General features: G+C 39.8%; 2 protein-coding genes across 4 annotated transcripts; both read right to left on the bottom strand.

The window, feature by feature from the left end:
* Positions 1–2622: 2622 nt before the first annotated feature.
* On the bottom strand, positions 2623–19913 carry FAM221A (family with sequence similarity 221 member A). 3 transcript variants are annotated; one of them, XR_013999590.1, is made up of 8 exons: positions 19760–19905; positions 17618–17791; positions 14634–14824; positions 13411–13617; positions 10265–10366; positions 7820–7902; positions 4196–4547; positions 3628–3891 (listed from the first exon to the last, which is right to left on the bottom strand). XR_013999590.1 is itself a non-coding variant. In XM_081148016.1 (7 exons), exons 1-7 carry the CDS (start codon positions 19822–19824, stop codon positions 4479–4481), a joined length of 891 nt encoding a protein of 296 aa, XP_081004142.1. In that variant the 5' UTR covers positions 19825–19913; the 3' UTR covers positions 2623–4478. The 3 variants fall into 3 exon arrangements, 2 of the variants coding, with proteins under 2 accessions (XP_081004142.1, XP_081004143.1); XM_081148016.1 differs by having other exon boundaries at positions 2623–4547; positions 19760–19913; XM_081148017.1 differs by lacking the exons at positions 3628–3891; positions 4196–4547 and adding an exon at positions 5131–5189.
* Positions 19914–24907: 4994 nt separating this feature from the next.
* On the bottom strand, positions 24908–49000 carry CCDC126 (coiled-coil domain containing 126). Its single transcript, XM_081148015.1, has 5 exons — positions 48749–49000; positions 48183–48352; positions 41492–41607; positions 34150–34556; positions 24908–26751 (listed from the first exon to the last, which is right to left on the bottom strand). Exons 4-5 carry the CDS (start codon positions 34385–34387, stop codon positions 26567–26569), a joined length of 423 nt encoding a protein of 140 aa, XP_081004141.1. The 5' UTR covers positions 34388–34556; positions 41492–41607; positions 48183–48352; positions 48749–49000; the 3' UTR covers positions 24908–26566.
* Positions 49001–60944: the final 11944 nt, after the last annotated feature.

The raw sequence follows: 60944 nt of genomic DNA, 5'->3' as shown, positions 1-60944 counted from the left end.
CGAAACTGGGAGAATCCCAACATTCTTTTTGAAAGATGGGAAGGAGACGATGATGTTGGTAATTGAAAATGTGGTTTTTCGGATTAGTAGGTTTTTCAAGCATTTCTCGGCCCAGCCTCTGTGTCTCTCCTGTTGCAGCTTGTTTCACTGCTTTAATGGGGGGGGGGGGGGGGGTAATATAACTTAGGTGTCTGGTTCTATACGGATAATACAATTTGTGGGAAACTTACACAACAGTTAAAATTATCTCCATTAATTTAACTCCTTGAATTTAAATGTAATGAACAATAAACTGCAGGAATTAAAAGTGCACAATTTGATTAGAGCTGACATATGTATACACTGTTGAAATCCTCCTCATAATCAAGCTAACAATCATTTGTCCCCCAGGCATGGCTCAGGGGTTGAGCATCGACCTATGAACCCCGAGGTCACAGTTCGCTTCCCCTCAGGGCACATGCCCGGGTTGCAGGCGAACCCAGTAGGGGGCGTGCAGGAGGCAGCCCGTCAATGACTCATCATTGATGTTCCTCTCTCTCTCTCCCCCTCTCCCCCTCCCTCTCCCTTCCTCTCTCTGAAATCAATAAAAACATATATTTTTTTAAAAGATAACAATCATTTCACTTACCCACAAAAAGTTTCCTCATAGTACTTGGCTCTCCCACCTATCCCAAGTGACAGATTCTGCTTTCTGTTGCCACACCTTAGTTTGCATTTTCTACAATTCAAGGCGAATGAAATCATACAGTACCTACATTTTGTCTGGTTTCTTTCATTCAGCATAATTGAGTCATCTGTTTTGTCATATGTATGAATGGTATGTTGCTATTTGTTGCTAAGTACTATTCCATTGCATGATTATAATACAATTTACCTACTTTTTTTGAGAGAGATTTGAATTGTTTCCAGTTTGGGATTGTTTCAAATAAAGCTGCTATGGATAATCAGGTGCAAGTATTTGTATAGGCATGTGCTTCCATTTCTGTTGAGTAGAATGGTAGGGTCATATAGTTGTGTGTATTTAACTTCTTAAGAAACTGCTAGACTGTTTTTACAAAGTAGTTTTACTATTTTATATTTGCACCAGTAGTGGTCAAGAGTTCTAGTTGCTCTATATCCTCACCATCATTTTATATGGTCAGTGTTTTTAAGTTTAGACATTTTATGTATAGTGGTATCTTTTTGTGGTTTTAACTGAATTTCTCTATTGACTAAAAACATTGAGTATCTTTTTTGTTTATTTTCTATCCATATAGCTTCTTAGGTGGAGTGTCTGTTCACTTTTTCCCATTTTTTGTTTTCTTACCGAATTTTGCAGTTCTTTATGAACTGTGGATACAGCTCCTTCAGATTTACAAATATTTTCTCCCAGCTGGTGACTTGTCTTTTCATTCTCTAAAAAACGCTATTTCAAAGAGCCTTTGATGAAGTCCAATTTATCAGTTTTGTCTTTTATGGGTCATGCTTTTGTCTCCTATCTAAGAAGCCTCTGGCTAACCAGAACACAAAAGGTTTCTCCTATATTTTCCTCTAGAAGTTTTACATGTTTAGATTTTACATTTAAAGTCCTTTTTGAGTTGACTTTTGTATAAAATGCAAAGCATTCATTTTTTACATTTGAATATCTGTGTCACTCTTTCCTATCAAGCCTTATATTCCATCCCTTGATCCAACACCCTCAAGATCAACCCCCAGACATATTTCCTGCCAATGCATTTTAACCAGAATGTGCAATTCATTCAGAGTGTAACCTAGCCTCCTACAGGAAGGACTGAATTTCCCCACTTAGGGTATGCTGGGACCTATTCCTTGTTACCACTTTGAAGTCAATGAGAGGTGGCAGGGGTGGGTAATGAGAAAGACAAGTGTCACCTTACAATGCAAGTGCCTTAGATAAAGTCTTTGCAGGATCTTTAGGCAAGCACAGACTGCTCTCCTCTAGCAAAATGGACAAGACTGCTTCTGCCAATGCAAAAGTTAAAGAAAACCTGAGGGTTCAAGATCAGCTCACCAACACAAGTGTCCCTGTCCCATGATTCAGGGTTCCAGTCTTAGCCTGTCAGCATGCTGACTTTGTTGGAGGAGATGCTCGAGGCTGTGCATTCAGTTTCCTTTGCAGCCTTGCCACTTTATTAAATTTGGGCCAGTTGTCAGCGCAGATAGCCTGCACCTGTAGAAGATGAGACTTCCCTTGAAGGGTGCTATTGAGGCACTCTGGCATTGCCAGAATGCCTTAAGTTGCTAATATGAACCTATGTCATTTTCCTCACTCAAGGTTTCTAAAGCAGTTAGCAATAGCTAATGAACATCTCCATCTTTATAATTTACACTAATCCTATTCCATTCTAATGCCACAACTACTTTATAGCCTAACATGTTACCTTCTACCTGCACTTCACCCAAATCCACTATAGTAACTGTGATGCTATGTGCCAGGCGTTATCACTGCCCCACTTACCAACAGCTATGGGGTCTTGATTGCCAGCTGTCTGGTGAAGGATCCAGTCACAGAATCCTGTCCTGAAGTTTTGCTTTCTAATGTGTTCCTGGTACCCATCTTAGCCTGGGTTTACCCACCCCCACTCCCACCACAACCAAAAGCAAAGCCTAAGACAAATATTTACATACAGGTAATTTATTTGGGAAGTGATCTTACAGAACCTGTTTGTACTTGCAGATCCAAGGAAAAGCCCCAAGCCAGAAAGGAGGGCAGGGAAAGACCAAAGAAAGAGGCAGGCCACTTGTCTCCCAATTAACAGAGTTTACTCAGGGACTCTTACATACCAGGCATGTCTTGGGCGGCTGCAAAACAAAGTGGATATCATCCTTGCCACTTGGCAGGCACCAAAGAATTCTATAGAAAAGGGCAGGATGGGTGGGGAGATCGGTATGTGTTCAGTCCCACGTGAGGGGAAAATGCCTTACATGCTTGCCCAGCTCAGGACAAGGCCTGTTCCAGGAACCAGCAGGGCATGGGGCATGGAAGAGGTCCTGGTGTATGTCTGAAGGAAAGCAGCGATTATGATCAGTCTCTGAGCGGGTTTCCGGGAAGCAATCTCTGTTCTCGCAGGTCCACCTTGTGGGTCTGCAGCGGTCACATCATGGAGCAGTCTCTCCTCCACAGGACCAAAGGGAGGGAATCAGGGAGTGGAAAGGGGGAAAAGAGAAAGCTAAAATAAGGTTATGTTATGGAGTTGGCCACTGTTTTGGGTGACTGGGGAAGCTTATGAAAGGCATCTCAGAATTGTCTTCCCAGCCGACGGAAGGGGGAGTCTTTATTGGCTTCTACCTCCCATTCGTCAAGGGTGGTCCCCAGGTCATTAACTCCCCCATATCTTTTATACACATATGATGCTCAGGGGTTCCAGTGGGCATCCCAAGCCACAGTGTCAGAGGATCTCTGGAGAGTCATTACATGGCCCCAGTACAAAGCGCCATCAAATGGCTTCCATGTGAAGCTATCTGGAGCCTGCTTGGCAGTGTCTCGCGGCCGTGCTGGAGTATGAGGCAGGACAGAGAGAATGTGACACGGCACACAAGAGGGGTCAGCACATATACATGCAAGGCATAGCTAACAAAACAACTTAAAAATCGGGAGATACCACAAGAAAATGATTATATAATTTTGAAATCGTTTTTTATTTAAAAACATAAATCAACAATACAAAGTTTAAAAAATTAAAAAATTAAGGATTTTAACTTCCTATTTTGAAACAGTGGCCCTATGTATATTTGTTCAAAACACTCAATAACATCTTTTTTGTTTATTTATTTTAAATATGTGTTTATTGATTTTAGAGAGAGAAACATGGATGTGAAAGAGAAACATTGATCGGCTGCCTCCAATACGCACCCCGACCGGGGGTGGAACCCACAACCTGGGTATGTGCCCTGACCAGGAATTGAACCAGCGACCTTTCAGTACCCTGACGACGTTCAATCAACTGAGCTACACCAGCCAGGGCCACCTTTAATTTTTTAAAACGTAGCTTGAAAAAGTTAAATTATGATAGTCTATAGATATTTACTGTACTTTTGACTAATATGAAAATAATTTCATTTGTTAGGAGAGATTAAAAAAAAGTATAGCCCAGCCAGGCGTGGCTTAGTGGTTGAGAGTCAACCTGTGATCCAGGAGATCACGGTTCGATTCCCGGTCAGGGCACATGCCCAGGTTGCAGGCTTGATCCCTAGCTGGGGGTCATCAATGATGTTTCTGCCTCTCTCTCCCCTCCCTTCCTCTCTCTGAAATCAATAAAGATATTTTAAAGAAAGAAAAAGTATAGACAAAATAGTAAATCATAAATTTTTATAACAAGAATATAAGGTATTTCACTTATTTAAATTAAGAAAACATCCAAACAGACATTTTTATATACTAAAAGAAGTAACTTGAGATGAAATAAACTACATTACTACATTTAAATAAACACAAAAAAGATATATTTGGATGATGGCTTTAATTTCCCCAATCGTCTTCATGAAGGTTTTGTGTTTGATGGCAATGGTGCTTTTCCTTTACGCTTAGCAGCCTTTTCCATATTTATCTGTAAATTTAAAATATTTGTTGATATCATAATTTGTAAAGCATTCTAAAGAAAGAAAAGGTTGCACGTACCTCACTTGGATTCGTGTTTTATTTACCACAGCCACTTCGCATAGCTATGTAGCAATTAAGCTGCTATTAACTAATACCAAAATCTGAGAGTTGAAGGGACCTGATTGCATTTTTGAAATATGGTTTGAATTCAACTTTACAGAAGCATTTTAATAAAAAAGAACATATAATGAGTATTTCTTTGGGGAAAATGAATAAAAATAATTTTAATGGCCATGAAATATTATTTTTAAAAAGCTGAAATACCTCACCTCCCAGCAGCCTAAGCACATCACTTCCAGGGTTACAGAATACACCTAATCCAGCTGGGTTATCTCTGGAATGTGGACTGCTTTAAGGGCAGTTTCCTATAATGCTGGTTTCTACATTTGCACAGTTACCTTCCTGAAGAATGTCCTCCACTGTAACTGCAGCAAAGAAGCTTGCGTACCCTAAGCAGTGGCCTTCTGGTCTTTTAGAAAATATAACCCTTTCCATAGGAAAAACAAACAAACAGAGAACACAAAACCCACCTGCCTCTGACTACCATTCACACACATCAATCCTCAGAGGCAGCATCCCTGCCTTACCCCTGCAAGAGAAGGGCAGAGAAAATTTGGGGCATGGTAGCTGGAGGCAGGGCTCCCTACCCTCTTAGGTGACAGGAATAATATCAGGAAACCAGTCTATCCAATCTCATCAAATTATAAATAATAACTTCCTAATAAAAAATTGAATGAATCTCATCTCTGTCTCTTCCCCATTTTTCCTTCTTTCTCCTTTGAGTTGGTTGGGAACCTCATTCAGAAATCAAACATATCACTCTTGAACACTATCAGTCAACACATCATCTGAAGAACACCCAAAGAACACCCTATTGTAAGGCAAAGATCATAGTTTTGGAGTCAGAAAGAAGAATATTTGAACCCTACCTCTATCATGTATTAACTATCTTAGGCAAGTTATTTAACCAACAATTTTCTCATTTGTGAAAAAAGGTCATAGTAATTAATAGGTACATCTCAGACTTGTTCTAAAGGTATAAATAAGATTATATGTATAAAGATCAGCATACATTATAAGCACTCAACAAATGCTAATCTCCTTTCCCCTCTCATTTAGGACCAAGTGTTAGATTTATAGCAACATCAAAAAGAGCAAAGATGCTAAATAAACGAAAGTTAAGGAAGTATTTGCTCATTGAATTACAGGCACATCTCATTTTATTATGCTTTTCTTTATTGCACTTCAGAGATGTTGTGTTTTTTACAAAATAAAGGCAAATCTCCACCAGCAAAAAGATTACTACTCACTTTACTGCGATACTCACTTTATTGTGGTGGTCTGGAAAACCAAACCCACAGTATCGCCCTCCCTAGTATGTCTGTACAAGCATAACATTACTTTGTAAAGGCTCTGAACCCATCAGATTCAGTTTCTTAATCATCCCTTTTCCCTCAATGGTGCATGTCTTGGTTTTTTGGAGTAACAGAAGAGTGCTCACAGTTCTTATGGTACATGTCAGCTCAGAAGTTGTTTAGGTTTGGGCTTCTTAGGTTTTATACTCTACTAATGGCACAGGCTGGAAAGTTTTAAGCTGTATCTCACAAATCCATAAATCACACAAGACAGAGAATTATAAACTACATCTCATAAGCCCATAAATTTCAGATCTAGATATAATAAGCAGTCTGGGTGGCCGGGTATACCCTCCACAACATTCACAGGTAAGAAGTCCCCTCCATTATCTTCCCACGAGCAAACGCCATTGGCATGTCTCAAGGCAGCCAGCACCACCTGGGCGTCTGCAGGAGGAAGGAAGAAGCGCGAGAACCCTGTCACTCATGAGCTATGAGGAAAAACTAAAATTCAGCTGCCAACGTGTGTGTTCCAAGAACAGAGACTGACTTGATTAAAAATGTATCCTTACTGATGTTGCAAAAATAGCCTTTTCTCACTCTGAGCATGTCATCTTCCTCCCTGAGGTCTTACTCCACCTCCTTCGCTTAGACCAGAGCTTTCTGAAAAAACTCCTTGCCCTGTCCAACAAGGCAGCCGCTAGCCACGTGCCGACTGAGCCTCCAAAGTGTGGCAAGTGTGACTGAGGGAATACATTTTAACTCAGCTAATTTAGACTGAGAGTCACAGCTACAGCACAGATATAGAACATTCCCGTCACTGCAGAGAGCTCTATTTTCTAGCTCTGCTTTAAATCATGTGAGTTTCCTCCCATCTACTTCAAAATTCCTCATCAGGAAAACCATGCTAGTCTCTGTCCCCTACTCTTCCTCTTCTCTTGGAAGGTACGTTTATTTAATGGTCTCCTTTTCCCACACCTTCAGTTACTCAACAACTTCTTATCTAAGAGTTTTAGAGGATTTGACAAAAAGTGACAAGAGTGTCTTTTCTTTCTTTCATGGCACTTATTACCTAGTTAGAGAGATTTAAAGATGCCCACAAAGCAACTATAAAATAAAACTAATGAAAGCACTTTGGGGACTGTGCCATATGCCTGGATAACACCTCCCATACCTCATTAAGCCAACATCCTTTCATCCAGCTATAACCAAAACAAAACTCTCAAATGTGAACACTGCATGAAATATGTCGAATGTGTAACTAGATGACATGTATGAAAGGAATATCAATTATATGTTTATTTTTTCCATAAATATTTATTGAAAACAGTATGTGCAAGGCATTGTACTTCGTTCTGGTGAAAATACATAGAAGAATACAGAACTACACTTAGTCCTAAGGAGTTCACATTACATTACTGAAATCGGGGAACACTTCCATCCTGTTAAGCGCTAGAAAGTGTTAAAATACGTTTATGGTTAATGTTCTATTTCTTAAAGGATATTGAGTAATTTTAACTTCAGTATGGATATACCTAGAAGTCGCTAAGAACTACTAAATATTATGAATTCAAGATACATAATTTACAAATCTGCTGGTAGTTGATGGTTATTACTGACAATTTTATTTGTATATTTAGTTAATCTTAATGACCTCCATAAATTAACCAGTGTATTATCACATTATTCATTAGTCCTGTTTCTCTCTGAATTGTACTAACTAAGACCCAAGGCCTAACACCATCTATAAGTAAAGACTTCATAAGTTATTTTTAATGACAATCCACAATCAATGTATGATTGTTCTATAGTGTCTTTGTTACAAGTAAATGCTTACTGTAAGCAGATTTCTCCACAGACTTACCCTTTCCTGGTATCGTCTTTCAAAGTAAGCCATGTCATCCTCTCCAGGTCTCCTTAAGGAAGAATCTTGACTACTTGTACCTGCTAATTTAAAAAAAAACAAAAAACAATTCTAACTAATACATTTATATAATTATAAATTTTCCTGAAATAAAAAACAGAAAGAAAACTTTCCTCCTACCTGGTGATAATTTTTTTTATTTTTCAAACCAAAAATGGTCTAAATGGAGAATTGATCCTACTACCTAATTCTTTTTTAGAAAGCAGAGCATCCTAAGACAAAAGTAATTTTCATTGGCAAACATTCTGCAAATATTCAGCTGGTTCATATTAAATAACACAATATAGCTATTTCATATAAGAGCACACTTAGCTTTGTTTAATTACATTTTACATTTTATAGCTAACCTAGAAATTCATGTACCACTGTAACAGATAATACACAGAAGCAATTATAGAAGTGCTATGGTCTGAATGTTTGTCCCCCCCCCCCAAAAAAAAATTCATATGTTGAAATCCTAATGCCCAATATGACGCTCTTAGGAAGTGGAGCCTTTGGGAAGTACTTAGGTCATGAGGATGGAGCCCTCACGAATGGGGTTAGTGTTCTTATAAAAGACCTCACTGAGACCCCTCAACCTCCCACTATGTGAGGACACAAGGAAATGATGGTGCTGGCTATAATTTGAAAGAGGGCCTTCACCAGAACACAACCATGCTGGTGCCTTGATCTTGGACTTCTCCACCTCCAGAATTGTAAGAAATAAATTTCTGTTGTTTATAATCCACTCAGCCTACGGTATTTTGTTATAGCCACCTGAACAGACTAAGACAGTTTGTGTAGCCACCCATAGCGATGATTCTAGGGGCTTTGAAATTTTTCAAAAGTAAAATAATTTTAACCATTTTCCATGGTATTCACTTTTTTAAAAGAATTTTTATTGATTTCTAGAGAGAGAGAGGAAGGGAGAGAGAGAGAAAAAACATCAATGTGAAAGTGAAACGGGTCTGCTGCCTCCTGCACGCCCTCTACGAACGTGAAACCCGGGCATGTGTCCTGACCAGGAATTGAACCGGCAACCTTTTGGTGCATGGGACAATGCCCAACCAACTGAACCACACTGGCCAGGGTGGTATTCACTTTTTAAAACTAATCAAGCACTAGTTTTAATGTGCAGAAAGAAATGGAAAAGTTTGCCTTCGCTTCAGGTGAATGTCTTGGTTGGGTCCCTTCATATCCAAGATAGAGTATCAACCTCAATACCTGTTCTCGTTTTTAAAACACGTGAATTTACCCTCAACCAACAACACAAAAATTATAATAACTCCCAACAATCACCACACTCTGTCAACTATCAAACAAAAGCTTTGTTGAGAAAAATAAGAAAAAATGCTTAGAACATGTGCTATCTATCCATTTGTCTAGAAACTGGGTCGTTCCCTGGATCATGTTGGACCAGAGTCTAAGCAAAGCCTTTTGGAGAATCACCTTTATTAAGTTACATTTTAATGATAAAATGCATTTATATGGTAAAATGGTATATTACCAGTTTTATCATGGGCGACTATTAGAAATTTGCTGCATTTGCTGAAAAAAAAGTTTCTAAGGCCCTCAGGCCACTGCATCATTGAGGGTCACTATATAGACGTCTTTAAAACCCAGCATTGGTGTAACTTACATTGGCACGGAGGAACTCATGTTTCCTCCTCTAATAATGAAAAGTATTAAACTGATCACACCTTCCTTTATGCCCTGGCTACCACTGCACTCAGCCAAAACCGAAGCTTAATGCAACAATCACAACAACCTTGAACATGGACACAATTGTGTCGTTTTTCTTGGTTTTGATCTTCTCTATTTATCATACTTCATTGTGTGTTGTTGTAAGTGGCAGCCTTAAAACCCTTGTGGAGAAAGGGTACATGAAAAGGTGGTATGAAAATACAAATACATCAAAGAAAATTCTCATTTTAAAATATTTTTAAAGGTTAAATACCTAATAAAACAGATATTTTTGTTCTGCTTTCAATTAAGGAAATGGAATACTAGTGCTTAAAGTGAATTCTATTCATTTTTAATGTATAATTAATAAATGATAAAGCCTTGCTAACCTGTAACTATTACTGGATTGCATCCTGTTCGGGAGAGCCTAAAGGATCAAGGCAATAGTCCACTAGAGGGCTCTCTCCTTCAGATGTCAGAGCAATAACGTACCTGAACAAGGTTTTAAAACTTCAAATTATTGTATTATCAGAATCCTCATAATTCTCAGATTTAGCAATTTTTCCCCAATAAAAAATAAAGTTTCTTGCTTTCTCTCACTGCCTGGCCAATATAAAACAAAATAATAAATTGTGGATACTGGGGAAAAAGAGAGCTATCAATTAACCAATCTATATTCTTATTTTCTACATCCAAACACATTTCTCAATTTAATTTCATTACCATCTGTTTCTGGAGAAGCACTAGATGATGTTTGAAATGCTTTTAGAAATGGGTGGTCCGTGGCCATACCTGGAGAGTCAAAAAATTCAGCCGAGGGTGCACCTGATAACACAACACATGAAGAACAAAAATTAAATCTCTATTTGTTAGGATACAAAGAAGTTATTTCAAATGTGAAAAAAATTAGAACCTCAACAGAATCGTTAGAAAAATCCTGTCTGTAAAAGAAATTTTTTTAAAGATTTTACCAGCTACATAAAGTAAGGGCAAATGGGTAAAAGTGGTTTTGTATTTCTCGGACACCTTTTTCAGAGAAAGAAAAAAAAGCACAAACGTGATGGTAGGTCAGCAAAGAGTAAAGAACGTTAACATAGTTATAAAATACTAAAATGAAAGCAATAAAGAACCTCTAGTTTAAGAGGGCAGAATACGTGTATTTTTACTCTGTTCCTCACTCGGAAAACAACTAAAAACAGAGGATGAAAAATAAAGAAACTTTCCTCAATGAAATGAGGAAACAGCACAGCCACGAACTGCAAAGACCAACTGCTGCAGATATAACTGACTTTTGAACCAAGGGAAAGGAAGTGCAGGGAAAATTTATATATAGATGCTCTACCTTTTTCACAAACCACCACCTCCCTCACACCCCTATCTCCATCCTGCGGGTAGAGGGACAGAAAATAAACTTTCAGTCCTATTTGGTTTTAAAAGTTAGTCCTTTCTTATAATGGAAGCAGTGTGGGCTCAGCCTTTCAGATTCCCGCCCCCTCCTTGCGCACTCCCCTCTCTGTGGCCTGTGGGCTGTAGGAGGGGTGCTCAGGTCCAGCCAGGTCCCTGCGCTGTCCTCTGGCTGCTGCGTGCACTAGATTCCAGCGGCCAGGCTGGCCTAAGTGAGTCAGTCTCTTAGCTGCGTAGGGCCTGCTAGCCTCACTCTCACATACAGGCCACTGGGCGCCTGCCACCCCTCTACTGAGTCCCCCAGGGCTCAGGGGACCACCTCCAGCTCTGCTCTGGGGTCACCCTTGCCCCTTGCTATGACAGACGCCATGACACGGCCCCTGCCTCACAGCTCAGTTACAAGCTGGGAAGTCTGGACTCCTTCTGCAACATAAAGGAACCGAATTCCAGCAAGAGGTCCCCTCCGCCCAGGCCTCCACGGCCAACCGAGCAGACTCCCTGGACCCCGGGCTCCCCTACAGCTGGAGTCAAGACAAAAGTAGTTCATGTTTCCTCCCCTCCCTCTCACCTTTCTTCACCCCACCTTCCCTCAAGGGCCAAAGGGGGCAGGTTTTCCTTCCTTATATTATAAAGGTGCTTAAGTAATAAAATCCCAGAAGTCACAAAAAGGCAAAGATGTCAGCTACTACCACCGCCACTTAGTGTTGCTCTGGAAGTACCGGAGACTCAGAAATATTGGGAAGAAGAGGCACAAATACCATTGTTTGCAAAATCGACTTTACATTTATTTAAAACTCTAAGGTTAAAGGTAGAGATAATGACTCGTAGCAAAGGCAGCAAGGATATTTTTCCATTGATTTTTTAAAGAGAGTGGAAGGGCGGGGGAGAGAGAGAGAGAAACGTCGATGTGAGGGAGACACACCGACGGGTTGCCTCCCGCACTCACCGGACCAGGGCTGGGGATCAAGCCAACAGCCCAGGTACGTGCCCTTGGCCAGAATCGAACCCGAATCCACAGGCCTACGCTCTAACTACTGAGCTAAACTGGCCAGGGCAACATTTGCTTTTTTATAAACAAACAATAATCAGCTAGAGAATATAAAGGAAGAAAAAGCACCCATGCATGATAGCTGTAAAAAGTCAAGATGAAATACCTATAAACAAAATTAAGAATTGTACAGGACTTTTGTGAAGATAAATTCAGAATTCTACTTAGCTACACAGAAGAAGACAAATAAATGAAGAGACTCAATATTTTAAAATACTAATTCTTCCTACATTATTCAATGTGATCTCAACTAAAATAAAAGAATATTTTTATAATAATACGTTTTCAAAAATGCCAAAGTTCTAAAAGAATGAAAAGGTAAGAAGAAATCAGGAAGGTTCTGGAATAATACAATGAAGTCATAAATGTTCATTTACTATAAAGCTATAGTGATGAAAACAACATGGCAATTACACAGAAACAGACAACAATGAGGCAGACTAAGGTGCTCGGAACAACATGGGATGAACCCAACACCGCCACTTACTAGCTGAGTAACACAGAACAAGATGTTTTACTCTCTGTGCTGACTTTCCTGATCTCTGTAAAATAGGATTAATAACAGCACCTAACTCAGAGTTGTCATGGGGATTAAATGAGGTAACAGATGTAAAGAGGTTGAAACAACTCCTGGTCACCATCAGTATCATTACCATTCATTATTTTTGGCCACTGATAGTTGGGTTTTCTGTAACCACTGCATGTGCCTAATAGAATCATGCACCCATAAACATTGAAAAATGATTTATTTCTGGAATTTAACAAGCTACTTGTAAAACTAGTTAGAAGAGAAGACAAATATATCAAGGCCATCTTGAAAAAAACCCACAAACAGGAGGACTTTACCATACCAAATATCAAAACATACCATGAGGAATAACAATTACCTGGCTGGTGTGGCTCAGTTGCTTGGAGCATCATCCCATATACCAAAAGGCTGATGGTTCGATTCTGTACATACACATGCATGCATGTGAGCATGCATTATTATAGATGTGATTACATGTACACGCATGCATGTGCATACTCACACATGAACAGAGTCCATGTTTCCAAAATGAGATGGTTATAATGGTAAAAATTACATACAATAAAATAATAGGTAAACTGTATTATAGCAAATAAAGGAAATATTTATTATTCAACTATTACAAACAATGTGGTTATGGGCTGGCATTTGGATACAAGTATTGGATAAGAGAATAATCTTTTCTCTTGTGACTTCTAAATTTTCTCTAATGACCATCTGTTGTATAGTGGCAATTAAACCTTTTTAAAAAAATAAAAATCAAATAAGAGAATATTTTCTGAAAAAAACATTAAGAATATAAAGTGCTAAACAAACCTAAGGCCTCATTCAGTACTGCTAACACACATAAAAACTACGGCAGGCTCACATTTCTGCGTCGGCACTTACCAACCCCACTGCCATCTAACCGCATGTAGCCGTCTGCCAGGGAGCTGAAGCCAGTTAATCCTCCCACTGCTGCGTAAGGAACATCCTGTCCCACCGGTCTTCCCTGAGCCAGTCTTTCTTGCTTGGTTTCCACTACTGTGTCATGGGTATATGCAGGCTGACCACAAGAACAAGTGAAGCAGCTATGGAATCCTGAACACTTGGAACCTGAATCGAGGTGTAAAGCAAGTTGAATGTTTTTAAATATAGGAACTGAGCTGTCTGCCCTCAAAACGCTCAGCTTAGCCAAAATCACCTGAATCTGGATCCATCATGTGTTGTCCTCTAACCCCTGTAGCTGTTACCTCCAGACCTTGAACTCCCTCCCAGTCACTGCTCTTACTTCTAAAAGATTCTAAAGCAGTAATGGGTAGTAGCAGGGGGGGAAAAAAAATTTGGAAAAACCAATGAGGACTAATAGAATTGGGCTGAATGCTGGAGAGCCAGGAAATACAGGCCCTCTCCTCAAATACTGAGTTAAAAGCAGGTGTGGGGGGGACAACCAGGGGCCGGGACCAGGTGAAGAGATAATGTGGAAACCTCTCTATGCCTCAATTCCCCATAAAAGCCATATTAGAAGGCCAACCCATAGACAAAGAAAGGATGCAACAGAATATTGTTTAACCATAAAAAGGAAAGAAGGCCCTGGCTGGGTAGATCAGTGGGTTGGAGCACCATCCCGTATATCAAAAAGGTTGTAAGTTTGATTTCCGGTCAGGGCACATACAGGAGGTAACATCGTTTTTTTCTCACATTGATGTTTCCCTTTCTCTCTCTCTCTTCCTCTCTCTCCCCCCTCCCTTCCTCTCTCTAAAATCAATAAAAATTTAAAAATAAAATTTTAGAGTAGCTACCTACCAAATTTTTCTTAGTTGTTTCATATTGACTCTACAGCTGAATAAAACTGGCACAAAGACACATTAACCCTTTGCGGTCGTTTGTCTACTCTCAGCCACCAAAGCTTTTTTACTGTTCCGGTCGTATGTCTGCTCTCAGCCACCACAGCAAGGAACCATATGAATCTTAACTCTATTCATTCATGTATTAGTTCATAATTTCTCTGAAAGCTCTTAATTCTGACCAGTACGACACCCATGTCCAAATTTAATATGACCTCAAAGGGTTAAATACTCAATAAGGAAATAAAAACAGTCTGTTGGTGTATTTATAATAATGTAACTCACAGGCATTGCACATAAAGCCAGGCGCGGCACTGTGCTGATCCGAAAAGTGCTTGCACCTGCAGCGAATGGGCTGCGTACCATTCAAAGGGACATAAAGGTAAGCCCTGCACTGGCAGCCAGTCACCCGGCAAGGCAGACTAATGGGGCGCTGCTGTGGAATCATTTCAAAGTCAGTTTTATGTTGTTTATACCTAAAAAAAATAAAAATAAAAGAGAAGAAATAAAAACACAATGCAGGTAATGCCAGCAATTACCTACTTCTATTCTGTTAAATGCAAAATGATTCTTTTTAATTTTAGTTTTGTTTCACTGTTCTTGTTAGTAAGGTGAAAATAAACTCTCCTACCTGCAGCTATGTTACTTTGATCAGAGAAAACCTTCACTCTTAGATTTTTATTTTTAGTAATCACAGCAATATACAAAGAAATGTCATATAATTCCCTTAAAGTATGTACCGCTATAGGCTTTTTAAAATAAAGTACAACCTAGGAGTATGAAATAAGTTCTTTATAAAAAAAATTCTTTTTATTAAAGTGCATTACTTGAATTTACTGTTATAGGTTTGCTATTTAAAACTGAAATAAGTTCAATAAACATATATTAATGTAATTTATTTTAATATAATTTAATTTTCAACTTTTAACTTGAAAATAAATTATCAACATTTTTAAAAGCCAAAGCTCTCTGTTAAAACACTAAATAATTTTCTTAAATAGACCACTTCCTTTTTTCTCACAAGGTGATATTCAGTAAAATAATATTAAATTTATTATTCTCGATATTAATTTAGGTAATAGAAGTTAAAATAATGATATACTATTTTTCACTTAGCAAAGAAAGCCAAAGCTCTTTTTAAACTATATATAATTCACAATGCTGCCAAGAGTATTACAAAAGAAGCAATCCCATTCAATGTTTTAAAAAACTTAAATAGATCCATCCTTTAACATTGACAGTTCGCTTTTGAAAATATACCCTAAGAAAATAATTCCATGTATAGAGTGTGTGCATAAATACAGTAGTAGCAATAGTACTTACAATAGCAAAATATATACATATATATACCCATGCATACACACACAGCACTAATAACAAAAGCATCATTAACTTAATTACAAGATAATAGTCTTCAAACTTTTTATCAGTGAAACCCTTTCTTCAAATAATTTATTTGAATTACAGAATTACAGAATTCTGTAATTTACATATTACAAAACCATAATATGTAAAATAGATAAAAAGCAGAATTGGTCGAAGCAAGGGAAAGAGCCAGAATTGGAGTCTGCCCTTCCCCTAACCTACCCTTCCACTTGGTACATCCCTGAGACACTCTCACACCTCTGGGGAACACACAATGAACCAGCTCAAATATCAGGCAGGTATTAAAAATCTTGTTTGTGATTACCACATAATGTGAAAACATATTTCTGTGATTCTGTCATGGAAAACTGGTTCAATACTTACACGTACACATAATTAACTAAATGAACTATGTAAATAAATTACATGAATATAGTAAAATGTATTAACAGCAGCTGGCTTTGGGTGGTGAGTCTTCTTTCTACTTTTCTATATATTCTGCATTTTCCTTAATAACCATGTTTCACTTTTATAATGGGGTGGGGGGACTGTATAGACAGATCTCACTGAGTAACTGGTACTAAAGACCTTTTGCATCAAAGTTGAGTTGGGTCCATTTTGAAGGTTAATTTCATGCTGTATATGTATGTATAGATAAGAGACAGACACTAAATTTGTACAAGAATAAAAATTAAAACTAACACGAATTTATCAATTCTGAAAGATATCAATGTAACTCACAATCTCCTCTCCTCCACAGTGTTTTTAGTTAGAGTTGCTAAATAAATTTCAAGTCGATCTGTGTACATTACTCATCCTAGCAACTGCCTAACAACCTTTGGCAAACTGCAAGTCTGTAAATAGTAACTATACAAAGAGTGTCTCGTGAAAGAGCCCCAGACACTATCAGAACAGGGCGGTCCTCCTTCCATGGTTGCTTTAGAACAGTAAGTTAAAGTTGTTAACTAAAAACATATCGTGGATTCAGTGATTTTTTTTCCATGAAGCAGCTTTGTCCTTTTGAGCTTTACAACTGTGACCTGTGACAGTAGTAAAATTTCAAGTAGAACACAACAAACACAGCCAAACACAAACCTCAGGTAGAGACGACATGCCATCAAGGCCTCGTGTTACTTCCTTTGCTCCATGTGTTTTTTTTGGAAACAGACCATGTGTAATAAAAAGCTGTGAGCTTCATATGTTTGTTTAGCAGGGGTGGGGAACGTTTGTTCTGCCAGGAGCCATATGGATATTTATAACATCATTCTCGGGCCATACAAAATTATCAACTTAAAAATTAGCTATGAAAAAAGCTCCTAGATTTTTGAATTCCGAGTCCTGCTTGCAGTTGCCTTGGCAAGGCCAGAACAAATAATTTCAAGGGGCGTATACAGCCAGCGGGCCAGACACTCCCCACCCCTGGTTTAAAGAAAGGTATTGACAAAGTGCTTTTCTTAAAGTATAAAGTGAGATTAGAAAATTTGACAATTAACTCTTCTTTTTGTAGATTGAGAACCTGGTCAGTGTGGGTCAACTCAAGCAGTTCTGCAGCCTGATGTCCCATCCTCGACCACCTGGTCCAGTGGTGGGAGCGGTACACTGTGCTCTCCAGCCTAATTGAGGCACCTCTGACAAAGCCAGGGGGGCATCAGCATCATTTTTACCAATCAATGGCAAGAGAAGAAATACTTAAGGTAATGGACTGTATTAAGTTCTAATAGGATATAATAGAATTTTTTAAATATAGCAAAAAGAATTTTAGATCATTTCTAGTGCATAACACAAATGCCTATTTTAAATGTTTCTCAATTATCACAAGCAATGTTATTTATAGAAGGAAGATGTGCTCTGCTACAGTTTTATACTTGCTAATCACCAGAAAACTTAGCAATAAAATATCTTACCTGTGTGTACAAAAGCACAGTGTCTCTGGGCCCACAAGTTTACAATCTATTCCAGTTGGTGATCGCCAGCTCACGAACAATCTGTTCTGTAGGCGCATCGGTAAAACTCTTTTTTTGTAGTCTTCATATTCTTCAGGGGTAAAAAGTTTCCCTCCATCGTCCTCACCCACAATTCTGCAACAACAACAAAATAATTCTCTTAAGCCTTGGTTATTTATCTTCCAGGTTAAAAATATTATACTCTGCCCAGCCAGCGTGGCTCAGCGGTTGAGTGTCAACCTATGAACCAGGAGGTGATGGTTCAATTCCCAGTCAGGGCACATTCCCTGGGTTGTGGGCTCGAATCCCAGTCGGGGTCGTGCAGGAGGCAGCGGATCAATGACTCTCTCATCATTGATGTTTCTCACTCTCCCTCTCCCTTCTTCTCTCTGAAATCACTAAAGATATATTTTTAAAATAAATAAATAAATGTCATGTAAAGTGTTGTTTGCAGAATGCTACATAATTTTCTGTGCAATCCACACCTTTTACCATTCTTTAAAGACTTTAGTTGAGGTAAGTAAATAAAACCAATTCAGAAGCTATGGAACCATCACGACCTTCTTCCTCAAATCACTTAGATACACAATAGTAAAAAAACAAAGGGACATTTTATTCTGAGATCATTTGGGGGCCATTTCACTTTATTATAGCTACCAAGAAGTATACCAACAGGTAGTGAAAACTTAATTTAAGTCCAATTCAGGTCTTTAAAAAAAAGAGATCATTTACATCTAAATTTTAACCCAGTGCAGCTCAAACTTTATTGTATTACACAATACTCAAGGGATCCAGTCCAAATGCAGATTCAGATTAATGGTCTAGAGCAGGCCTGAGAGTCTGCATATCTAACAAGCTGGGGGGGCGGGGGCGCTACAGGCTGATCCAGGATTGCTACACTTTGAATAGCAGGCTCTAACTTTTAAAGGGATTGTTCCAGGCTATTTATATTTGAAAAAAAAAAAAATTTCCACCAAGCCGAAACATTTTCTAGACCAGACAAGAGCCTACAACCAGAGGCCCACGGTCTGCATATCTAAACATCTAAATACCTAAGTTACCAGTCAACACCAGGGCCCAGCAGCTTGGTCTCAGTGAAAAGCCCTGGAGACTTGGAGGCTAAGGGGGCCTGCTCTGCCCTGGGTGAGGGCTGGGTGGAAGCTGTTCTGGGCACAGGACTCTGGGTGTTTACCTGGACCCATCTGAACCCAGAATGAGGCCTGATCCATCAAGCTCCTCACCCTCACTTTTCTGGCTCAGAAGTACAACACATTTCTAGGCGTTACCCAAAACTACACCACGGGACAGGCAGAGGGAGCGCAGTCAGATGGGAAACCCCTTTGCTGGGTGATTGGGGGCGGCCACCTTTACGCAGAGCTGCCCCTCTCGCTCGGGTTTCCCAGACCCAGCCGGGGTTACGTCGCTTCCCCTTACTACACACACATCCCTCCACCCCCAGTTCTGCACCCTCCTGCCTGTTCCTCTCCAGTAATTTCCGCTCACCCAGTTTCCCAACTGTCAAAAACCTTCTTTGGGAGACCGAAAAAAAAAAAGAACACGTCCCCGCAGGAGCACCAAAGGGCCAAAGGGCGGGCGGCGGCTCCAGCTTGGGGAGAGGACTCCCTCCAGCGCCACCAAACGCCGCCAGGGTCCTCCTCCCCGAGCCGGCGCCCGGGGCCGGGAGCGGGTGGGAGCTCGCGGCCCGCCCTCCGGCTACACGAGCATCAGCCCGCCCTCCGGCTACACGAGCATCACGCCCACTGCCGCTCACTCTCAAGGGCCCGAGCACGCAGCGCGTCCTTTTCAATGCCGTTTAGGAAAAACCCCTGGACCTTGGCATACACCGGAGTTCATAATCCTTGCAAGGAAGGCATCGGAGCGAAGACCTCGTAGTCAGCCGCGGAAGAGACTTATTTGTACATAACTGAGTGTCATTAAAATATTTAATGACAGAAAGACGAAACTCGAAGCCTCCGCTAACAGCCCGGGAACGGATGCCCGCCCCTGCCCGCCCCCGCCCGCCCCTGCCCGCGCCACCAGCGCTGCTCCCGCTGCGGGGACGCCCGGCTGGCGGCGCCTTCGCCCGCGGGGGGCCCGCCTCACCTCCGGTACTCCAGGTAGTCGTCCAGGGCCGCCGCGCCGCCGGGAGGCAGCGTCAGCCGCTCCATGGCCCGCGGGGAGCGGGGAGGCGAGAGGCTCCGGCGGCGCGCGCTGAGCCCGCCCCGGAGGAGCCTGGACCGGCCCCGCCCCGCCCCGCCGCGCCCCCTCCCGCGCGCCTCCCTATTGGTCCGGCCCACACCCCATGTGACCTCGCCGGGCCGCCCACGCGGGCCCGAGAAACCTGCTGTCTGCAGGCACCGCCACGCCCCACATGAGATGCTATTCGCCGCCCTCCGCAAACCCCGCGGATCTCTTTCCGGCTGGATTCCCTGTAAAGTGACAGGTGACAAGGGAGTGCAATTCCTTGCGTATAATGGACGCACTGAACATTGTTTATTTCTTTGGACAGCGCTTTTCCCCAGTTTTGAGAAGGTTCTGGATACGGCCTACCTCCCCATAATCTCCAGCTTTGTCTTCGAAACAGGCGTTTAAAAAGCAGGGATGTAAAATCAGTAGCCTTGGGCGTCTCCTTCCAGTTTCGGTGTCACTAAAGCTACATGTTCTTTGAAGAAAGCGAATTGCGGGTTTAAGCAGGAAGAGGTAGAAACAATTTAAAATGTTTTTAAAACCTTTGGAAAAATTCAACACAAAATCCTTTTCAAAGTTGAATTAGTCCGGCCCGCGTGGCTCAGCGGTTGAGCATCGACTTAGGATCCAGCAGATCGAGGTTCGATTCCTGGTCAGGGCACATGCCGGGGTTGCGGGCTTGATCCCCAGTAGGGGGTGTGCAGGAGGCAGCCGATCAATGACTCTCTCATCATTGATATTTCCATCTCTCCCTCTCCCTTCCTCTCTCTGAAATCAATAAAGATACTTTAAAAAAAAAAAAAAGCTGAATTACCATGCGATTGGTAATTTGGCCATAATTTGGGCTAGCAAACCTGGAAAGGGGATAGAAATTCATCACTTCTCAGGGGTCATTAAATTCTGAGGCTCCCTAAAGATCAGCTTGATCTCTATAAATTCTCTGGGCAGGAGAATCCGCAAAAAAGAAAAATAATTCGTTGAACTACAATACCTTATTTTAAAGGTATTTCCTGAATATTTCAGGTCCAACAGCAAACTGGTATGCAATCAAATTGTTTAGGTGCCCCCCCCTTCTTTTTAGTGCCCTTTTTCCCGTTATAAAGTTGGTTCTCCTGCTCAGATAGGACTATTTGCATTTTGACATGCTCATTACTTTTTGTTAATTATAGTTGACCCTTGAACAATGCAGAGGTTAGGAGTGCTGACACCCCAGTCAAAAATCCACATAGAACTTTTGACAGAAAGCCTTACCAATAACATAAACAGTCAATACATATTTTGTATGTTATGTGTATTATATACTGTATTCTTGCAGCAAGCTAAAAAAAGTGTTAAGAAAATCATAAAAAAAATACAATTATAGAACTGCACTACTTATTGAATTAAAAAACACATATGAGTGGACACCCGCAGTTCAAATTCGTGTTGTTCAAGGATCAACTGTATTCTCCACCAAGGTGTTATGTGGTAGCTCAACCTTAGCCAACAAACTTCAAAGCTTCCCAGGCACACTTGCATTTTATAGAGAGGTTTTAGGGGAAGGAGCCCTGATCTCTCCACCTTGTGGGCTGCTGCTGCTAGTTTTATCTCTTTATGAGCACATAGCCCTGATTTTAGGCAGCAGTTAAAGTAACAAAGATAATAACAAAAATTGCCAGGCTCTGTGAGCTTACAGAATTGTCTCTGTAGGCAATTACAATTTAATGAATCTAGAGGGAAATGATTTAAAAAGGCTTAGCTCAATTTTGGACTCTTCCAGGAAGATGCTGGAGGAGTAAATTCTTCTGAACAAACAACTCAACAAAAATATTAGGCACGACAAACAGAACTATGGAACAAACTACAAAACATTATCCTAACCTTGTATAAAACTGGCACCTTTGCTAATTAGGATATTGTATGTGTTTTTTTCTGCTTTAATAAAACATGTGTAACGGAACAATCATTTCCTCCCAAAAGGTAGCTAAATTAATCTAGGAAGGAATATAGACAGAGGGACATGAAAATCGCCTAGGCAAGTGTTAGATATTTTATATACAGGATGGGGCAAAAGTAGGTTTACAGTTGTTCACATGGAAAATACAATAATAAATAAATAATAATGCAAGAGTAAACTTTCACGTACTCACAACTGTAAACCTACCTTTGCCCCACCCTGTATTTAGCCCTCACAAAACGCGATAGGTATTACCACCATTTTGCAGTGATGTGTAAGTCAGGAATGCTTTCTTCTGCAAATAACACAATAATCCAATTAACAGAGGCTCTATTAAATGTAGACTACTTTTAAAAAGTGTGGAGAGATGCTGTTGTTGACATTGTTTCGGGGCATTTTTCCATGGTTGCCAGAGCTCCAGAAATCATATCCAAATCAAGGAAGAAAGAACACAAAATCAGCTATTCCTTTTATCAAGTAAAAAGGAATTTTTCTACAAGCATGCCCTCCAAAAGATTTTCACAATGTGTCATTGGCCAGAACTAAGTCACAGGGCCACCCCTAGTTGTAGAACAGAGACTGGGAAAGCACGTCAAGTACTTCGGTTGTCCAGGCTCTAACTATGATGGAGGTGGTCAAGGAGAGAAGTCAATCCACAGGGTTGAACTGCTGAATACCAATGCATGCCCTTCTTCTAATACAGGCATTTTACATTGAATGTATTCATCAGACCCCTATGGAAGGCAGCCCTAAAGTTTCAGGCAGCTTTGCATCCAGCTTGAAGTCTGGGGCCTCTTCAGTCTAGTCTATCAGTCATTCATTCACTCTTAATGGTTTGCCAGTTGATAAGTAAAACACAAGAAAATTGTTTGCTCCTCCAATACCCAGTAATGATAATAGAATAAAATACTTAACAATAAAAACTCTAATCCAGAAACAGCCAATTCCAGGATATGTACCAGTTGAGCTTGGGACATCTTATTATGCCAGAAAGCAAGGAAACTATCAAAAGCCAGTATTGCCATATCAAATGAATACAGAAAGCTCCCCCTGCCCCCCAAAATAGAGTAATTTGAGCATCAAACAACTGCAACTGACAGAAACACATTCACATTCAATGTGTAAAGCCATTAGTTCATAGTGACATTCAAAAAAAAGAAAAAAGGTATTCTATGGACATCACGGAGGTTGCTAGGTAACCAACACACTACTCTAAAATTGCATAATTAAAGGAAATAAAGATCTTTCCTGCCTTTCCAGTATGAACGGTATTTCAGGGTAACCAAAAAAGCCTAACGGGTATAGGAAAATTCTTCTCTACAGAAGAATTCTAGCTAATAAACGTGGAAGGAATGATCAAATTAGAAAGCCACCATCTTGCAACCCCTAATTATCTCAAAATGATTCAGATAATGGTAATCACAAGATACTAAAATCACTAAGTGAGAGATGCAGGAACCAGGCTGCCACTGCCTGAACAATTTAAACACTACTAAAAGTGAGGCAGCCTGACTCTATGTGGGGCTTGAGGTAATGAAATAACATGAAGTCTATAACATCACCTATAGCACAGTCTTGTCAAAAATGTGAAGTAGAATTTGTCTTCACAGCTAACTTTTAGACTACAAGAAATACAGAGGATAGAGAAGCAAATTAAACACCACAAGGATGCAACTGGTACAATCTACAGGACTAGTGACCAGGTTTCTTGAAAAAGAAAATGGTATAAGGGAGGGGAAATGGAGCCCTCCTCCAGATGAAGAGATCTTAGAGGCTGTAAGAATCAAATTCAGTATGTGGACCTTGTTTGGATTCTGATTTGAAAAGATAATTGTAAAAAGATATTTTTTAAGACAACTGGGGAAATTTTAATAGTTTATATTTTAACATATTAAAACTTAAGAAATGGTTATTTCATTTTTTTAGATGTAAGAATGGCTTTGTGGTTATATAAGATTTTTTTTGTCTCTTAAAGTATAATGAAGTAGTTAGAATAAAATATGCTATTTAAAATTTACTTTTAAATACTCCAGCAAAAAAATAAAAAATTAAACAGAAACAGCTCCAGTTTATCAAGATGCCTCTTTTTACACCAGGATCAGTAAGAGCTACTTCTTCAATAGCCACAGGAGAATACTGTCCTTGCTTCAGCAATTCGGATGCACACCACAACTCAAGAGTTATTGAGTGGCAGCATGAAGGTAGGCACAAAATTGGGCAAAAGCAGCCACCTCAGGATAAGGAGCCAATTCCAGCTACATGGTACCTGCTACCTGCTTTATGGCCTTGGTTTGGGCAACAAATCTCACACAGGACAGAGACGGACCAACATCAATGGCAGGCAACAGATACCTTGTAGAACAATTCTGTTTCCAAGAAGATTCATCTATCAGTGGTAGAAAAGATATTTGTTGGAATGTAAGCAGACACAGCTTGTGTTTCCAGGCCTGGTAAAGCAGCCAAAGAGCCACCACCAAAAGCATCGTTCATTTTGGCTGTTCTCTCCAGCAGATGGGAGCGTGAGTAGCACACATCACCAGGCTGGGCCTCCCAAGCAGCAGACGGGGTCTGCGGAGCATCTGATGATGAGCCTGTTTAGATAACTTGTCATAGAAGATCAAAACAAGTTGGCCATTGTCCCTAAAATATTCTCCCATAGAACAGTCAGAATAAGGAGACAGGTACTGATGTGGGGCAGCATCAGAAGCAGTAGCTGAAACCACAATGGTGTACTTCACAGCATCTGCATCTGTAAGTATCTTCACCAACTGGGCAACAGTGGATCTCTTCTGACCAATAGCAATGTGGATACAGTATAGCTTCTTTTTATCAGACCCATCATTGAAACATTTCTGGTTAATGATTATGCCGATCATTGACATTTGCCAGTCTCTTGGTCACCAGTAATCAGCTCATGCTCACCACAACCAATCAGCAACCAAGCTACCCACAGCCTAATGCCAGTCTGCATTGGTCCCTGCACAGAGATTGGAGGAATGATCCCAGGGGCTTTCAGGCCAACTTGCCTACGGTCTTACAACTAACAGGACCCTTCCATTTTCCTCTTTTGGAAAAGTTATCTGGAGTTAATGGAACAAAACCCAAAATTTTCCAAGATTCCTTTTAATCATTAACCATTTATTAAATGCACAACCACCATTAAAGAAAAAAACTTATAACACTTTGCAAGTACAAATAATATATTTTATTTCATCCCTGAAAACAACAACAACAACAAAATGTACACATCTAATAAGAAAGACTGAACAATTATTCCAAACTTCATCTAGCAATGGTATAAATTAATTTCTTCACATAAGGATAGATTACAGAGCAAATCTGGAAATCTACCTTTCATGAAATAACATTTTCTCATACTTAGTTTAATAAAACATTGTAATTATTGCTACTATGTGTGGTAGCATATTGTAATAATGAATATCCAAAACTAAATTCAATATAGTCTAAACCTAGACGCTAGCTGCACATAAGCAGTTATTATAGAGAATAAATACTATGAAATATGGGGCACCATATGGCAATTAAGTTGGCTACAAGGGACATTTAAATAAAGGTGTCCTTTGCTCTATACTAGAATTACCCAAGATTAGGATCTCTTATGCTATATACATTAACTGTTTGCCTGAAAAGATAGTCAATCTTCATAATTTAAATTATATCTTAAATGTTTTTAATTAAGTGGTCATTACATAAAACAAACATCTAATGTATCTGTTATACAAATCCAAAATTTCATAAAGCAGGATACTCTTATATGATATGTTAACATTTTCCAAGCAATTTAATGCAGCACGAATACCTTTATACATCTGGCTAAAGTCCTTGAGAGCACCAGTCTCACAAATATCTCCATCTCCCTTCCCCTGCCAACATAAAGACAAAAATTATCCAGATATGGAAATAATGTGCTTCCCTGACAGCATAGACACTCAAAGGGTTAAACTTTTAAATTAACATTCATGTCTGTGAAAAATCACGAATACTTATTTTTAATCTCATCATAAAAATATATTTTATTCTTCAGAATACATGTAAGAAAATGTTACCTATGAGATTAGAGATTACTATCTTAATGTTATTTAATTGTCCCAATGTTTAGAATAGGTTACAGACAGTGGCTACTACCCATTTCAAGATTATACTCATACAAATGTAATTTTTAAAATATACAATAGTTAACCTCCAGTTATTCTGAAGGAAAGTGCAAATGAAGACATTCTTTGGGTCATGGTTCAAAACATTATTTTCAATATTATATGTCCTTTCTCTGCTCATAATCTGAGTAACAAAATATAGTACTGGAAGTAAGCATACTTTCTAACAGTATTAGTCTAACAGTTATATATACTGAGAACAAATGACAGAATGATTCAATACCAATATTCTTCACTTGTGTGAAAAACATGTTACATATTTAAATAAATATTTTATAGAAAGTTAACCCATGTTTCTCAGTGTTTTTTATTTCAGCTTGATCTCAAAAACAAAAGGTTTACACAAAGATCACCTACCTGCATACCACATCAACCATGTTACCAAATTCCCCTTAAGGATATAGTTCAGCATTGAAGAAGCTTGCCTGAAAGCAGGCTAATAACTTTTAAAATCTATGTACAGAATTAGAGTTCCATGAATCCAGCATGTTCCTTGAAAATGCAGAGCTTGACTTGTAAAGTATTATTCTACCCTAGCCAGCAATTTAAAAGCTTTTCTACCCTGGGATATAATCCATGGTGGATGCAGCAGCACCAGGTGATCTTTAACTGCTATCTAACGCTGCCTGATGTGTTAATCCTTTTGTTCGTGGTTACTGGCACCAGATTCCCACTAGTACCATTGGTAGTGTTGGTTGCTGAGCCGTTCACAACAATATAGTCAACTTTATTCTCTAGTTTCACCAACCGTTGTAAAATGTCATCCAAAAGGACAGCAATTGTTCTTTTTAGATCCGCTGGGGGGGGGGGGGGGAATCAAAATAAACCATATTAAACATTGACAGAGTAGTTAATATTTGTGTTTTCATAGTTTGAGGGAAAAGTGAACAATTACTGAGTCAAAGTGTTCATACCACGAATAGAAAAGGCCTAATTATTTTAATCATTAGCATCAGAGCTTCTTAAAGGAATTTCAGAGTTATAAATATGGGGGAAACTCTCACTTTTCCAGTGCAATAAAACAGATTTAAAGTCTAGTTCAAAAATTAGTCCCTTGTAAGGAACCCACCTACTTCGTTTGGCATCCATCATTAATCATGACATGTTTAGATCCTAGTTTAGTACGAATGTAAAATTTTAAAAAGCACAAGAAAAATCCTTTGACAAAAAGTATTTAGGGATGAAATGTCATGACATATACAACTTCTTTCACAAATGTAACCCTTAAAAAGCATAAGCATATATATTTGTATAGAGAAGGAAAGATAAAAGCAAATGTAAAAAACTTTTTAGCAAATGGTGAGTCTACATGAAAGACATATGATGTTTACCATACAATTACCCCTAATCTTCTGTAGATTGAAATGTTTCAAAATAAAAGCTTGGGAAAGACGACTTTGTTTATTAAGGCCTTTCACTCCAGAGTTATAACAGTATTTGGTATATTTGGTAAATAGAAGAAAATTAAATATTTTTTAAATTCTTCAGCAACAAGACTAAAAGATAACTATTAGGTTTCAGTTTTCCCCTGGAAGTCACCTCCTGTATCATATTTGAAGAAGTAGTAATCTAGGCCAGAGAAGGCTAGCTAGAAAAGGGGTAGGAGGTTTAACAGCTTTTTAAAATAAAATGAAGCTAAAGCCCTGGGAAGTTTGACACCAAGCTGATGTGTGACATGAATTATAAAGGTATAGTCTAATCATTGATTAAAGTTAGGGTTAAAAATAGCGATTAAAGGAAAAATTGGGATTAATGAGAAACTAAATGATAATTTTCCTTTAACAATATCCTAAATTATAATTAAATATTACCTTTCACATTTTCTAAAATCAATTGTTTTAATAAAATATTACAAAATACCAAGAGATTATTTTTACTACCTTGCCCCATGCTATAAAATCAGTTAACTGAAAGACCAGAACATACTAATGTTTCCTGAACTTGGGATTCTTTTAAATACACCAAAACTTCCCTTTTCTCTAGATGCACAATACAATTTTGTTTACATTTTTGGGACTGTATATTTGTGCAAGTTATATGTTTATAATCATATGGGAATCCTCAGTACTTCCCCATAAGGCCCTATCACTGAAGGTGCTAGCAGAAAAAACTCTCTCCCTATCATGGGCCCCTCTCTGTTCAGAACCCCTAAGAACAATTTGAAAGTGGATGGAGACCATATCATATCCATCCTTTTACTCCCAGCTCATCCAGCTTGATGCTTCATCACACAGTAGATAACAAATGTTTGAAAAGGATATCTGCTGAATGTCCACTTCATGTGTTTAGTAGGTAGAGAATGATGTGAGGATCATATTTAGAAAATAAAACCCTTTAAGGTTGCTCTATTTCTGTTTTAAGCTTCCTTTTCTGAGAGAAGAAATCAAATAGCTTAAGGGGGGGGAAAGAACAGGAAAAGAAATGCAAAAATTACAAAGGCACATAGAACACAGATACTATCAAAACAGTACCTGTCCCAGTTATTTCACTGTACACAAAAGTTAAAAGGAGGGTATAATGCTATTAAATATACTAAAGATACTGAATGTAAAAAGATTCTAACATACTAAACATAATCAGAGACTGTGAATCACATCCCAAGGCCTATGGAACATAGGAAGAAAGCAGTAAGTTACTAGAGCCCAAGTCCAAGGACACTAGTGGAAAACACCCTCTGGCAGAAGCTAGAACTACGCAGGAGATACCACCTGAGACAGAGAGAGAGAGAAAAAATACCCTAGCCTTTTCCTTCCTCTTATTGTCCAAACCTGTGCCAGGGCCTCCCATTGGCTGAAGCCAGGCAGAAGTTAGCTGGTGTGGGAACTTGCAAAACGCCACCTACTACACTCACTCACTACTGGAATCACTTTCCCTTGACAGACAAAGCAGAACAGAGAAAGGGTAAGGAATAGATATGAGGGCAACCAGGCAATAGGAAGCACACATGCCTTTGAAGACTTGCCCAACTTATATGTCTGTATCTTGATTTATCTCTTATTTACCTCAGTAGGTTCTGTTGTTTGTATTCTTAATATGAGCTGCCTCAAATCTGTTGTACAGAAGAGGCAGATATAAGGATAACCATGTATGTACACAAAAAAGGAACAAAATTTTAGTAAGATGCAAAACGACTAATGAAAATAAAACAAGTGTTTGATGCACTGTGTAAGTCAAAAACTTTTCCTTATTATTTTTCAAATTCCAATTGATATTTTACCGCCACTGACGTCAGCTTAAAATGATGCAAGAAAGAAAACTTAGAAGTTGCCTTCTGATTATCAAAGTGAATTACCCACTATAAAACTTTATAGTAGTATGTAGTAAATAAGAATGCTTCCTTAAAAAATGAGGCTACTTAACTATCAGGGCAAAAGAGCAGTGTTAGGTAAAAGTGCTTTCAAAAATCTCATAAACTCCATAATTAAAAGTACACTGCTTACTCTTACATCTTCAATATAGCTGCCTTCTCCCACTGAGTACTGAATAAATTATGTTATTCAACAAATATTTTATTACTTCCCTACTTAAGATTGCAAGGCACATTGTTTAGATCTCGTAAGTGAATCAATATATGTTCCCATCAACTTTAAATACAAATTAAATGCCTAGGAACAATAAGCCTAATTTGTTTTAAGTGAGAGAAGAAAGTTAGAAAATGGATTTGACTAAATCACGTAAATCATGAATAAGCTAAATGTTTTAAATATCCACATCAAAATTACTTCTAATAGGAATTCTGAGAATGACTTTCCTTTAGCATACTTAGAATATAAGAAGTACTCATTTTATAGGTTTAGTTTAGGGTTTTAAGTTGGTAAATAATTTTGAGATAATTACAGATTGACATATAATTGCGAGAAGTAATAAATCAGAAATTCCTATACCCTTTCCCCAGTTTCCCCCACTACTACCATCTTGCAAAACTATACACAACATCACAACCAGAATATTGACACTGATGCAGTCAAGATGCAGAATATTTCTACCCCAAGGGTCGCTAGATTGTCCTTTCGTAACAGCATCATCTTCCCCCTTATCAATGGGTTACGCTGACCAATTTCCGCACCCATGTCGGCCACAAGTCCGCCAGTCAGTTTCTACCAACTCCTTCCTGTCTAGTCACCTACACCTGATTCTCATCACTTCATAAAACCATCCTATGAGGGAGGAGAAAAAACGCAGGGTCCAGGGCATCCCCAGGTAAAGGTGCTGAACTCAAAAACTCACTCTGAACACACCACCACAACAACAAAGGTGCTTTCCTTCTCCCTTTCTTTTTTATTTCCTAAATCCATGAGGCCAAAGGTAAAAGAGGAGACAATAGCAACAAAATCCCAGAAGCTGAAAAGCAGATGAGCGCTAATTGACTTAGCAGACCTGCAAAAGTTGGATCTTAAAGGAGAAAAAACACCAAGAATCAATTCAATTTTCTCCTCAGAACCTCACCCTTAAAAGGCCCAGGAATTGTTACACCAAGTACCAACGAAAACGGGTAAAGAAGGGACTAAAAACAGAAGAAATGAATGAAAATTTATACAGTAATTTGATTCTTAAATTCCTTATACCACTCCAAAACTGGGCAATAGCCCCTCCCCATTGCAGAAAAATCTCAGATGTATTTTCTGAAGCTAGTATAGTAGTTGGGGACCTGGGGACCACACTGAAAACTGGGAGAGTAGTGAAAGTTTACACAGTACATGCTGAGGCTCCTACCCTCCCTCCCCAGCCTCTTCCTCTCCCTCAAATCCCAGAACACGTGGGAGACCTATACTCTTTCTCTAGGGAATCTGACCAGCTCAAGAGGAAAAACCTAAATACACTGAGATTTGGGATACCCCAAAGAAAGACACTGATATTGTATAATAAAGAATTAGCTGGCCTTTATAACAGATTCCTAGGAGGTAGCCTCTAAACAAACGTTTGGGATTTCCTGAGTGATAAGAGTGTTGTTGTTACTCATGATGCGTCCCTAGGACAACACCTGATAGTTTATATTAATAAGGTGTCTCAGAGCAGGCCTCTCAATGGTTTGTGCTAATGAGATGATGAAGATGAGAAGGGCTATCCATGCCGGGAAGACCAACCATGTGATTAAAAGGTTAGGGCTTTTCTGTCAGTGTTGGGGAGAAGGGCTGGAAATTGAGTTCAACCATATGGCCAATGATTCAATCAATCATAAATGAAAACCCAATTAAAAACTCTGGACATCAAAGTTCAGATGAGCTTCCCTAGTTGCCAATATTCTTAATATTGTTTGTTACACACTGATGTGCCAGGATAATGTGTCCTGATCCATGGGGAGGAGAGAGCAGAAATTTTACATTTGAAACTTTCTCAGACCTTCCCTACGCATCTCTCCCTTTGACTGATTCTGATTTTCTCTTTGCTATAATAAAACTGTAAGTATAGTGCTTCCAGTGAGTTCTGTGAGCTGATCTACTGAATTATCAAACATAAGAGGGTAGTGGGAACCCTCAAATTTTGAGCCAGCTGCTCAGAAGTGGGGGTGACCTGGGGACACCCAAACTTGCGACTGGTGTCTCGAGCGAGGGCAGAATTGTGAAGGATTATGCCCTTAACCCATGAAATGTGGGCCTACTCCAGATGGCTGATATCAGAAGTCACTGCAAATATTAAGAACACTCCCAAGAAAATGTCCCAGCCAGGTCACCCTATAGTGCAGGCCACCCAACAACTCAAAACTTCCTATTAAGCTTTCAGTGTCTCACTCTTTCATAAAACCTCAAGAGGCTAAGGACCACCAAACATATTTGGAATATAAGAACATGTAAGAAAAGCTAACAGTGATAACCTTAGAGAAATAACAAAGAGCTCTTAAACACTAAAAATACGAGAAAAAAATTTAAAACTCTATAAAGAGTTGAAAATAAAACTGAGGAAATATCTCAAAACATAAAGCAAAAAAACAAAGAGATTGGATGCCAAATGCAGAATAACAGAATGCCATAAAGAATGAGCAAAATGGAGAGGGAGAAATCAAATGAATAATTTAGAAAAAATACCCCAGAACTGAAGGACATAACTTTCAGGATTTAAAGTACCCACTGAGGCCTGGCCAGGCATGGCTCAGTGGTTGAGCATCGACTTAGGATCCAGGAGATCGTGGTTCAATTCCCAGTCAGGGCACATGCCCAGGTTGCAGGCTCGATCCCTAGTAGGGGGACATGCAGGAGGCAGCTGATCAATGACTCTGTCATCACTGATGTTTCTATCTCTCTCCCCCTCTCCCTTCCTCTCTCTGAAATCAATAAAAACATATATTTAAAATAATAATAAATAAAATAAAACACCCACTGAGCCCAGCAGTTGAGCATCGACCTATGATCCATGAGATAGCAGTTCGATTCCTGGTCAGGGCACATGTCTGGGTTGCAGGCTCGATCCCCAGTAAGGGGGGGCATGCAGGAAGCAGCCAATCAGTGACTCTCATCATTGATATTTCTATCTCTCTCTCTCCCTCTCCCTTCCTCTCTCTGAAGTCAATAAAATATTTTTTAAAATAAAGTATCCACTGAGGCCCCAGGGCATTTATGAAAAAAATCTATGCCTGGGCAAAGCATTGAGAAATTTTAGAACAGTATGAGACAAAGATCTCACAAGCTTCCAAAAACATAAGTCACATATAAAGGTGAAGAACTAGAACAGCATTAGTCTCAAAAAGAGCATGGGAAGCCAAGAAAGGGAAACAAGAACACAGGCTTTAAAAACCAAGGGAAAACTATTTCCAAACTAGGACTCCATACTGAAATTTTCAATTAAGCATGAGGGGATGGGGACAGGGACACTTTTCAAATATGCAAGAGCTCAAAACTGACCTCTCTTATACCTTTCTGAGGAACCTACCAGAGGATCTGTTCTCCTAAAATAGGGAATAGCCAATAAAGGAAAAGCCACAGGATTCTAGGAAACAGGAGATCCAACAGAAGAGAAGTAAAGGGAATCTGAGGGATGATGGTAGAATGATATCCTAGAACAATTCACCGCTGCAAGCCTAGGAGGAAACGGTCCAGACCAGAGCAGGTCAATAGACTGGGAAAGACTTCTTCAAGGTAAAAGAATGCCTAATGTGTCTGAATATACTGGGAGAAGATTTAAACAACTGTGGAGAAGTTTGGGTAGAAAACTAGATTAAGAAACAAAAATCAATGCTTATTAATTTTGGAGGGGAAAATAAAGTAGTATAGGAAAGGAAAAGATATCATAATGTCCTACATTGCTCAGTAATGAATACCATTCACACAGTCATAATAACACACTGAATATTGTTCTAATCAAAATTGTGATGGAAAATGGCAGGACAAGAAGGTCACACATGTGTGAAAGCTGCTTGGGGTAGGTGGGATGCAATTCTGGGTAAGAAAGAAAGCTGAACCCTTATCTTGCATAGTAGCAGTTAACAGACAACTCCTATAATTGAGAAATCAAAAAGTAGCTCACAGAGCATGTTATTTACAGGTTAGGCGTAATCACCAAAAAAATCAGATTAAATAATTTTAAATGGCAGGCTCTGAAAAATGGGAAAGTTTAGGACTGTTGGGGGCTGGAAGAACTTTTTATTATAAGAATCGTAACACATATATGTATAATTTTAAAAAAACACTGAAATAGAGAACACCAAGTGTTCTATCTCCTCTCTCTCTCTCTAAGTCTTAAAGGCAAGAGAGAATATGGCATGCATATAGGAAAAACACAGCAGGAACCTGGGATGTGAAAGGAAGACTAGTAATAAACAATACTGAAAATATAGGCAAATGCTGCCTCATAAGAATTAATAGATGTTATATAATTGATGGTCTACATTGGATAATCGGGAAAATATAAATGTGAACTACATATGATAATTGTATTGTAATTATGTAGAAAAATATATTTGTAAGATATACATATGGAAATATCTAGCAGTGAAATGTCACAATTTCTGTAATTTAAATGTTCTTCAAAAACTAGACAAAACAAATATTGGAAAATGTTAATAACTGTTCAAAGTGATGGACAGGTGGATTTTATCGTATTATTTCTCTTTTTCAGTACACTTGAATCTTTCATAATAAAAAGTGAAGAAAAAACTACTTTGCAAAGACCTATGCACAAAGTCAAGAGTGAGATTTCCATGACTGTCTTTAAAAGGGGATAGGTTGAAGAGGAGGAAACTAGAAATATTCTAGTTAACTTACCATATCCTGCCATCGAAGCGCCGTTCTGGACATCCACTGTGTTCTTGTTTTCCTCTGCCAGAGCTTTAACATATCTTTTGCTTAAATCTAGAATTTGTTCACGTAACTTGACACTGCTTTGATGTCTTGGTTGTTGAAAAGTATAGTGCAGTAACATCAATCCCCAAATGAGTCCAAAGACAAGCAACAGTAAACTCAATTTCTGGGACATGTTTTTTCTGGAGATTGTAAAAATCATTTCTCCTGAAGCAAACAGACTCAGCCGAAAAGTAGCAACTAGAGGCAAGCCACCAAACAATCAAGACTTTTGAAGGGCAAAAGAAAAACTTCCCCCTCCTCCTCCTCCGCTAATACAGTATATTCATCTTCAGCAAGAATGCCTCCAACTCTCAATTACCTCTGTAAAACTGAGAAGGAAAAAAGGCCATTAGTCATAACCTATATCAGTAACAGAATAGGAAATTATAGATTTAAGAAGAGACTCTATAAATAGTTTTGATTTGGAACTACATCATCTTCTTTGCCAACTGTCTCCACCACTCAGCAAACTTTCACGTCTTTTATCAGTTTCATTTACAGAGCTCTTCAAAAATTTAAAATAGAAGTAAGTGTTGATTCATTGAAAATATCTTTTAAAAATGCCACCATAATCACAAAATTCTTTGAATGACTTCTTGTCCTTTGTAGCTAAAGTTATGAATATAAGATTTATGAGAGCCCGGCCGGGCGTGGCTCAGCAGTTGAGCGTAGACCTAGGACCCAGGCAGTCGGGGTTCGATTCCCAGTCAGGGCACATGCCCGGGTTGCAGGCTCAATCAATGACCCTCTCATCATTGATGTTTCTACCTCTCTCTCCCTCTCCTTTCCTCTCGCTGAAATCAATAAAGATAGAAAATAAATAAATAAATAAATAAATAAATAAATAAATAAATAAATTTTAAAAAATAAAAAAAATAAATACAATAAAAATAAAAGATTTATGAGAGATCTCAGTCTATTCAAATACAGATTACCAACCTCAGTATTCCTAAAAGCTATTCCTCCTCCTCCTCAGTATTCCTAAAAGCTATTCCTCCTCCTCCTCTAAAAAAAAAGCAGATGCAAAAAATTAAAGTTAGAAATGAGGAAAAGTGAAACACTGGAAAATCAAAATACCTAACTAAAAAAACCTACAGTATAAATAAGTGCGATATTTGAAAAGTCACTAGAAAATATTGCCAACGGCAACGAGATCATCTTTTTTTATGCTCATCTGAGGGTATTTTTCCCGTGCTTTTCAGAGAGAGAGAGAGGGAGGGAGGGGCGAACATGGGTGTGAGAGACACACATCACTTCGCTGCCTCTCGCACGCGCCCTGACGGGGGCCAGGGATCGAGCCTACAATCAAGGTACGTGACCCTGGCTGGAATCGAACCTGGGACCCTTCAGTCCACGGGTCGACACTCTAACCACGGAGCCAAACTGGCTGGAGCTGAGATAATCTTAAGAAGCACCCAGCCTAAGATTAAAGAAGATAAAGGGGGTCAAATATATGGTGACAGAAGGAAATCAGACCTTGGGTGGTGAGCATACAATGCAATATACAGATGATGTAGTATAGAATTGTACACCTGAAACTTATATAATGTTATTAACCAATGCTACCCCAATAAATTTAATTTAAAATTTTTAAAATTACATTTATATAATCTTCAATTATGTCTAATGGAATAAAATTCTTTTTTTTTTTTTAAATATCTTTATTGATTTCAGAGAGAGGAAGGGAGAGAGAGAGATAGAAACATCAATGATGAGAGAGTCACTGATCGGCTGCTTCCTGCATGCCTCCTATGGGGGATCGAGCCTGCAACCCAGGCATGTAACCTGACCAGGAATCTAACCACAATCTCCTGGGTAGGTAGATGCTCAACCGCTGAGCTATGCCAGCCAGGCAAATGAAGTAAAGTGTTCTAGGTATAAATATACCTGGAGTCAAAATTACATTTCACTCTATATGGAATGTGTCCACTCACCACTGCCCTCAACAAAATTAAAGCAGCCCATTTCAGAGAAAAGTCAGAAACTTTTATAGGGACCACTACAGTAAAAAATGTACATGCTTTATAACTTGCTTGTATTGGTATGTTTTTCTATAGTGATAAGAAGTAAAACATTTAATATGAAAAGGGTCTGTCTTTGGGAATTGCAAAAAGATGAGAAGTTAGAAGTATCCCACTCTACACTAGGGAATTACAAAAGGACACCAAAGAATAAAGTGGGTGTGGGAGCTACCCTGGAGACTTCTCCAAATTAAAAAGACTGCCAGGTGCCAGCTTATGCCTGACAAAGGGCTGAGCAGGATGAAGGCCCACAAGAATTCTCTGAAGCAACCCAAGAAGGCCTGAAAACTATTCTAAGGACTCATTTAAACAAGCAATTCCAAGCAAGCCCAGTAGAGATGACTAAGATTCCTCCAAGAATACAGTTCAGCCTTTGGTCTCGTCTCAAGGAATGAGTCACATTAAAATCACCTAAAGAGTTTTTTTAAAAATCCCAATGCCAGGCCACACCCCATATCACTTAAATTAGAAGATCTGGAGGTGGGAGTCAGGCATCAATATTTTTAAAAGAGCCCTAGGTTATTCCAATGTGCAGCAAGGTTTCGGAACCACTGTCCAAATCTCAAATTTCTTCATGAAGCAGCAATGATAGCTACAGGTAGAGTCATTAAAGTCAGTTTATCAGGTGTGACATAGGATTCCTACTTGGACCTACCTACAATGACCTTGAAGGGGAAGGGATAAAGGGAAAAAGGTGACCTTTGCTGAAACTGTTACTGGAGAGGTCCCCGAGTCAGAGGGGGGGTGCTCTCCTCTCTCTGGATCTTATCAATCTCATGAGAAGGAATTCAGACCAGTGACAGAGAGCAGTGTTGAAGAAAAGCAAGGGAATTTATTAAGAATACACTTGGCATAAAGCACAAGCGGGCAACTCAGCTAGTCTAAGGGCACCTCTTGGTGGGGGGTTCAAGAGTTTTATACTTTTCCCCCCTATAGGTTTCAAAGTTCCCCTGCCAGATATCTTGGGTAGCAGACTAGGTTTCAAAGTCCACTTTTACATTGTTGTGGCTTATCTCAGAATGTTTGTACATATATTTGGTCATCTCTTTGGCAAGTCTTAAGAAGGCTGACTTCTTTGTTTAATGGGTAAGATAAACCTCTTCTTTTCTCCTTCCCCCCCTTTCCTCCCCTAGCAATTACTTTTCCTGTCTAACATCCCCCATGGGATACTATCCAAATGCTTTTAGAGTTTTATTGTTTGTTCCCCAGACTTTATCTGTCCTTGAGTTTAGCTGGCACAAATAGCATTAAGTGGGTCTTTGTTCTCTATTTTCCCAGGCCATGGTGATTTAAGCTATGTATTCTCTGGTTAGGGAGGAGGGTATAAATCATTTGCTCTTAAGTGTCCCTGGTTGGGGAAGATAGGGTCCTGCAATTCACAAGCTGGCTGCAAGCTTCCCAAACTGTTTGGCCTTGTTTGATTTTCTTGTCTCAGTTTCTCCATTCCACTTGCCCAGGAATTTTCCTGGCTTCTTACTATCCTGACACAGAACCCAAGCCATTCCTGCCAGGGTGGCCTAGGCCCTATATTTACTAGGCAGGGATGGAGGTGGAGTGAAGAGAAAGCAACATCCGCTGGTACCACTTTAGTCCCTAGGATCAATATAAATACACTGTTCTGTTCTCTGAGAGGTATTTCTGTGATTTCATATAGAAAATAAGCAGACAAGAAGTTGTGAATTCTTTAGCAACTAAAGGTAACTTATATTAGTAGTTTTAAAGAGAAACAATTCTTAGACTCAGTCTTTAGAAAAGAAAGGATTCAATGTCTTATTTCTATACAATGTTCAAAGTTGCACATGACAGAGGAACTAGCACTCTGAACCTCCCCAATTTTTCTTTATGTTTCAAGTACTGGTCCAGCTCCTGGAAGGATGGGTCAGAATGGAGACAATAACTAGAAGCCTGTAGTAAAACGCCCATAATGTAGCTGAGGACTTACGGCTACCATCTAGCATAGAACTTAGAGTCCTTCCTCCACCAAAATAGTCTACAATCTAAAAACTTTTTAATACTAACTTCTAGGTCACTATATTGCCTACTAATCACATAAAAAAAAAAAACTTCAAATCTGTTGCAAGTAACAAGAGGAGAGTTTTTAAAGGCAAAAATGAAATCATTTTTATTATTAAACCATCATCATTATTACTAATTTTGACCTAAGATAGATTCCTGAATATTTTTAGAATTCCCTGGGGAAAGTTCTCACCCAACTGCAGAAATTACAAAAGGAATTACAGTCCATATAGCCCAAAAGTAGAATTATGTAGAAGAGACACTTAAAATGAAGTATCTGTAGAGTACTAGACCTGAGGAAGAGTAACAAGAGTGCAGTCCAAGTACCATCATCCCCACAAGGATTCCTGCAGCTGCTTCTTAAGTGGTTTCCCAGATTTCTCTCCAACTCCACTCCAAGCCATTGTCCTCCCTACAGCTAAAATGTTCTTTTAAAAACAAAAGTCATGATTTGAATAGTCACAATTTGAACATTTCTCCAAAGGAGATATGCAAATGACCAATAAGCACATGAAAAGATGCTCAAACCATTAATCATTAAGGAAATACCAATTAAATCCGCAGTGAAACACCACTTCACATTCATTAGAATGAAGGGTATCAGATTATGCCACCCCAAAATATGTCACTTTGGCATAGGATTATTTTGAGCTGAGGATAACTGAGAAACAAGAGATGCAGGAAGGGCTCCCTGCCTTTCCCCTTTCTACCTAAAAATAAGACCTTAATTTCCTTTGAGAAAGGTAAGAACATTCTTATCACAGGAGACAGGGAAGAATCTATACCAACACACCATGGCTGACATCAAGACCAGCTGTGATGACTAATGACCCCCTGCTCTGGCACCAACCAATCAGTGGAAACCATGACCCTGAAAGGATACACCAGGAAAGCTGATGAATATTCTATTGAGATTCTCCCCTAAGACCTCCCCTGAAATTTCTGCCTTTAAGCATTATGCTAAGTGAAATAAGTCAGAGAAAGACAAGTACTATATGATATCACTCATATGTGAAATCTAATGAACAAAATGAACTATCAAGCAGAACAGAGACAGACCCACAGACAGAGAGCAGGCTGACAGCTGTGGGGGAAGGGAGGGGGTTCAAGGGGCCGGTCGGGGTGGAGGTATTGAGAAAAAAAGAGAGAGCCCGGCCGGTGTGGCTCAGTGGTTGAGTATCAACCTGTGCTCCAAGAGATCGAGGTTTGATTCCCAGTCAGGGCACATGCTCCGGTTTCGGGCTCAATCCCCAGCAGGGAGCGTGCAGGAGGTAGCCGATCAATGACTCATCATTGATGTTTCTCTCTCTCTCATCTTCTCCCTTCCGCTCTCTGAAATCAATAAAAATATATTACAAAATTTTTAAAAATTTAAAATAAAGAAAAAAGAGAGAGAAAAAGCTCATGGACACAGAAAACAGTGTAGGGATTGCTGAGGGGTGGGGAGGAGGTAGAGGCGGGTATAGAGGGGATAAATGGCGATGAAGAGAGACTTGACTTGGGGTAATGAACACATAATACAATGTACAGACGATATGTTATGGAATTGTGCACTTGAAACCTGTATAATTTTGTTAACTAGTGTCACCCCAATAAATTCAATTAAAAAATAAAAATAAAAAATGAAATAAAACCTGTAAGGCAAGGGACCCAGAGCATGTGCCTGCCCTCCCTCCCTCTCTCTTTCTCTCTCTCTTAATGTCACTGAACTGTACACTTAACAATGGTAACCATGGGGGACAGGACAGTGTGGGATGGGTCACTGGGGAGAAAAAGGGACATCTGTAATATTTTAAACAAAAATTTTTAATTAAAAAATTTTTTTTAATTTTTTAAAAAATGGTTACCACGGGCCCTAGCCGGTATGGCTCAGCAATTAGAGTCTCAGCCCTCAGACCAAAGGGACATGGGTTCAATTCCCAGTCAAGGGCACAAGGGCATGTACCTGGGTTGCAGGTTCACTCCCCCAGCCCCAGTCGGGGTACATGCTGGAGGCAACCAATCTATGCATCTCTCTCACATTGCTGTTCCTCTCCCTCTCTCCCTCCCCACTCCTCTCTCCCTTTCTCCTCTCTCCTTCCCTTCCCCTCTCTCTAAAAATCAATGGAAAAATATCCTCGGGTGAGGATTAACAAAAAAAAACGGTTACCATGGTACATTTTATGCTATGTATTTTTTACCATATACACACACACAGAAAGTCCTATCACATCACTCCTGTTTAAAAACATTTCGACAGTTTCCCACTGCACTTAGATAAAATGACAACTTTACTACAATCCACAAGGCCCTGCATGATCTGACTTCCACCCTTATCTCTTTGTTAACCTCACACTACTTCCCCCTTGCTCACTGTGCTGGAACCACACTAGACAAACACCAAATTCTTTCTGACCTCAGGGCCTACATGACTGCTATGCCCAGCTGTAAATGCTCCTGTCACTTGTCCCTTTTCATCCTTTAGTATTTATCTCAAATGTCACCTCTTCAGAAAGGAGCACCCTCACTCTTACCCCAGCTCCAGCCTCAACGAAGTCTCTATCACTCTCCATATGAAATTGCACATTCTATCTTTAAAACCTTGAGCAAATTATTTTATCTCCCTATGTCCTGGACACATAAAATAGGGACAACAGTACTTTCCTAATACTGGCGAGGGTAAATGACATCTCATACTACTCAACAAATATTAACCTTTATTATTAGTGTCAGGCACTTATGCAGCAATGCTGGTGATTCTTGATAACCTTAGTAACTTGAGTTAATACAGGGGATGTTCCACTAGACCCAAATGAAGCCCTTGATTAGCTCTCATGGCACTCCATAATCTAGTGTCCAAAGACCACATTTAGTTGCCATTAGTCACAGAAACACCTCCCCCAGGAAGCCGTCTTCCAACGCACTCACCGCTGGATACAGCAATGCCTCACACTCCCACAGTCCCAAGCACCCTTACATCCTCCCATGCCATTAGTGGGTCGCTGCCAGTCCCCAGGCTTGACAGCTTCCAATCCAGAATTCGTGGACAACACAAACGATTTCATTGATACTACAGGCACTCGGAAATATTGTGGTTGGATTCCAGACCACCTCAATGACATAAATATCACAATAAAGGGAGTCACACACATTTTTTGGTTTCCCAGTGCATATAAACTTATATTTATATCATACTGTCGTCTATTAAGTGTGTAATAGCATTATGCTTTAAAAAACAATGTACATACCTGAATTTAAAAATACTTTATTGCTGAAAAATGCTGACTATTATCTGAGCCTTCGGCAAGTTGTAATCTTTTTACTGGTGGAGGGTTCTTCCTCAATGTTGATGAAAGCGCAGTATCTGTGGAGCACAATAAAGCGAGGTATGCCTGTAGTCACTGAAAAATTACCAGTCCTAAAAGATGACATAACATGATGGTGATGAGATCAGCTCATCCTCCAAATAGCTCAAAATGAGACTAGAGTATACGTTTGAATGCTACCTTAGCCAGAAGGATTTCAAAACCTCATTAGCTTACTCTATCCCATGTTCATCTTCTAACTCTCCCAGCACATTAATTTATCCAACTGATTTTGCACATCGTATCACCCAATCATGTAGTGTGAGCCTTGTCTCCTTAAGTCTCAGGTCCCTTAAGGGTAGCATGCCCTACACTGCTGCCACAAATCCCCAGAGCCTGGTGAACAATCAGCAGAGATGCCTATACTTCACTTTATTTTTTTTTAATTTATCTTTATTGTTGAAAGTATTACACGCCCGGCCAGGCGTGGCTCAGCGGTTGAGCGTCGACCTAGGATCCAGGCGATCAGGGTTAGATTCCCGGTCAGGGCACATGCCCGGGTTGCGGGCTAGCCGATCAGTGACTCTCATCATTGATGTTTCTATCTCTGTCTCTCCCTCTCCTTTCCTCTCTCTGAAATCAATAAAGATATATTTAAAAAAAAAAAAAAAGTATTACAGATGTCCCTTTTCCCCCTGACTCCTTCTACCCCACACCCACCCCCTGCCCCAGGCCTTCACCACACTATTGTCTGTGTCCACAGATTATATATATATGCATATAAGTTCTTTGGTTAACCTCTCCCCACCCACCCACCCTATAGCTCACTTTAAACACATCCCTGAGCCTAACCCCACCGCTCCCAAGTAGCAATGTGACCTCCCTGCAATGTTTTTTCGGTGTGAAGGGGCAGAGGAGATAGAAATTCGGAGTTAAAATTAAAGTATTTTCAAGAACCTGAGAAGAAATCTAATTCAATCCCCTCATATTTCAGATGAAGAAACTAACGCCCGGAAACGTTAAGTGTCTTGCCTAAAATGACACAATCGGTTTGTGGGAGAAACTGTATTGGTCCAGAACACTGGTCCTCGCTATTTAGGTTTTTCTCTATACCACACTACCTCCCTTGCCTCCATTGAATGAACTGTAACATTAAGTGAAGCTTGTTCTTTTTTGCTTTAAAGGAATGTAACCAGGAAACAGTAATGGCAGTTTACAGTAATGATCCTAAAATTCTTAAGATAAATAACTTGGAGTATTCATTAAATTATCAAGTTGCCACATTCAAGTTTCAAATATGCTTTATTCACATAAATCAAAGTATTACAAAGTCAATACAAAAAGGATTTAAGTGACCTTAGTGGGGGTTTTTTTAACATAGGCAAAAAACTACAATAGAAAAGATATGAAATAAACCAAAGATAAATACAAGGCCTTCTGGATGTAGACACCTTCACCGTGACCAACAAACACACTGATAAGAACGAACACGTTTCCAGAAAAAAGAACTTGGGGGGAAGGAACTGAGGGGAGGCTACATAAAGGCCTAGGCTCAAATACAGCCTTTAGCACATGCAGTTTAATTTAAAGCATGAAAGAGCTTGGTTTATTCATTCACAATATTTATTAAAGTACCTACTATGTGCCAGAACCTGGAGATTGTGCTTTAGTAGTAGGCCAATAATCAAGCAAACACAGAAACAAGCTCGTTGCAGTCTGTGAACTGATAGGGAGAAAAAAATAAACAGGGCAATGTGAGAGCGTCTGGGGAGTCTACAGGAGGTATAAGGTCAAAGAAGGTGCTCTAAGGAGTCCTGATCTGGGAAAGAGGAAGTACAAAGTCTGGTTCCAATTAACCTTCCAACTAAAACCTTTAGAATTCTTTTCTGACCAGAATCTTGGGAGTAGCCACTAAATTCCTTATTCTTAGCCTCCTCAGTACAAACCAATGAGAATGAGAGAGATTTCAAACCCCAGCATGGAATGGTCTGGTTTGGAGAAATCATCCAAAGTGAACAGAAGGAAACCCACAAGCAAGGAAAGCTTTGTGTTCCCCTTTCTTATGAGAATGACGGTTGCTGTTTGGTAATATGCAAGAACAGTAATGATTTAATATGGTGATCTTTACACAGAAAAGTGTATTCTTATTGGCATTTTCTAATATGAAGGGAGCAGTGGAAAGATAGGGTGTGAAATAAGTCTAGGTAGCAATGCACTGGCATGTTAACGTATAATTGTTAGTAAGCATTTTAAATATAATTTTTATAATCTTAAAGAACACAAACATATCAGAAACAAAGAATATGGGGAAACTGTTTTCCTTATTTTTGTATTTATTACAGGACTTAACGTCCCCACTCCAATTTGCAAGATCTTTGGACATCTGTAAATCTCCAAAGATCTGTTCTAAGTTTTACTACATCACTTGCTAAATAGCAAACAGCAAACAACTAGATATTTAAGCAAATTTTCAGTGGTTTCTCCCTACCCATGACAAATATATTAGTCCAACATTGCAACCAGGGACAAGTAAAGACAGACAATCAGTGAATATTTAAACTAGAACACTCTCACTATAAACATAAAGTGAAGCACAAAGAGAACTGACTACCGAACAGCAAACAAAAGGGAGAAATTAGGCATCCAAATTCTCAGCCCAGGATTCCAATGTTTTCCAAAAACGAGAAACAAAATCAACTTAATAGTTTGCAACTGGCACTTGTTTAAAAAACAAGATAAAATAGACACCATCAGAGTAGACTGTACATACTATAGATTCTGTTTTGTGAAACCTTTCAATTTATATATATGTGTGTCTGTGTTTTTCATACACAGATATACACTTGCACACACAGAGTTATATATCTATGGAGTCTTGATATAAAGACTTGCTATAGGTGGTGGTCAACATTTTTAAAAACACTGCATTTCACACTGACTGTCTTGAAATACTTCCTTGTATTTTTATGTAAACATTGCAATAGCAACATCAAAAACATTAATGGATGGGCTTGCCGGTGTGGCTCAGCGGTTGAGCATCGACCTATGATCCAGGAGATCAAGGTTCGATTCTGGATCAAGGCTCATGCCCAGGTTTCGGGCTCAATCCCCAGCAGGGGACGTGCAGGAGGCGTGATCAATGACTCATCATTGATGTTTCTATCTCTCTCTCCCTCTCCCTTCCTCTCTCTGAAATCAATAAAAATATATTTTAAAAAAATTAATGGATGGCTAATCCTACCTTAAAAATCTCTCCATCAAATCCCATTTCTGCATTTATTCGGCATTCTGCTTCAAGTACTGTTATGGCTACAGCTAAAGCAACTAACTACCCACAGCAATAGAAGCAGCCCTCTCACTCAGCCAAAGGTACTACAAGAATCACTGCCTGTTAGTCTCCTAAGAAATTTACAGCTAGAGAGGCAGATATTTATTACAAAAAGGACACAGTATGCTCACCAGAGCTCAGAGGTTCAGAGAGTTCTTTCCAAAAAAGGCTCAGAAAACAAATCCTCCACAGATTTGATCTCGCCCGGAATGTAATTTCAGGGGGAAAGGGCATTCCTAAATGCCCTAAATTACTAAAATACTTTCTCTACATAATATTGCCTAAGGCTAATATGGGGGGGGTAACACCGGACACAGTCACTCACTCCTAATTAGGTGTAAGATTTAAAATGTGAGTTGGCTTGAGAGAAGCTATACTAATATTCCAGCTGAGATACAGAAATATCATATCTAAAGATATCAGATCATTTTTAGACAGCATATTTGGGAGAGGGAAGAGAAGACTCTAGCACTGAAGAGTAAAAGGACAGAAAAACACGGGTAAAGTAAGTCAGGATTAAGAATAGAAAGTGTTAAGGCAAAAGGGAAACTACTCAATCATTACGCCATTGTAAAAGTTTAATCTAATATATATTATGCAGTACTAGATACTTCAGTCACAGTTTGACCTGCCCACAGCCTCAGCCAATCATGTTTTGTGCCACATGACCCCACCTCCCCTTCCACAGCTGACTGGCATTGGGCACCTTTGCCTGAGGCCTGGGACTAAAAGAGGCCCTTAAGAAAACCAGGATGTTGAGAGAGGAGCAAAAAGGGAAAGAATTCACAAAAAGAAACAATGAAGTTGGATTAGGGGATTGACGAACCAGACTTATAAAGAAGCAGGCATAACAGGTAAACTGAGGCTATGAGTAAAAGAAAACAGATACATACAGCAGTGAGGAAGAGAACTACGCATGTCAACAATGCAGAGGAAGCATATGCAGCTTATGAAAAAGACAGGTGACTGGTCAGTAGAGATTCTTGTTTGTGGCAGCTTTCTAGATCTTTCATGTGTATCCCCTTCCTCAAGGTGGAAATATACCCCTAAGACACAAATAAGTGACTAAAAAGGTTTACATCCATTTTTTTCCACATTAAAGAAGATGTCTAAAAACCCTTATCATTAAAAATCTGAGCTAGAAGAGTCCTTGGAATCAGACCAATTCTCTATTTTAGAGAGCAGGAAATTGAGGACCACAAAGGAACTGAAGGTCGCACAGATAGTGGCAGAGCTGGAACAAGAACCAAGGTCTCCTATTTCTGTAGTCATTACCCTCTGTCCTATACTGTTCTAAATAACACCAACATAGAAACATTTTTTATTCAAAAGAAGTATTTTTGCCACACATTTTTAAACGAATCAGCAACCTTTATGTGCATAAGCCATCTCCCACCGTTAAATTTTCCACTTATATATTCTCTAGCTCTCTGTTATCTTTATGAAATAGATTCATTAGATTTCTCCCTTTCTGCTAAAAAAACTGTTTTAATACATCTGTCACTAAAGACATTACACAGATAATTCATCAGACCCCTCTGGCTTTTCCCCACTATAACTGTACATTCAAACACAGCATCACTCAGGACATATTATTTCACATACTGCACAGTAGTGTTTGAACTCAAAGTAGTACAAAACAGACATTTTAAATGAAAATAAATTTTTTTAACTAAGGACCATAACGATTTCTTTGAAGAAACACTCATCACCAATATCAGTTAAATTTAGGAGAAAACAGCGCAAGAACAAAGGAAACTAAGGAGGGGCTCATGTGAAATGGTTCAAGTCATTTCCTTACAAATTTTATTACATTCAATCAACTTGTCCTAAAAACAAGAACTACAACTTGGAAACACAAATCACAAAGGGAGGAAATTACTAACCAGTGGGAAAGAATACAAAGAGGTAGAAAAAAGTTGATACAGGGTTGAAAAGATGGTGAAGTTGAAAAGATGGTGAAGCCCTATGTCAGGACTGCGGAACACCTAGATGCTTACTCTGCCAAAACATTTAAGCTCCTCTAAGGATCCTGCAAAGGACGAAGCTAGGGGGAGGGTGGTGAGTTAGTCCTTGTATGTATTTCAAAAGCTGATCCACAGAAAAGCAGAGTCATCAATTTCCTAAGAACATTCTCGGCCATCTTAAAACAGTAGAAATTAAGACAGCATATTTTTAAAAATTCTTTGCTTAGGTTTAAGCTGAACAAGGCATAAAGTGAAGAACACACAACCTAAGGTGATAATGATTAAAGGAAGAAAAACACAAAACTCACAAATCCAGAGGCTACTTCAGTATAGCCAATGAAAGTAGCATATTCAAAAGACTTTTTGTCAAATAAAGAATTAGTGGCAGTGTAAGCACATTACTTTTTTTGTTTTTATCTTTTTTTTTTTTTTCAGGGGAGAGCGCACACCAGTCCCCCAATACCACAAATTATGCAGTGGAGTTTCCCATATTTGGGGAAATCGCAGGGGTCAGCTCGTCGGGAGTACAATGGATAAGCCTCGCCCCGGGAAACCCACCTTCGTGATCATGGTATCTCCCCTACCAGGTAAAGCATGCTACTTCTTACCCTAACAACTTAAAGGTGTGTGGTTTATCTCCCTTTCATGGTGGAGAAAACTCAGGCTTACAGCCTTTCATTAATCAAGGTCACAAAGCCAGGCAGTGACTGGATCAGGATTGGAACCCAGGCTGTCTGAGCCACACTTAACACCACTTTCCAGTTCAAGAGGTTTCAGTTCTTCCTTACCTGTCACTCAGGAGCTGAGTTTTGAAGGGGAAGTAAAAAGGGGGCATCTGACTTGCTCTAAGTTGTAGACGAAAAGGGGGCCACATACTAAACCCGACAAGCTCAGGGGAGGCCCGCATGGTGGGCCTCACACACTCAGAGACCTAAAGAAACCACACAGGATGGTCTGAAATGAAAACTTCCCAACTAAAAGTGAGTCACGGTGGGCAGCCCTGTCCCAGGCCCGTACCTCCCTTGACAAAGGTCAATCTGTACCGTAACTGAGCCTGTCAATGGTGTTTCTGCATCTGCTATAACATATCTTTGGGATGTCAGGGTGATTTCTTTTTCCCAGACCCTTCAGGGTACAACCGCTGCATCAGAGCACAGACCACACGGAACCCCTTTGTTACTGTTATGGTGTTGTTTTAACTGCCCTACACCACCGACGTCAAAGAAGTGTGTGTCTACCCACTTTACTCTTTACCCAACCTCAGAGATCTCCCCGCTTAGCTCCCTCCCACCTCCCTAATCTCTCACCAGTGGATTTCACGTCACCCCTTACGTCTTACCCTTAGATTCTGATGTACAAAATAAGCGGTAAAACTGCCATTTCCCGGAGCATTTTCTCAAGCGGTTGGGATTTTGCTTCTCGGCAATTATCCTGTATGGCTCAAATACACTCGTAAAACCCGTACAGGTCTGGACGTTTCTTACCTCCACGGAGCAGAACAGAGCCGAGCTGTCAAACACGGAGAAAGAAGTGAGCGCGGCCGCGCGGGCGCTCCATCCGCGCAGCTCGGCTCCGCGTCCCCCGCCCGCGGCCCCGGGACCCAGCCCGCCCCGCTCGGCCGCGCAGCCGGAGCCACGCGCGGTTCTCCGCGGGGCTCACCGGGCCGCGGCTGTCAGACCCCGAGGCGGAGGGACAAAGAGCCCCCCCACCGGCGGCGGCCCGAGCTGCTGGCCGGACCCCAAGCGGGGTCCCCAAGCGGGGACGCCCGGCGGCAGCTGCTGGGGGCCGAAGGGGGGCGCTACGGAGGAGGGGCGGCCGCGGGCCCGAGGGGTTCCGCCGGTGGCGCGGGCCGGGCCGGCAGGGACGCCTCCAGCCTCTGCTTCCCGCTCGCCCCCTCCCCATTACCTCGCCCGTGCGCTTCTGGTCACCGTCGCCGCCGCCGACGGGCTCCCGGGCGGCGCAGCGAGAAAGCCGATTAGAGGGGGTCAGCGGCGTCCCGCGCAGGTGAAGCGGTCTCCGGGTCTGGATGGAGCGACGACGCGACCGGGTAGCAGGGAGGATGTCGGCTTCCAGCTGGAGGAGATTCTACACTTCTCTCTCATGCTCCGCTTCCGCTCCGCCTCCCGGCCGGCCCGGGCCCTTCCCCCACTCCGGGGCGGGGGCGCCCGTCGGCGGCGCGCGGCATTGTGGGAGTTGTAGTCCCGGGATGCGGAAGAGGCGGCACGTGCTGCCCGCCCTCACCTTCCGCAGGTCACGAGGCCGGCGTGGCGCGGCAGCCGGAGGGGCGGGGCGCTTCTCCTTCGGGATTGGAGGGGGGCTTTGCGGGAGGCGTGCTCGGCCTCGGTCGCCGGCGGGAGAAGGGGCGCGTGGGCTTCTCACCCAGACCCTCCGGCGGGGAACCGACAGTTGCAAAGCTGTTGGCTTGAGGCAGATGATTTAGCAGCGACTAAACGTGTGCTGCAGACAAGAATGTCCCTTACTGCCCCTGAAGGTCCTCAGCCAGTGGAGTAAGGCGAGAAAAGTAAAAGATTGACTAGGAAGAAACAAAACTGTTATTTACAGATAATAAAATTAAGCGGCAAATCTGAGAGAATCTACAGATAAATTGTTACAATTAGGTTTAACAAGGTTAGTAAATCCTGTTTCTGTAGGAGTCAGTTCCAGCCTGTCTGGCTTAATGGTTAGCGCTTCTGCCTGCGGACTGAAGGTCCAGGGTTCGATTCTGGCCAAGAACAGGCACCTCTATTGCAGGCGCAAGGATCAATCTCTCTATCCCTTCCACTCTCTCTGAAGAGCAGTGGAAAAAGTATCCCCGGTTGAGGGTTTTTTAAAAAATCAATGTTTTTATATTCTAGGAAAAAAGATTCCAATTTTTAAAAAGATACCACTTACAGGGGTGGAAGGGACCAATGGGGTAAAAAAGGGGGGCATCTGTAATACTTTAAACAAGAAAGATAAATTTTTAATAAAGATACCACTTACAACAAATATCAAAAACCTAGGAATAAAGCAATCAAAGAAATGCAAACTCTGTATGAAGAAAACATTTTTAAAACATTGAAGAAAATCTGAACAAATAAGAGACAATAACAGGTTCACCGAATGAAAGATTCGATACTGAAAGATGTCAAGTCTTCCCAAATTCATCTGTAGATCCAGTGGGAATCCAGATAAAATCTCCATAGGTTTGTGTGTGCATGGGACAGAAAAACTTTACAAGTCTATTTAAAATTTTATGGAAGAGCAAAGAAGACCATTCATGAGGCAGAGTAGTAAAAGAAAGTGAAAAAAAGAGGAGGAGGGGAAAGACTTGTGCTACCAGATATCAAGCTTTGTTATAAAGCCCTAATAACTAAGGCAGTGTGTTAGTAGATCAAGGATATCAAATACACCAATGGAACAAAGAGTCCAGAAAGTCTCACCCATACATGGAAATTCGATTTATGTCGTCATGGTGGTGTTGCAGAGCAATGCCTAAAGAATAGTTTTCAATAATTGGTGCTAGGACAAATGGATTTCCATTTGGAAGGAAAAAAATTAAAATGGGCTTTTGACATTGTACACAAAAACCAATTCCAGGCGGATAATACACATAAATTTGAAATACAAAACAATAAAGCTTAGAAGATAAAATAGGAGCATATGCCCATAACCTCAAGAGCAGGGGACCGACTTTTTAACTAATCCAAAATGCACTATGTAATAGAAAAACTGATAAATATGAATAAATTAATATTTAAGACTTAGTTTTATCAAACGCCATTAAAAGAGTTAAAAAGCAAGCCTCGGAGTTAAATAAAAAATTTACAGCATTATGCTGTATACCCTAAACTTATACAGAGCTCATGTCAATTATATATCAATAAAACAAAAACAAAATGCACAGCATGTAAAACCAAGAAAAGTCTTGTATCCAGAATATATAAAGAACCTCAAAAGTAAGAAGATTTGAACAGGCTCATTACTAAGGAAGAAATCCAAATAACCAGTAAATGTGAAAAAGTATCAACCTCATATGAAGACAGGTAAATTAAAATGATAATATTAAAAGATAATACTATACACCTAAAAGAATGGCTAAAATGAAAAAGACTGACAATTACAAGTGTTGACCAAGAATGGAGCAATGAGAATTTTCACTTTACTGTAGGGAGAGTAAATGAATAGAGCAGTTTGGAAAATTGTTCATCCTTATTTACTAAAGTCGAACACAGGCCAATAGATCCAGCATGTGATTTCCAGGTTATATGTCCTGAGAAAGTCATGCTCATGTGCACCCGGATGTATGGGCAAGAATGTTAACAGCAGCACTGTTGTTACAGCAAAAAACTGTAAACAACCCAATGTCCTCTATCAACAACAAAATGGAAAAATCGTGATATAGCTGTATAATGGAATATAACAAAATGAACAAACTACATGCAACGATATAGATGACTCTTAAAAGTATGTTTATTCCTTTTTAAATTTTGTATTGATTGATTTGAGAGAGAGAGAGAGAGAAAAACATCGATTTGTTGTTCCACTTACTTATGCATTCATTGGTTGTTTCTTGTGAGTGTTCTGACCGTGGCTTGAACCCACAACCTTGGCATATTGGGACAATGCTCTAACCAACTGAGCTTCCCAGCCAGGGCTGTTCCATTTTTGTAAAGTTTGAAAACATGAATAAATAATGCATACTTAGGTGTTAAAACTGTAAAGAGCAAAGAAATAGTTACCATAGGAAGGTTAATGGCCACCTCTAAGAAGGGGAGGGGATTGAGACTGGGAAGAAGCTGTGGGTTGGAATTCTACAAATCTTTTATTTCTTGATATGGGTAGTGTTGAGGGCTCTACAATAATTCATTGGACTGTATATTTATTGTTTTATACATTTTTCCATGCATGTGTTATGTTTCCCAATTAAAAAATTAAAAAGCATAAGTCTGGAGTCAGATTGCATTTTTTCTGGGCTCTACAGCTGTATCACCTTGGGCAAGCTCCATAACTTCTCCAAGCTTCAGTTTCCCCATCTGTTAAAAGGCAGAAATAAGAGTAACTATGTCATAAGGATGTCATGAGAATTAAAATGAAAATATGTGTTAGTGTGTAAAGCATATCGCATAGTGCTTGGCACATGGCAAGCCCTCAGGATATGTTGGTAGTTATCACTGTGACCACATTAAAGCATTAAAGACATGAGGTGAGTAAAATCACGAGCTGGTCCCTTGCAGTAGGGGGCAGGCGGAAGAAGATAAATACATGAACAGCCACAACAATGTGGTATCTGCCATATGGAGAGATAAAAACACATCTATCTGAATGGGGAAAGTCTGCATGGTAGCAGAGCACAAAGGAAAAGAGACAAAGGTCAAGTGCACAGAGCATGAGAAAATCTGGGTGCAGGTTACCTGAGAGATCTAATACGGTAGACACTAGCCACGTGGCTTTTGAGAACTTGCAGTGTGGTTAGCATGAATTGAAATGTGCTGAAGTGTGACATACACACCAAGTTTTGAAGATTTAGTACAGAAACAAATCTTAAATATTTCTGATAGTTTTAAAATAATGATTACATGTTAACATATTTTTATATATTCAGTTAAATAAAATACATTATTTAAATTTATTTTTTTATTTTTCAAATATGACTACAAGAAAAAATAAGATTGCATATGTGGCTTGCATTACATTTCTATTGGACAATGCTCCTATAGAGATACCATATATTTCTATAGGTATCTCTTTAAAAAAGAGAGATTTAAATATATATATATACACACACACACACACACACACACACACACACATATACATATATATTTTTTAAAGGCTAGGACAAAGCAAGGGCCTTAAATGCCAAACTAAGGAATTTTTACTTAATCTGAAGAGCCATACAAACTTGTAAGATGAGGAGATGGTTATGTATTTGTCTATGAGAGCCTTTCACTATCTAATATTTATGTCAAACTATAAACACTTTACTATCCACTCTTTCCAGAGTCTGGTACAAGACACTCAATAACCTTCCTACTGATGTCATACTTGAGTTTCTGGACACCATACATATTTAACAAATGCTGTTTGATTCTCATAGAGTTTGGCAATATATCCCACTGTACTTTACAACTTAGAAACCATTCTCTTAGATGTAGTGGGATGTATTGCCATACTCCTCCCACTCATCTGTCAAAGACCTAGAATCAAAAGAATGTAATCAGCTGCTCAAATAAATTTAATCAGAGTTGAAGCCATTCCTTCCTGGAACTGAAGATAAAAACCATAGCCAACTAGTACCAGGCCCCAGATAGGAAAGTGCCTTGTCAGCAACGTAACAGGGGAGAAGGCAGTCTGTTACTAAAAGGCAAGGCTAGTAATCTCATGCTAGCAAGAAACAGAGCCTTTCCAAAGGTTTAACTGTGTTGTCTCTAAAGAAATGTGTTAGAAACTGAGGGGGAGAAGGAATTGGAATTAGAGTACCTACGTCTACTCTTAAGAGAGAGTGTGACACCGCTCAGGCCTGGAGGATTGCTCAGATTTGCTGAGACCATGAAAAGAACTCTGGACTAAACTTGTGGGGAAATGGTGGTTCTTTCCTGAGAGTTTGAAATGGGAGAACAGGAGGAGAGAAACAGGTCAGAAATGAAGGGGGCCTCCCTTGGAAGATACCATTGTAGAAAAGGCCTAAAGCTAGGAGTGTCTTCCATTGTGCTTTGAGGGGTACACTCAGGTTAATGAAATCTTTGTTCCTTCTACATTGTGGTATGTTTCTGTGATTTGCCTACAGTTCTATTTTTCCACATAGTGGTCTACAGGGTTTGGTCTGGGGGAGTCTGACAGGTTAGGGGAGGGAGGGCCTTGACCTGCCCCTCTTCTTTGGGGTTTGGGAATGTTAGAGGAGCCTACTAACCACAGGAAAAGCTCCTAATCAAAAGTTATGCCAAGCAGGTATTTTAATTCTCTCTCTGATGCTGGGAACTTATATTGTCCTATTCAAGTTTAGATCTTCCTTATAGAAACCAGATTGTATTCATTTAAACTCCCAGACATAACTTGCAAAAAGGCAAAGATGAACATTCCAATTATCAAGATCATCATGGCCATTATATTTCCTAGCAGACTTAATAAGGTCATGCTCATGTACACTCAGTGACATGGATTTTCACCAAACAGAAGGTGCAAATATGTATCTTTTTGGCTAACTTTTTCTATCCACAAAAATTACCTACATTTTGTTCATTATTATAAAATTCAGAATAATTACTACATGTAAACTAAATGAAATGGTAAATGTTATTGCATTCAAAACTGATCACTATACATTCTTTCAATGTAAGGAACTAGATTTAAAAATTAAAGCCTCCTAATTTTCTAAATTAGATAAAATTGATTCGACTTTTAATAACTCAGCCAGTTTCTTTGGCTATGTCTTATTTTACCCATTTGTTTAAAAGTGTATAGGTATCTTTCTATTTACTCTTTCTCAAGCAGATTGTGAGATCTAGCCAATCGAGATGTATGGCATGCCCTGGCCAGCGTAGCCCAGTGGTTAGAGTGTCAGCCCAAGCACCGAAGGGTCTCGGATTCGATTCCTAGTTAAGGGCACATACCTGGGTTGCGGGTTCAATCCTCACCCCAGTCAGGGCGAGTGTGGGAGGCAACCAATCAATGTGTCTCTCTCCCATCAATGCTTCTCTCTCTCTCTCTTCCCCTTGCTCCTTCCCTTTTACTCTCTCTGAAAAATCAATGGAAAAAATATCCTCAGGTGAGGATTAACCAGAAAAAAAAAAAAGGTAAGACACTGTGAATTAAGAGAAAAGATGTTACATAGTGTAGAGTTGTATTAATATTTTTATCTAAGAATTATCCAACTTTATCATATTTAATTCTTACAGTCCCAAGAGCTTTGTCTGTCATAGTTCCGCTAACACGTTCTATAAAATTCACACATTCCAATACATTCCCCATTGTACACTGCTCAGATCAATTCTTTAGCAGAACAGATAGATGCAGCCTTGAAACTCTAGTCCCTGTCAGATCCATCTATTTCCACCCACACGCTGTCAGCCCTCTCTCTCAGATTCCACAAAAAGTGAGAGGGAGGGAATGAAGAGAAAGACTGGCAGGCATTAACTACACTCCCTCATTTCCTGCCTCCCTGCTCTGATGGCTGCTGAGAGCAGAGCACTCACACTCTCAGTTATCATACGAATAACTTTCTCCACCCAATCGCTTCATCAACAAGTATTTATGGAGCATCGGCTGCCCAGCTTTATGCCTAGTGCCTTGCAGAGCACACGGCAAGCACAAAACAGGCCCACACTTGGCAATTTTATGAGGAGGTTGGGAAAACAAGTCCAACAAAGAAAGTAATTAGTAAATATGATATTAGTGACAAGTATTATAGAAATTCAAGGTGATGTAACGTTTACCATGAACTTAACTCAGACCAGGTGGTAGATAAGTTCAATCATAAAAGGACATTGTTGACTTTGGAACCCTGTCCTTCCGCTACCACGATTGTTGGGAAGTCATAACCAAAATGTTCTCTACAATGTATACAAACTACAGGATCTGTGGGGAAAAACACTGGCTGATATCCGCATAATTTTGAAAGCATTTTTGCTGTGTGGAAAAGTCAAGCAAGATAAGTGGATGGCGAGTGGCAAGGGAATGAGAACTATTTTATGCAGGGTGGGGACAAAAGTAGGTTCACGGTTGTCCACATGGAAATAATACAATAATTAATAAATAGCAACGCAAGAACAAACTGTGGTTTGCATACTCACAAGCGTAAACCTACTTTTGCCCACCCCTGTACAGGGTGTTCAGGGAGGGCCTGTCTGAAGTGAGTGTCATGAGGCACCTCTGTATCCCCATAATAAATTTGCCTTGCCTGAAGCCGTCTCAGCTGAAGGTGTGGGGAGGATTTCTTGATTGCAGGCAACAAAAACTGGCCCATTATCTTAAGAAGAAAACATAAGGAACGATGTCAGGGGTGCAATGAATGGAGAGGAGGCCGTAGAAACCGCCTGAGGTGAACAGGAAGCAAGGCGTCGGTGGAGTGTTCAGCGGTCCCACAACTGTCTTTCAAAAGGGCAGTCTGGCCAGAACACTCCCACCACCTCTGTGTGCTCGGCTAGCCTCTGCAGGTACATTTAATGAATGTTAATGATCTCTTCACCTCTGCATCATTTGCTCCAGACTTACAGCCCCAGGTAGGAGAGGCTGAAAAGTCAAGCCTAAGGCCACCTGCCAGCTCTCCAGCTGCAAAGGGGAGGGGAGGAAGAAACTGCCTTCTGGGGCAACCAAGGACGGGAGCACAGCACAGTCTCCCCAAAAGTCGCCATCTAATGCAGGTTTTCCCAAGTAGAAAGGCCTTGGATACCACCAAAAAAAGACAAAATTCTACTATTGTTTCTGTTTCTTGCAATTAAATCAGCCCTAACACAGCCCCCAGAGGAAGGCTGTAACCTAAGACCAAGTCTGAACAGAGAGCACAAAACAGTGTCTGTCTTAGGACATTTAATAAGCATAAACTGGGCACAATGCCAGCGTTAAAAACCCAAATGTGAGGGCAGGGAAGATTCTTGACTGAGTGATCCTTAAGGTCTATATAGGGAGAGAAAATATACGAAAGAGAAATTTCAAAATAAGATAGCCTATGCATAGGCAACGAATAATAATAATAATGTTATTGCTAACGGGAAACAGTTCGATGTAGTGCTTAAAATCCCCTGCTCCAGAACTAGACTGCCTGCATTTGAATCCTGCCTCATCCCTTACTAGGGGCAAAACCCCAGGGCCCATAACTTCTCTGGGCTGCAATTCCCTCATTTTAAAAAATGTGGGTAATAAACATACCTACCTTGTAGAATTCCAGTGAAGATCAAACTCAGATGAAAAATGCTTCATACTGTGCCTGGCCAACACATAGCAAGCACTAATACATGTTAGCTAAGTGAAGAGGTACTGTTTCTCTCTCTCCCTCCTTTCCTCTCTTTCTAAAAATCAATTTAAAAAAAAAACAAAACAGCCAGGCCAGGCATGGCTCAGCGGTTGAGCATCGACCTAGGATCCAGGAGATTGAAGTTTGATTCCCAGTCAAGGCACATGCTCAGGTTGTGGGCTCAATCCCCAGTCGGGGATGTGCAGGAGGCAGCTGATCAATGACCCTTTCATCATTGATGTTTCTATCTCTCTGTCCCTCTCCCTTCCTCTCTCTGAAATCAATAAAGATATATTTAAAGAAAGAAATTTAAAAAAATTTTAAAAGCATATCCTCCAGTGAGGATTAAAAAAAATAGCTACTGTATTTCATTAGTATCAATTGATGTCACCAATTATAAAATACATCATTATTTTATGAATTTCCATTAAAGAAAATCACTTCTAATTAAACTCTGATATAATGCTCTGATATAATGCTTTTCTTTTTTTTCTCTTTTAATTTATCTTTATTGTTGAGAGTATTACAGGTGTCCCATTTTCCCCCCCAATTGACCCCCTCCACTTTGCTCCCATCCCCTCCCCAGGCCTTCACCCAGTTATTAACTGTGTCCATGAGTTATGCATATATGCATATAACTTGTATAATGCTTTTCTATAATTAGAATTTTTCTACACAGTCTCATCCTCATGACATCAAGAATATTGGTGGTGAAGCATTGCTTGAAAGAGTGCTCCCAGTTCTCTCTGGGATTCCCTACCAAGATACTGACATCTGTTCTGTAAATCACTCTGAACGGTAATTACATTCAACACATTTGGTACCAATAATGCATTTAACTCAGTTGAAGTAATGACAGTTTGAATAGCTATGACCACATTTATAGATAATTGCACCTATGTTGTAACTGCCACCTGGCTGACGATGAGTGCAGACACATCCTGATTTCAGAGACATTAACGTATGGAAAAATGTGAGTCTTAACCACTTACAAATTATTATAATTTTTAAAATTCAAAGAGACTCAGAAGACAGAAGTTTGTTCAGGAGCTCAAACTCTGCAGTTTTATAAACCGAAAGGACAAAAAGCAATAGTTTTGACAGATGTGTGCAGTGAATCATCTTTGTTGCTGTAAATTTGTAGAAAACTGTTAAAATTGTTACTATAGTGAGTACTTAAGGGAAAGTATTTTCAGAACTGCCAGGCCAAACTGACATACAGAGAAGTTTTCTCAGAATCCAAGAACTGTAAGTGTGAAAGGGAACCATACAAGAATTGAATCCATTCATTCTATATTGTTCCTGACATCTAAAGGCCATCCAGCCTTTAAAAAAAAAAAAAAAAAAAAAAATTCCTCCAATAATAGTAAACTCACAACTTTCAAAGGACGAGTCTCATCTTAGGGAAACTCTGTTTAAAGTTCTTACATATATATAAAAAATCTTGCCCTGGCCAGTGTGGCTCAGTCGGTTGAGTGTTGTCCTGTGCACCAAAAGGTCTCCAGTTTGATTCCCAGTCAGGGCACCAAAAAAAAAAAAATCTTACTATCTTACTTCCTTGCCATTCACCTCTTGGCCTGAATTGTATCCTTTAAGACCATACCCTCAAACATAGTCATTTTTTCCCCCACCACATGCCGCTCCACTCCATGTCTTCTGTTTCCCAAGGTTCAACTGTGAGGGTCAACAATTTGAGCTGAGCTCAGCTGTGTGATTCCTGCTGGTTTTATTTGGAATCACTTACGCAGCTGAAATCATCTGGCAGCTCGACTGGCACTGGGTGGTCTAAGATGGCCTCGCTCACATGTCTGTGGGTTATCCTGGTGATGAGCATAAGATCTCTCCAGATGGTCTCTTGTCCCCAAGAGGTCTAGACTACTTTACCAATAGTGTCAGGACAGTAAGAAAGAGAGAGCAGAAGCTGCAAGGCCTCTTAAGACGCAGGCTAGGAACTCCCACAAGGACAGTTCTGCCACATTCTATTGGCCAAAACAAGAAATAGGCCAGCTCAGATTAAAGGAGATAACAAATAGACTCCACTTCTTGTTGGGAGGAGCAGCAAAGTCACAATGCCAAGGGCTGCGTGTACCAGGAGATGCTTAGCATTTTACTTGCATTATCTCACTTTCCTCAGCAACATATGGAGTAGGCACTATTATGTCATATTAGATATGAGGATGGCTGATACACTGAACAGATGGGACTAAGTTATAATTGGAAAAACAACTGTCTTTCTTTCCTCCACTTTCTATTCAAACCAGTTCTGAAGGGATGAAATCTAAGGCGAGTTCTCAGACCTTCCTGGTCACTCTTAGATAATAAAACATCTGCTTTTTAGGCCCCTGAAACAGTCTTGGTTCAGTAATTAAAATGTCCAGTCCCACGTAATAGGTCAACTTCCAACCTCTCATTTTGCAATCATCATAGTACTAAATGATTCAGGCAAGAATCATCACTGGATGCTAAATGTAGTTGGTAAAAGTTTGATGAGAAAAAGACTGACACTGTCTTGAAATATGTCCTTTCAAAATAGTCATTCATTACAAATGGGAAAATTGTAACTTTATGGCAGAGAAATCTGGCAGACACCACCATATCCAAATGATCAAAGTTAACACTAACAATAATGGGACAAATTGACACCATGTACTTTTTGATGTGATGTACTAAGAACACAGCATCAGTTATGAAATATTCCTGGTAAAAATTAAAAATTTTTAAAAATGCAAAATTAGAACCTAATCATGAGGAAACATCCAATAAACTCAAATTTTCTTATTTTCAAAAGTGAAACTTAGCTACGTAAGATTATTTCTGTAAAGCTTTTGCTAAGGTTAATAATAACAATGAACGGTTTATACCAAACAACTGTGGCATAAATTTCCTTTTTTGCAAAGACCACAAATTGCTCCTTCCTGAAACTTTCTACTGTTTCATTTAATGTTTCTAATGTGTCTTGTATCTTGTCTAAATTAAATCCAATTACTTTCACAAAATTTAGCAAGCATTTTCCTCATGTGTTCAAGAGTGACACCGTATATGCCTCACCAAGATGTTCGATGTTTGTGCAGATCCACAGTGTTGCTTGTATTGCTTGATTTGTTCCAAAGAATATCATTACTATTGACATGATAAAAACAAACAAATTTGAACAAAGTTCATAAGTCATTTCATGAATGTTGGGCTAAATTATGGCATGTGCGCCTTATTTTAGCAATACCTTTATCATAGGATTTATCACGCGTGGCGGAGGGCACAGTCACAGACATACACCACTACTGCCACAGGTACATCTGTGACGTAGGATTTACTCTTAGGGCATGCTCAGTCCCCTAAACTCTTAGTACCTTATAACATAAGCCTGGCATTGATGTTTTCAATGCACCTTGGACAAAGTCTCCGGGGCCTGCCTGAGGCAATGAACTAGACAGGCCACAAACAGAACCGGAGGAGAAAGGACTCTGTCCCCTCCCAAAGGCTGCATACTTATCAATTGGACAAAGAGAGAGTATAGGAAAGATCTAGCTTCTTTAAGAAATAAGAATATATCTATCAAGGGGTCTCAGGTCTAGGAAGAACACTAAGGAATGTGTAAACCCAAGTTATGGAGGGTCTTGGGAAGAGCTTTGAAGAAGCTCTACCTGCCAGGAGCACTGGCATCAGCAGACAGGCTCAGTCCACTGAGCCAGCTCTTTCTTTTCTTTTCAGCTTTTTTTTTTCATTTTGAGCTCCAGTTTTGTATTTTCTATATCTTTGCTGACCTTGACTTGTACTCATTGTCAGTGATCCAAATTAAAAAATAATCTATAATATATTGAGTTTACACAGCTTAAATATATTTTCATTATAAAAGTAAATTACAATACATGTAAAGTAAAAATTAAAATGAAATTTCATATATAATTTCAAGTCTTTTTTTCTAAATTATTCAAAATTATTTATTACATTAAAATACCACATATAAATTATAATTAATGGATATCAGAGTATTCAGTCAAAATTGTTTAAGTCAAACTAAATTTTAAATGTAGTTTTCTGAAAAGTTAAATATTTTAACATTTTTATTAAAATAAAACTATTCATAATTCTAACATTCAGCGTCCATTTAGTTGCCAATGTAAAGAGTCAGTTTTCCATTTTAAGCATGCTATGTCTAAACCACACATATAT

This window comes from Miniopterus schreibersii, assembly GCF_964146895.1.
Source record: "Miniopterus schreibersii genome assembly, chromosome: 9".
NCBI classification, from domain to species: domain Eukaryota; kingdom Metazoa; phylum Chordata; class Mammalia; order Chiroptera; family Miniopteridae; genus Miniopterus; species Miniopterus schreibersii.
This window is presented reverse-complemented; position numbering and strand designations above follow the sequence as displayed.

What these genes read in the sequence shown, in the direction of transcription:
- CCDC126 (XM_081148015.1), bottom strand. Translation starts at nt 34,387, where the DNA reads ATGATTTTTACAATCTCCAGAAAAAACATGTCCCAGAAATTGAGTTTA. An exon ending in CGCTTCGATGGCAGGATATG is followed by an intron (nt 26,752 to 34,149) that starts GTAAGTTAACTA and finishes CCCCCCCCCCAG; the next exon opens with CGGATCTAAAAAGAACAATT.
- FAM221A (XM_081148016.1), bottom strand. Translation starts at nt 19,824, where the DNA reads ATGGAGCGGCTGACGCTGCCTCCCGGCGGCGCGGCGGCCCTGGACGAC. An exon ending in GACTACCTGGAGTACCGGAG is followed by an intron (nt 17,792 to 19,759) that starts GTGAGGCGGGCC and finishes TTGTTGTTGCAG; the next exon opens with AATTGTGGGTGAGGACGATG. An exon ending in TGCTTCTCCAGAAACAGATG is followed by an intron (nt 7,903 to 10,264) that starts GTAATGAAATTA and finishes TTTTTAAATTAG; the next exon opens with CAGGTACAAGTAGTCAAGAT.